Below are 70,922 nucleotides of genomic sequence, written 5' to 3'. Positions count from 1 at the left end.
ACACAATGCATGTAAGTGGTAACATATCCCCGAGAAGAGGATTATCTTGAGTCTTGCACACAGTCCTCTGTACATCCTCAATAAAATATATTCTAAGAATGAAAATAACTGCAAAGAAATCTCAAATTCCACTCACTCCTTTTACTTTGAGTAATAACATATGTATGAGGATTTTTGAAAGGATGTCAAGCTATGAAAAGACATGGAGGGACCTGAAGTGCACCTGAAATCCCTGAGGGAAAGAAGCCAGTCTGAGAAGGCCACAACCTGTTTGCTTCCAACCAGATGACATTCTTGAAAAGGCAAAATGAGGGAGAGAGTAAAAAGATCAGTGGTCACCAATCCTACAGTCTCTTGCACATTATTCCTCTGCTCCCAGTGGCATGTCTTACCTAACTGCACCCAGAGCCCTGGCCTTCTCGTGCCTCACCGTTTCCTTTCCTGCTGGCCCTGGGACGGTTCCTCCAGACAGCGGTATCCCACTGCAGTGCAGGACCCAGATTACCGAGACTGCAAAGTGCCTTGAGATTGAGTTACATTTCATGGCCTTACATTCAATCATAATTTCTCAGGTCTGGAACAGGCCTGAGAGAAGGAGTTACCAGATTCAGCAAATAAAAACATAGGATGCCCAGATCATTGTAGATAACCAACAGATACTTTTTTAGTAAAAGCATGTCCCGAATACTGTATCACGTCCTATATTTTATCTAGCAACCCTAAGATGAAGAAATCAAGGCCCAGAGGGTGAACTGACTTGCAGAAGTCCATTTTAGAAAAACCCCAAACCAGAAAAAAAGCAATAGCAGAAAGAATGAAGATCTCCTTACTCCCAACCGACGTACAGTGTTGTTTTACAAAGACAACAATGTCTGTGGTCAAGACATGTTGAATCAGAACAAGGAATCAGATTGCTTATGAAAAAATGTACGTGCTTTTCTCTTTATTTATTCTATTTACAATTATTTAACCTAATAATTTTGTTCCCAAAGTGAAATGGCTTAAATGGATCTTCACATCTCCAGCCTCAGGTTACACCTAACTCATGGAAGAATTCAAATTCCCTTTTAAGAAATGGTATATAAAGGATTGACAGACTGGAGTTATAATGTGAACCAGCATGCATGTGTCAGCCTTAGAGTTATAATGAGAAAACTCAACGCATCACCATCATCCTCCCAGAGCATGACTTCCTGTCTCCTGTGATTTCAACATTTTCTGTAAGTCAGAGGACCCCTCATGTAAAATGAAAGAATTATTAATAGAAAGCCACATTATATAAAGAAATCTTATGACACTTCTATAACGTTACTATCTAAAGAGATCTTTCAAATCAATCAATAAATGGCTAATCGCCCAATAGAAAATTGAGCAGAGAGCACAAAAGGTTAACTCACAAAAGAAGAGCTGCAAATGGCTGATAAGGAAGCTCGCAATCTCACTAAAGCAAAGAAACAAAATAAAGCGAGTATAAGTACCATCTTTTTAACCTATCAAATTGGTTCAGCTTTTAAGACGTGATCAGCTTCAAGTTTGTCAAAAGCATTGTTAAATGGGTACCCTTGTGGCAGACAGGGCTACAAATTGAAAGAAACATCCTAGAAGGCAATTTGGATCATAAAATGTTAATATGCTCAAAAGAATAAAATAGAATTTTAGAATTTTTTCCTGAGTGTAGAGTTATTTACAATAGTGCAGAATTAGAAATGATGTAGTCATCTAACAATAATGTAGTAACATTCAAGGTGGCCAGGTGGCTCTGGCTCACTGGGTTGCAGGATCAAGCTCATACCAGCTCTTGAAAGACAATTACATTTTCAGAAATGTTGTGAAGCTATTGTTAATATAGCCATTACTTGAAAAATAAATTAAATAAGCCTATAATTAAATAAGTTATATTTAAAACAAAGGTAATAGGTATTCAAAACTCATCTCTTTCTGGTTGTTTTAATACATTTTGCTAATATCTCTGCTCTTGAGATTACTCACCCCTATGGTATCTATCTCGAAGGTAGGATGACAACATAGCAGTTTGCCACTGTACATCTCTTCCAACTCCACGTTCAGCGACACTGTTGGAGCTCGAAAGCAGCCATGGTCAAAGTATTTACATCACAGGAGTCGGCAGACACTGCAAGTCAGGGCTGTTTGGGCTTTTGTTTCAAGGCTAATTTTTTTTTTTTTTTAAGGATTTTATTTATTTATTTGACAGAGAGAGACACAGCGAGAGAGGGAACACAAGCAGGGGGAGTGGGAGAGGGAGAAGCAGGCTTCCCACGGAGCAGGGAGCCCGATGTGGGGCTGGATCCCAGGACCCTGGGATCATGACCTGAGCCGAAGGCAGACGCTTAACGACTGAGCCACCCAGGCGCCCCTTGAAGGCTAATTATTAAACGTTCGCCAACACACCACCACTCTGGCTGCATCAGCCTCAGGTTCAAGTACAACAGGAAGGTGACAGCACTCTCAAAAGTGCGTGATCCACCCCGAGTGGAATATTTTTGCCACATCTCCATCCCTAGAGCCAACACCAAGGCCAGGGAGAAAGTGATACCCATCCTCCATCTTGGAGCTGGGTCAGAGGCCCACCCATGATCCCCACATGAAAGTCAGGGGCTGTCATTGGAAGAAGGGAGAATGGCTACCAGCGTTAGAACGATCAAAACATAGGCCCTATGGCTTATAAAGCAGTAGCTTACACTTAGGATCTATGTCCCCAACCCACCTCAAGGTCTCCTTCTTCCATTCTTCATGGACAAGAAGCAAGTGGTTCTGGACTAGTGAAGCTCTTGGTACATGGGGAGAGTTGGGTAGGTTCTGATCTGAGACCTCTTCCCCACAGTCTCCAATCTTCCCCTGTGGTGGGATGATGTCCCCACTATCTTCCCCTAGTCCCATTTTTTACTGTTCATGGTTCACTTCCAACATAGACAAAGGAGACATACATTCTTGTGTAGGTTCCTGAGATTTTTAGAAATGAATTTAAGTTATTTTTCCTTTAAAGGTTCCTAATCAAGTGGGGGAGACATACAGACAAATAATTATGAACGATGTGAAGTGTGCTTTCATATATATATATATATATATATATGCCCACTGAGAGCTAGTGGGGAGTTAGGAAAATGGGGACAACTCTCTAGAGAAAAGGACCTGTGGGCTGGAGCTTGCCATACAAATAGGAAGCTTGTGGAGAGGAACACAGAGGGACTTTCTCTTCCAAGGGAACAACATGAGCTCTGGCACCACAAGGTCACCCAGCTTCATTTGCTCCCTTTTTCCCAAACTCCAGATACCTCAAGAAAATTTTCCCTCCTCTCTTGCTCTCCTTTCCATTCTGAGCCAAAAATAGAACTCACACATGGGAGTGACACCAAAGCCCTGTGTGGTACACTGTTGTGCGGGGGAGGAAGAGCACCCGGGCTTTAAAGTGGATCGACAAAGGCTCTGGGCCACTGGCATGACCCCCAGGCTCCTCGGAAGCCTCCAGCTGCTTCCACCACCTCCTTACACAGAACCCGTTCCTCTTCCAGGGAGGCGCTCAAAGGAAACAAGTTTTACTTCTTTAGCTTTTCTCTTTGGCTCAATTACTGTTATCCCCACAGCAGACATTTCTGTAACAGTCTCTCAAGCCTGGGGACCAAAGCCCAATTTATAGCTTTGCTTCTATGGGAAAAAGTGCTTTCAAGTTCCAAACAACCAACTTACAAATAAATGATTGAACTCAATGAGCTTCCTGTGATCTTTTGCACACTTCAGTGAGAAAGGCTGGTAAGTGTGTGTGTGTCTGAACATTTCTAAATATGGGCTCCAGGTGTTACATTTTCAGACCAACCAAGTGTGACATTTTTTCCCTCTTAAAGCAACAGAACCATCTCTTGGGCGAACACATATCTGTTTAAGGGAAAACTTGGTGAAAGAAATGGCCGGGACCAAAAATATAATATAGCAATGCTGAGAGTTAAGGGAGAGAGGTATGTATTTCCAGAGTATAAGAAAAGTGGCTAACGTATTTTTTAACTTTATCATTACAGGCTCAGGCAAAACAGTAAGGCACCTGCAAGCACGGTGTGGGGGTGGGGAGGCGTCAAAGCCACTGAACAGCTGTTTTACTTTGAGTCTAGAGATCGCCAGGATGAGGTCGCTAGTCCGCTGCAAAGCAAATCCAGACTCACCAAAATTTCTAAACCACACAGTGAAGAGAGCACAGTCTGTCTCCCTGAGAAGTCAATAGCATCAGATAATGCACGCATCAGAGGGGGTGACCATGCAAATTGCTTTTTTGCATCGAAAGAAGACTCTTGGGCTCAACACTTGATTCATTTCACTCTCCCACCCTTGCTTCCGCTCTTTGCTACACCCTTGACCTTCTCTGTTCAGTCTCTTTATTTCTATAAACATCCCCACATAAATTTCTGCATCCCTGAATGGTAGGCATTTTTAAAATTAACATATGCCGTATTATTAGTTTCAGAGGTAGAATTTAGTGATTCATCAGTTGCATATAACACCCAGTGCTCATTCCATCAAGTGCCCTCCTTAATGCCCATCATCCATTTACCCCATCCCCCCGCCCCCCTCCCCTCCAGCAACCCTCAGTTTATTCCTTAGAGTTTAGAGTCTCATGATTTGCCTCCCTCTCTGTTTTTGTCTTATTTTATTCTTTCTTCCCTTCCCCATGTTCATCTGCTTTGTTTCTTAAATTCCACATATGAGTGAAATCATATGATGTCTTTCTCTGACCAACTTATTTCGCTTAGCATAATACCCTCTTGTTCCATCCACATCATTGCAAATGGCAAAATTTCATTCTTTTAGATGGCTGAGTAATACTCTCTTGTATATATATACACCACATCTTCTTTATCCATTCATCTGTTGATGGTCATCTGGGCTTCTTCCCTGTTTTGGCTATTGTGGACATTGCTGCTATAAACATTGGGGTGCATGTGCCCCTTCGAATCACAATGTTTGTATCCTTTGGATAAATACCCAGTAGTGCAATTGCTGGGTCTTAGGGTAGTCCTATTTTTAACTTTTTGAGGAACCTTCATTCTGTTTTCCATAGTGGCTGCACAGTTTTGCATTCCCACCAACAGTGTAAGAGGGTTCCCCTTTCTCTGAATGGTAGGCATTTAAAAAAAATACTGGTAACTACCAAATTAAAAATTAAAAAAAAAAAAGCTAACTTGCCCTTCTGAACACAGTCCAATATTTCATAGTGAGTAGGACTGACTATATATCTTGTGGGATCTGGTGCAAAATGAAAATGTGAGGCTCCTTGTTCAAAAATTATTAAGAATTTCAAGACGGTGACAGCAGAACATTGAACCAAGCAGAGGGCTCTTCTGAGGGTGGGGCTCTAGGTGACAGCACGCCTGCACACACTCCCACGGAGCCGGCCCTGCTGGAGGGTTTTTATGAATGAGAGTGCACACGCAGAGACACAGACAATTCCCTAGGCTGGCATAGAATTAACCAGAAATTCACGGTGAAAATGTAATAATGTGACCTCACAAAAAAGTGCCAACATTCTGTGGTGGTTTCCATACACTTCCTGAGAACTCACTTATTTATAACGACTGACACAGAGAAAATGCTGTAATTCGTTACAGCACCTGGGCCAACTGATGAATGGGGTGTTCTGGGTGATCTGGTCTCAAATTTTTGGAACATAACAAAATACACTTAAAACGTGCCAAACATGGAAGGAATCTTGTCTTTGGAGACGTGCAGCATTTGTTTTCTCAAAAATAGGAAGGCTTCACGAATTTGCGAGTCATCCTTGTGCAGGGGCCATGCTACTCTTCTCTGCATCGCTCCAGTTTTAGTACGTGCGCTGCCAAAGCGAGCAAATGGAAGGCCTTTTGAAGTCGCCCTTCCCCCGGGGCTGGAAGCATCTATAATAAGGCATGTGGAAGAGCTCTGCGTGCTGGGAACCGTGATCCGCCTTAGCCACCGCGTCACTGTAACTGATCAACATAAGTGCGGGGTAAAGCCAGGTTTACAGCTGAGTGCATCCTGAAGAACAGGTTTCTCTGGTTCCAACGACTCAAATCACAGTCTCATTTTTCTTCATTAAGAAGACACCTGCTACCCAAATGGTAGTTTCACTCTCTCCTGGCTCTCCTGCTGCTGGTTTCACGGACAACCCCCTCTCCCAACCCCTACCAAGTCCACATCCAGTGTCCCCACCCCCTGTCCTCCTGGGCAATCTCTCTTCCCCTTGTGATAATGGAGTCATTGTCCCATGAAGTTTCTTGCAAACTTGGCAGGATAGCAGTGACATCTTCCTCTGCCCAGACTTCTGCTGGCTTCAAAGTGGGGAGGGGCATTTGTCCCCAGGAACGGGGAACGGTCATGGCCGGGACTCAGGCACACCTGTCTCCAGCAGGACTGGTTGCAGATGATGCAGCTTGCATTCCCTGGGGGCAAACACAAGCCACCATTACATATTTACACTTTTTCCTCAGTTGCCTACTCCAATCTTCAATCTAGTCTCATGTGAGCATGAGGCCTGCATTTATGAGTGTCGCTGCTTCAGAGATGAGGAAGCTGGAGACACTAAGAAGACAAGGGACTCTGACCAAGCACTGTACTACCTGACGCTCAGCCTTTATTCTGTACTGCCCACAAACCTTTGCTGCAAATTAAATTATAAAGCAGCAAGTGTTAACATTTTCTAGGAAATAATTACATTTACAAGATTGCAAATAAACTCATCCTCTCCCTCCAATTTTCCCTCCCTCCCCTCACCGCTATGCTGATTCACCTCCTTCTCCCTCAAAACCCAATGCATGATCTAACTTCCTAGTCTTCTCTTCCTTCCTCTACTCAGAGGCTGTCAGAAAACAGACTAATAAGCAAAAAAGCAGCAAACCCACAAAACTCACCAGCAAGGAGAAAGAAACTAACCATCTCCAAAGAAGTTGGAAAGATTTCCAGAAAGTTAATAGATTTAAAAATCTAGAATTGTGTTGTCTAAATTAACTGGCAATGCTATACCGACCTGTAAAAATTCAAATAACAAATGTGCCCACAGACCATTATAGTTTATAAAGCTTTTTCACATATACTAATGCACTTTAACTTCACAATATAGTATGACATGGATGCTATTATTAGACCCACTTTACAGAGGAGAAAACTGAGGCACAGAGCAGTTGAGTGACTGGCCCACAATTACTCAACAGGAGAAGTGAAGTCAGGTTTTCTGACCTGGGAGTCTGTGTTCTTTCCACTCTCCCACACAGTTGGTTGTTGAACTACATTTTCAGAACAATGCACCTGTATTTCTTCTTTTTCCAAATGACAAGAGACACAATTCAGAAAGAGCTACAAGCGTAGTCTAAAGTCTTGCAGCTTGGAAATTCTACTGCTGCCAAATTTAGAAGTCTCTGACCTTCTTTCAAAACTTAAGTAGGTTTCAAATCAGTGGAGAAAATATGGATTATTTAATAAAAGAATCTAGGACAACTAGGAAGCTACTTGGGGGAAAGAGACTTGGATCCCATACCCCACTTTGTACACAAAAATAAATTCCAAGCAGATTAAAGATGTAACCATGAAAATAAAACCATAAAAAAAACCTAAAGGAGAACACGGATTTAGGTTTCCTTTCAGAGTCTCAGAGTGGAAAAGGGCTTTCCAAGTCTGACACAAAATGTAGAAGTCATAAAAGAGATCAATATATTGGCTACATAAAAAAATCCGTATGTTTAAAAAGCAGCACCATTAACCAAATCAAAGTCAGAGGACAAATATGAGCAAGTATTTGCAACCTATATGCAGGAAAAAGCTAAATTTGTAATAGGTAACCAAATCCCAGAAATCAATAAGAAAAATACAACACACCTAGTGGAAAAATGGGCACAAGATATAAACGGATGGTTTGCAGAATTAGAGCACTTAAAGAGACGGAAAAGATGCACGAACTCACTCATATTAAGGGGAATGCAAATAAAAACTCCACTGAGATACCTTTTTCCGCATGTCCGATTGGCAAAGATCCCAAAGTCTGATAATACACTGGGTGTTAAGAGGATGAGGAAATGGGTCCATTCCCACTTCTCTGCTGTATGATCTAAGTGTAAATTAGTATATCCTCAATGGAGAACAATTTGCAGACGGGCAAGATCTATAAAAATTGGGCGCCTGGGTGGCTCAGTTGGTTAAGCGACTGCTTTCGGCTCAGGTCATGATCCTGGAGTCCCTGGATCGAGTCCCCCATCGGGCTCCCTGCTCGGCAGGGAGTCTGCCTCTCCCTCTGACCCTCCCCCCCTCTCATGTGCTCTCTCTCTCATTCTCTCTCTCTCAAATAAATAAATAAAATCTTTAAAAAAAATCTATAAAAATTTAAATGCACATATGGGGGATTTCCACCAATTACCTGTCACCAAGGACGGATGGTGAACTTAAACTTGGCTCCAAACCCCATGATGTCGCTCAGCACCAGAGCTGAGGAGGCCAAGGCCAGAGCAGCCCCTGCCTACATGCTAAACAGACATTTAGTGAGTACCTGTGAGCATAAGTAACACTTAATGGTGAACAGGAAGAAATTGTATAATATACATGTTTTATGTACAGGAGACTGTGGCTCTGAGAAGTTAAGTTTCTTGCCCAAGGCCACACAGCTGCTAAGTGGCAAAGCCAGAACCCACCTCTTTCCCTACAGAACTGCTGCCTCCAGCAGCTTCCTCTGCCCCGTTATGATGCCATCGGCAATCCCAAAAGCTCCATAAAAGGAGGGACTCATGTGACACAATGCTGATCCTTATAATTTGTTGATCCAATGAATGAATGGGGTAATCTTACACTAGCCTTTGCAGATAAAGAAGATGCCGCCTTTTCTCTGCACAGAGAAAAAAAAAATTACAAAGCAGGAAACGAAGGAGTGAGTTTCAGGAAAATACGAATATTCAGTCCATAACAATGGGCAACAAACAAAAGCAAAAGCAAAAACCCTGCTTACTTGCTACATGTGTACATTGCTACATAACGATTTGTTCTCTGCGGAAAACTTTGGTTCAGGTCCCTGGCCACACAGAACAACTACCTGAGTTTTTAAAACATTAGGGATCAGGCTCCATCCCAGGCAAAAGGATGCTGAATCTCCGAGGCCAATGGTAGGGCTGAGCATCTGTGGTTTTCCCAAGCACCACAGTTACCCTCCTGCGCTGCCAACGTTGTGAAACCACGGGAAGCATATGAAACATTTTTTTTTTATAAGGTAATTTATTCACAACCAAATGCTCCAGACTTTCTTCAACAGGAACTTTGCTTAATTTTTACCCAGAGACCTTTTAAGGTAGAAAATACTGACACCAAGTGGAAACAACTAGAACTTCCATGCATGGGGCAACGGTCCTTAGAAATGAAGCTCGGCTGTGTCTGGTCAGCTCCCTAAACAGCTGTGGGAGTTCCCGGCAAATTGGCTCCTTAATAGTACCACCAATGGGTTTTATTTTGCAGCATTTCACAATTGTGTGTGTCACGATTTGCCTGCAAGAAGCTGGCCTTCCTTCTCTGACGCCAGAATCCCAGACCATGCCAGGTGCTGCCCACTGCCGGCCTGTTCTTCTAGGATCTTGTTCACACTGCCTTGCTTTAGCTTGCCTTACAGTGTGTGGATGTGTATGTACCCAGGGCCATACGCAAATGGATTTATAAGCTCATGTGTCAGGATGCAACATCGCTTATGTTGTGTGTACAGAGAAAATGTGAGCTTTGTTATTTTGTCTATAGAAGAGCTAATTTTCTTTCTTCTTGCTGTAATGTGGGAAAAGAACTAAAGTTTAGTCCCATCTGACCATGTCAGTCCAATCTAAATTGTCCCACTAAGTAGCTCTCTTTCTGCTTGGATAACTCCAGAAAATGTACTACTCCCAAGATGGCGCCTGGGTATATGGGAGAAGCATGTGGCCGTGTGTCCTGTGGCATTGGGGAGCTCTGTCTCACATGGTGCTGACACAGTGGAGCTATGACTCAAAGGACGAGAGTGCCTTCTCCCAAAGCCCTGCTTGTGCTGGATGGAGCAAGTTTGAGTTGTAAGGAATGTTGAGGAAAACATTAAAAGTAATGATTTCACAACAGATGTTGGTGAGGATGCGGAGAAAGGGGAGCCCTCCTACACTGTTGGTGGGAATGCAATCAGGTCCAGCCACTCTGGAAAAACAGTATGGAGTTTCCTCAAAAAGTTGAAAATATTGCTACCCTAAGACCCAGCAATTGCACTACTGGGTATTTACCACAAAAATACAAATGTAGGGATCCAAAGGGGCACCTGCACCCCAATGTTCATAGCAGCAATGTCCACAATAGCCAAGCTATGGACAGGGCCCAGATGTCCATCGACAGATGAATAGATAAAGAAGATGTGGTATATATACACAATGGAATATTACACAGCCATCAAAAAATGAAATCTTGTCATTTGCAATGACATGGATGGAACAGAGAGTATTATGCTAAGTGAAATAAGTCAATCAGAGAAAGACAAGTATCATATCTCACTGATATGAGGAATTTGAGAAACAAGACAGAGGATCATACGGGAAGGGAGGGAAAAATGAAACAAGACGAAACCAGAGAGGGAGACAAACCATAAGAGACTCTTAAATTCAGGAAACAAACTGAGGGTTGCTGGAGGGGAGGGGGGTTGGGAGGATAGGGTGACTGGGTGATAGACATTGGGGAGGGTATGTGTTGTGGTGAGTGCTGTGAATTGTGTAAGACTAATGAATCACAGACCTGTGCCTCTGAAACCAATGATACCTTACATGTCAATTAAAAAAAAAAAGAAAAGTAGTGATTTCATGAAACAAGTCCAAATATCAAAAGGAAGTAAGAAAGGAGTCTATGTTTACATATCTTTTTAGCTTGCTACGAAGGCGAACAAAGTAGGGTTAGCGATGGCGCCCATCCACAGTGAGATTCTAAACCAGCAGTTGCATCAGCCTTGGAGGCACAGGAGGATAACTGGTGCTTGGTGAAAACCACGGATGCTTAGCCTCACCACCACCCTCTGAGATTCAGCCTGCAGTTGCCTGGGATGGAGCCTGGTCCCTGATATTTTAAAAACTTAGGTAGTTTGGGGCACCTGGGTAGCACAATTGGTTAAGAGTCGGACTCTTGGTTTTGGCTCAGATCATGATCTCAGGGTCGTGAGATCGAGCCCGGCGTTGGGCTCTGCTCTCAGTGCGGACTCTACTTAAGACTCTCGCTCCCTCTGCCCCTCCCCCCCCCACTCTCTTTCTCTCTCTCAAATAAATAAGTAAATCTTTAAAAAAACAAAAACAAAAATACCTCAGGTAGTTCTACCCTGTAGCCAGGGATATGAAGGAAAGTTCTCAGTAGAGAACAAATATTTATGTAGCAGTGTTTGCATGTAACAAGTAAATGGTGTTTTTTTGGCTTTACTTTTATTTTTTACCCATTGTTGTGGACCTAATGTTTGTGTCTACCCAAAACTTACATGCTGAAGCCCTTATCCCCAGTGTGGTGGTATTTGGAGGTGAGGCCTTTGGGAGGCCATTAGGTCATGGAGGTGGAGCCCTCATGAAGGGCGTTAGTGCCCTTATGAGGAGAGACATTAGAGGCAAGATCTCTCTGCCATGTGAAGATAGAGTGAGAAGGCAGCCATCTGCAAACCAGGAAGTGGGTTTTCACCAGGAACCACCAGGAACTGTATTGGCCAGCACCTTGACCTCGGACTTTCTAGCCTCCAGAACTGTGAGAAATTAATTTCTGTTTTTAAAGCTGTCCAGTCTATGGTATTTTTATTATAAGCAGCCCAAACTGACTAAGACACCCACCATGCCCCGGTATCCCAGGAGACTCTAACATCTAGAATTTAGTGAGTTTTCCTCTCAGAGCTGCTGGGCTTGGATTTTTTTCCGGAGCTCTCCCTGTTCTCTCCCCATGTCCTCCTCCCAAGCTGTCTGAAGCAAACTCCAGCTGTAGTTCTCTAAGCTGGACCCTCTTCTGCCTTTTTTAACAGAGCTCAGACAAAGGTGTATTTCCTCTGAGACTAAGTAACCTGCCACCTGGTTCCTTTGAAAGGAACCAGGCTCTTTTGCACCACAAGAGCATAAAGTTATACAAGTTAAAACACTTTGGTCCAATATAATCGCATCATTTAGCACATAACTAGAAGCCAAACTACAGTCTCCATAATTTTAAAACATTGAATATAAAATTTTCTGTTATTTTTAGAAAGTAAACAATTGCTCACAAACCTTCCTGAAAAAAAATTAACGTGGCAAAAGTGAGTGCCTACTCCCCTCCTCCTAAATTATTCTCTTTGAGAAACCCACATTCAGTATAAATTTCTCAAACTTGTTGCATCCAGAACCGAGCTTCCTACCCTATTCACCAATGTAAGATTGTTTCTACTGAGCCTGAGCGGTTGAACCCCTTTTTCCTCCCAGGTGGTGATAAAAGACTTTCACTTCCTGGCAGGGAATAAAAGGGTTTTGGCTGCATCCCCAGCAAAACCAGCTTTAGAGAAATGGTTTGGCACAAACACTTGTGGGCCTGAGCTGTTCTCTTCTGCGTACCAGGTCTCATGGGCCTCTCTGGATGGAAGCCGAAAGCTTCCTAAGCCTGTCATTAGGGACGGTTACCTTTGTGCAAGGATGAGTTCGATGCCCCGTGGGGTGGTCAAGAGTGGTCTCCTGATCGTCAAGAAGGTTTTGACCTCCATAGGAAGATAAGCACAGCTTGTCTTAAAGAAAGGTAGAAGACTATCAAAATAGGTTAAGTGGCAAAGATGTGTTCTTAGGATGAGTTTGTGGGAAGCTGATCCTGAAATGGGGATTTGTGTGCAGGAAGCCTTTCGGGGATGCCGATGGGATCAACGTCTGTTGGGGGTGAAGGAAGTGACCCAAGTAGAGGGAACAGTTGTTCCACAGTGTAGACAGAACACAGGCCTCAGCCGATCCCACAGGATGCTCTAGAGCTGGGGCGGGGGGCGGGACGGGTGACTTCAGAGTTGTCACCCCTTGAAACAAGATGATCTGGCCTTCATAACCGACCCCCCACCCCACTACCAGTAACTGGATGTGGCTGTCCCCCGGGAGGGTTCTGCCCTTAGGCCAGGTGGCTCCCTTTGGCAGTGAGCCACCAGCTCTAAGTACTCCCTGCAGGGGAGGAAACGTGTGCCTCAGTCCTGAAAGGGGGCTGTAGGCAGTACAGCAAGCAGCCAAGGGTGGGACATCTGCGACCGTGGTAATGTTTACGGCGGGACGGAGCAACAGTCCATTCCTAAGCGACAAGGAGCATCCGGGAATTTGAAGCGTATCACTAACATCAACCTCTGCTTCTCCTCTCCTCTGACCTAAGACCATCTCAAACCCCTAGAGTTACAAATACTGCTACAGCATAGAATTGGTCCCATAAAATCTGGTAAAGAATAACTGAAATCTTCAAATGACTCTTTTCAAACATAAAGGCCAAACACATTCCAAATTAGGTTTAAATCTATTTACAGTTTTGGTTGTGATCGTATTGTTCTCCAGTTCACTGTCTAAATGACTCCAGATCCTTTCTTTCCAAAGTTGTTCCTTCCTGATTTGCCTCCTTCTGTCCCATTAACCCCCAGTCTCCAGCCCCACTGCCATTAGCTTCTTTCAGGCCTTTGCCCAAATGTCATCTCCTCAGTGAGTCCTTCTGATTGTCCTAGTTAAAATTGCACCCCAACTGCCCCTCCCCATCCATTTGATTCTTTCCATAACACTTACCACCATCTGGCCTACTCGTTCATTATTAATTGTATGTATTGTCTGTTTCTCTTTAATAAAATGTAAGTTCCATGAGACCAGGGATAATCTGGTTTATTGACTCTGTTTTCTTATTGAGTAGAAGAGTTCCTGGAACAGAGTAGCCAAGCAATAAATATTGGTGAATGAACGAATGAATGAGTGGCCCCAGTTTCGGCTTTCGTTAGCTCTCTACTGGCTGATTGCAATGGTCTCCCAGGTGGAGTCAGAGCTCTGGATCTCCACCTGTCTGAGGACTCCCCTCTCTGATGCTCTACACCTCACTGCGGCGCTGACTTGTTCCTGCTACTGTCCTGCTCAGAAACTCTCCCAGCTTCCTGGCGCCCGGTGCCGACTCAGGTGTTCAGTGCTCTCAGAGATCTGGATCATGCCTCCTCACCCTGGAACAGTGGGCTCCCTCCTCTGTGAGCACCATTCCTGAGCCTCCCCGCCCCTCTCTTCCTCGAATTCTGCCAATGGGGAGATTTTAAGAGGGGCAGCTTAAATACCCTCCAGGTGCTCTGAAGAGTGAGCATGAGGATGGCCGTTGAAGCCCTTCATAAAGCATGACACCTTTACAGATGACCGTGATTGCTACTCCATCATCATAATGTGATGATATCATAAAACTTCTCAATGGCATTATAGGGTCCCAAAGGTAGGAGCTAAAGAATCAAGCCCCATTCTCCTGTTTACTAGAAATGAAGCTCATCTAGTGACTCAGGTCACGTGGCACGGTGGAGCCAGTCAGCGCCCGCTGACCAAAGCCAAAGGCTAACTGTTCTGGAACTTTGCCAGCCGGCTGTCTAACATTCATCCCGGCCACCTACCTGCCCCCCGTGCTTATTGCTGGTGTGTCATGCAGAGGGGACAGAGATGTTACTGGTTGTCTCAGGAACACCATCAAGTGACAAGGAGACAACTAAAAGGATCTGGGGAAGAGATGGAAGGAGAAGTTTGGGGAGTGTGGGCCCGTAGTTCTGCTTTAGGCATTTTGAGTAAGACCTGTAAGAGGAACCTAAATGGGCCTGGCACTCAAGAGAGTGGAATGGGCTGGAGATAAAGATTTGGAAATCATCCGGGGACTGGCACTACTGGAGGACTTCTCGCCAGGTGTCCTGGGGCCATTACTGACCCTGTTCGCCCCATCCAGTGGCCAACGACACAGTCAGCAGCTCCTGTGGCTCTCCTTTCAGGTTCTGTTCAGACTTCCTTCGGCTACCCCAGTTCAGCCTTCGGTTACCTTGCACCTAGATTATCACCATGTCTCCTAATTTCTTCCCTTCCATTCATCCATTCATTACTGCCCGATTAATTTTCCTAAGGCACCATTTTGTCACAGTCTGCCTTTGCTCAAACAGCTCCGAATTCTTTGCAAGTAAAATCCCAACTCTCCTTTCAAACTCTCCATTGAGGCAAGTACCCATGCTTTCTCTCCTCCATGCCTGATACCCATGCTTTCACCCACCATCCTGTGCACAGCTGGAGTTTAATAAATATCTTTGAATAAATACTAGAACAAATAAGCTGCTGTTTCCATCAACTTCCTTGTTCTTTCCATCCTTTCTCACCTTGTGGACAAAGGTGAAACCCCAAGTCATAACTGAAATACAGTTTTCTTATATTTACTAGCATGAAGGATCCATAGCTAGAGATTGCTTCTCAGGGACAAGAAGCACATTTTCTAAGATTTTTGTCATCCCAAGGAGGCACTTCGAAACTCCAGAAAACATTTGCTGCCAAGAACCAAGCACAGCTGTTGAGGCAGCAGAGGAAACTGGTGTTCGGTAAAAAACCAAACCAAAACAGAAGCCTGCTGCACATTTGGGGATGGCAGAGTTCCCAGATCTACAGCTGAAATGAGTAGATGATACAAGATATTTGATATATAAAAGAAAATAAAACTACCGGAAGCAGAAGTTTTCTCTTGCAAACTGACTTCTTCTAAAGCACAAAAATAGAGCAACGGGACTGCTAGGGATAAAAATACTGTTGTTGATGAGAAGAGGCCCACTTCTCCACCAAACCAGGGTAAACCAGCCACCCTCTCCCTTCTTTCCTGCCCCATATGCTCACACTCATAAAGGTCTCTAAGAATGATCATAAGGAGATCAAGTATTATCCAAAATGGAAGAACAAGTCAACATTAAACTGAGAAGGGCAGCGATTGCATAGAGGTGTCACAATGGCAGCCAACGACCAGGTGTGTTCCTTCTGGCATCCTGGCATCGCCTACCCAAGCCAGGAGCACCGGCCGTGTCTGCTGGCACCTGGGAGAGGCAGGGTGAAGGCGAGAGTAGAATAGGGACAAGCCCCCCAGGGGGCCAGGCGGGTATGTTTATGTTCTCTTACCCCTCACTTACAGTGCAATGAAGCTGGCACCGTAATTGCCATTTTTACAAGTCAGAGGCTGAGAATCCCGTAGGTTAAGTGACTTGCCCCAGATCACATACCTGGTGAGTGGCAGGTGGTTACCAGGCCTAACTCCAGGCCCCCAGGCTTAGTGCATATGTGGTCGTCAACACTTGTTGTGTTCAACAAGATGCTACAAGTGTTTAGAGAACAAGCAAACAAAAGTACAAGCGAGTTGGGAATACATGGGGCTAAACAAAATTTAAAAGATTTCTTGACTGCAAGGCTTCTCAAAAACTTCCATGTTCTAACACAAATTGTATAGTTTGTCTGGCTTTCCTAAATTTAATTCACTACAGAACTTCTTGTTTTGCCCAGAACACTTGATGAGACTAGCGTTCCTCGGAACCCATGTTGGGAATTACGGCAGGCACTCCTTTAGTCTCTTTGAGATCTGAGTCTGTTCCTCACTGGGCCTGACACCACTTTTGGAAGAGTCTAGGGACATCAAAAGGCCAGTGGGAAGTACTCTGAGAAAATACCTCTCAAGTGTATGGGGACTGAGGGGAAGGACAGGGAGGGGAACAAGAAGGGCTGTTACAGGAACAGTGAATACTTCTGAGGACTTTCTGCATGCCAGGACCCTTTGAAGTGTTTAGTCCTCCTAACCACTTGTAAGATAGAAATCATTAAAATCCCCATTGCACAGATGAGGGAATTGAGGCATAGAGAGGTTTGGTAACTTGCCCAAGGTCACACAGCTCATAAATGTCTGGGTGTTGAATTCAGGTAGTCTGGTTCCTTAGCAACTGTATTATCCTTGCTCATATTGAAGAGACATTTAGTTGGGAACGTGTGGAGTGGAGAAGGGTGGTCATGGCAGAAGATTCATATCATAGTTACCCAAACAGCATAGAAGCTTAATAATAATCATATTAAGTTATGTTTGGTTTCTGGCTTCTTCTACCTTAACTGGTGTCTACCATACAAGGTGCTGTGTTAGGAACTGGGGATTCCGATGTAAATACAACCTACATGAGTCCTGCCCCAACAGGAGGTACACGCAGGGGATTAGAGCACTGCAATACAGAGTGACACATGCTCTCATGGGCAAGGGAGCACAGAAGACTGTGCAAGCAGGGAGGACACCTGACCCAAATTTAGGATAGACTTTGACACTGATAAAGGACTTTCTCCTTTATATACCGCTTGAAAGGAGGAACAGTTGGTGTGGAGGTATTTCAGAGAGATCAGATCTTCTTGTCCCCAGGACCACAACAGCAGCTTGGAATTCTAAAGGTCCTAGAATGGCCTGATGACTTGACAGTGTGATCCTTCTCTTGAGCTGCTCCTCTAGGCAGCACAGGGCTCTGGTCCTCCCTAATCTCTGCCATGGCTTTAGTGTAGAAGCAGTAACATCCCGTTGACTGGGTGTCTCCAGAAGGCGCCCATCAATGAGCACTTAGTTTGATCCTGGACATGCCAGGAACAGGAATGCTCCCCCCAAATCCCCTGTGCTCCCCTGCATTTCCAAGCCCTGATGTATTTAGGTGGGACCGTGTGACTAGTTCTGACCAATGGGCTATGACCAGCAGTCATATGTATCGTTTTTAAGACAAAGCATTTAATTGCTAATGCAAGACCCCCCCCCCCCAGTGCCCTCTTCTCTGCCAGGGTAACCAAGACAACCTCATCATCCAGGCAGTACAGGTACAAAACTGTGAAGCCTCCACCAGCCTGAGTCTTGAGTGAAGAAGAATCCTCTACCAAAAAGTAGCATGAGAGAAAATAAACTTTTGTTGTGCTAAGCCACCAAGATTTGGGGCTGATTGACCCATATACCGGGCCAAGGGTGTGCTCAACATCTGGTGCAAGTAGCTCTAGAAAATGATGGTTCAGTAAGACGAAATTAATTAATTCCTGCCATTAGCAGCAGTGCCAGTGAGAATAACAAGAACAATTGACCTTTGTGCAGTGGTTCATGATTTTCCAGGCACTTTCATGAGCATGATTCAGTTTAATTCCTGAAATAACCATGAGACTTTGGTATACTCAGACCCAATTTCAGGTGAGGCTAAGGGGTGTCACACCTCCCTTCCCCAAGCTACGACAATGGCTTCAGCTTTCATAACTGTCATCCTAGCACAAGTCACATGATACCATGAAAAGGACCCTCAGAGATAGGAAAAGGGGCCTCGAAGCCACAGATTCCCTCCCCAGAGTCAGCTTCAGTAAGTTATATAAACCAGGCGGAATTACACAGCCCCTCCCATTCCTCAGTGGAGTCTTGCCTGGTGGTGAGATAGGATTTTCATGAAAAATATGAAGTGTTTGTCACTCAGCCCTGTGCTGTAATTATCAGAAAACATGTTCACTTGCTATTTAGCTTACTCTGAGCAACCTCGCTACCTTTAATCATAGCTTTCACTAAAGCCACATGGTGTCAACTCAAGGTAATTTTTGTAAGTCCTTTGTTTTTGTGGTGGCAAATAGGATTCATGTTTATTATAGAAAATTTGTAAAATACAGAAAAGCACAAAGACAAAAATAGAAATCATGCATAAACCAACAACCAGTGATATCTACTATTATATCAAGCTTGCCATATATTTTTCCAGTCTTCTCTGACAAAATTGATGCCATACAGTAACTACTATTTTGTACACTGATTTTACAATTATTAGATTGTGAACACTTACCCACGTTTTAGAGTATTTTCTCATGATGTGATTTTAGTGGCTGCATAACGTCCTATCATACATACTTTATCACCCCCCCACTGTGATTGGACATTTATGTCATTTTAAGTCTTCTCTGCAAAAAGTTGTGATGAACATCTTAGTGCATTCACATTTATTTGTCTCTCTTTCCTAACAAAATGGAAATGCTGGTTCAGGGGATTTGGATGTCTTAAATGATTTTTTTGTCAGAGTTCCTTTTAGAAAGAGTATGCCCCAGAAGTGTAGGTGGGTCTTCATTTCCTACGCCTCACTTTAACTGGACAGCGTATCAGTCAGGGTCCAGTTACGAAAAAGGAAAACACACTAGGTATTTCAACAGAAAGAATTTAACAAAAGGGATTGGTTTGACAGGCATTGGAAGACTGAAAAGCAAAAGAACACTGAGATAAGTCTGAGAGTAACTGCAGGGAGCATGGCTCGCCCCTAGGGCTGTGGGGACAAAGGGGCCGAGTTGGGATTGCTGGAACCCCACGTGTGGAGCAGGGAGTCTCCATGGAGCTGCAACACAGATCTTTGAGGAGGGGGCGCTGTGCTGTACTTCATAGGAAGAAGACTCAGAGCCCTGAAAAGGACATGTGCCTGGTTAGTGTTGGTATCTCTGAAGGGCATGAGGAAGCTAAAAAAAAAAAGGTCTGAGTGGCTCAGCCAGTTAAGCAATGGACTCAGTTTCGGCTCAAGTCATGATCTCATGGGTTGTGGCATCGAGCTCCTGGTCAGGCTTCCTGCTCAAGGAGGAGTCTCTTTCTTCCTCTCCCTCTGCCCCTCCCCTGCTCACGCACCTGCGCTCTCTCTCAAAATAAATAAATCTTTTTAAAAAATGCTGCAGAATGGAACCAGCTGCTGCAGCCAGAGTGAAAAACCATTACTGAGAAGACCGTGAGCCTATCAGCAAGCAAACCAAAAGGATCAAGACCTTCCCCTCTGTCCAGCCTTGCAGCATCCCTCTAGTGCCCCCTACTGGTAGAGCCTAGCATGGAGCCAGCTGATGAGAAATGGCGTCTGCACAGTCCCAGCCCCAACTTCATAGAGCCCATCATAGAAAGGTAGATTTGGGGCTGAGAGACAATAGCCTGATACCCAGACAGCCATCATCACATTTTAAATTTTTGTTGGTAATCTTTTCAATACCAGCGATTCAAAGCAGAGTAAGTAAAACATTGGTTAACATCATTTTTTGATGATTTAGTAGTTTTATAAAACATAAAGATCTGATTTCAGATCCAACTGGCTCTTCTCTAAAAACAAAACACCAAATTACTACCAACTGACAGGTATTTGAAGTGCTTCCTCTGTGCCAAGCACTCTGCTCAGCAGGCTGTGTGGGTTATCTCAGTTAGCCCTCATTTTACAGAGGGGGAAACCTGAGGCTTAGGGAAGGAAGCACAGTGGTCAAGGTCACAGCTCAAAGAAATGCCGCGGGATTTGGGCCAGCAGCCTGCCATCAGAGCCTGAGCTCTCAGCCATGTCTCTGTGCTGGTTCCCCATCTCCTTTGCCATTTAGGTGACATACCCATTCTTCTTCTGGCCATGCCGTGGGGATGAACATGACAACCCCAGGCTCTTGCAAGACTCTTGCTTCTCCATGCTGGGGGGACACAAGGTATTTAAGTCTGTGTCCTCTCACAGAGCGCTCAGCACGTCAGTAACCAGACTCCTCTAAGAGTGAGGTCCAAAACGGGCTCCTGGCCCCAGATTTTTGTCTTTAACAAACAATCACAGAATACTGGAATGGCATGAAATGTCTTTACCAGATGTCTGAGTCCCTCTATAACATCTCAATGAACAACTGTTTGGATCCCATTTGAACACTTCTCATAACCTGTACTATCTCACTGTATGATGCAGTCTCCCCATATTTTTGGACAGCTCTAGTTAATAAAAAGTTCATATTTGCAGAGAGTTAAAATCTACTACTCTAGGGTGCCTGGGTGGCTCAGTTGGTTAAGCGACTGCCTTCGGCTCAGGTCATGATCCTGGAGTCCCAGAATTGAGGTCCGCATCGGGCTCCCTGCTCGGCGGGGAGTCTGCTTCTCCCTCTGACCGTCCCCCCTCTCATGTGTGCTCTCTCTCTCTCTCTCAAATAAATGAATAAAATCTTTAAAAAAAATAAAAAATAAAAAATAAAAATAAAAAAATAAAATCTACTACTCTATAAGTTCCACCCAAGATTTCTGATCTTGCTCTTTTGGACAACACAACTTTGCAAATGCTTGAAGACAACTGTCACATCACTCTTCTCTAGTGTTGTGGGGAGGAGCTCCTGTGCCTTTGGGGATAGCAAAAGTCTCAAATAATATAGCAAATGGGTGAGAAGAACTTTGATTTTTATTGGAGAAGACATGCACAGAGGAAGGCTTCTTGGTAGTTGAGAGCACAGGTTTTAAAAGCAGACAGATCTGAGTTCAAGTCCTAGCTTGATAATTTCCTACCTATAACCATATACTAGCTCTGCAATCTTGCGAAAGGTGTTTACCTCAGTGGGGATGCTAGTACCTACCAGACAGTGACATTATGAGGATTTAATCAGCTAAGGCTGGTAGGTGCTTGCCTTAACCACATAGTAAATGCTCAAGAAATGAGATCGATAAAGTGTATTGATGAGAGACACTAGTTTTATTTTGCACATAAGTTGTGAAAATGTCTTTTTATGGCAGTAATTCCTAACTGAAGATCATCCCATTCCATCCCAAAAGATCAATTTTAGAGTTACATAATAGACTATTCTCCAGGCTACCTTAGTCCACTGAGAAAACTGAGATATGTAACATTTGGAATCTGAAGACCTGAGTTTAAGACCTGGTTCTGCCTCTTACTCTGTGATCTTGTGTAAATTGTCTGACCCTTGGTTTCCTCACTTACAAAATGCACCAGGATAGCTAAAATGTCCATCATAAACTACTGTGGAGCAATTAGAGGTAACAGATTAGAAGATAGACTAATGTGGAGGGATCTGATCCATTTTTTGAGTGAAAAAGTGATCAGCAGAATAAGAAATTTAACAATGCCATTTATGTAAAATCAAAACAACTACACACAACATGTAACACCCATGGAAACTATAGAAATCCAATGTATTATAATGATTACCTAAAAGAGGAAGAGAATGCAAGCAAGTTGGAAGGTTAAAAAGGAATCAAAAATAAAGACAAAGGGGCCTTAACAAATAAGTGAATAAATGAATGAATGAATAATAAATGGATAGATAGATGCTAACATGGGAGTAATGATGCTTCCCTACCTTCCTAGAGAGGTTATTCTGAGGATCTGGTAAGATTATGCACCAGAAAGCAAAGTTAATTTACTGTTTCCATTATGATTTCCACATTGAACAAATGAGCTAACAGAGATAAAAATTCTCCATTGCTCTTCAGCAGGAAGCTGTCAGCAGGGCAGAGCCCAGGAGACCTTGCCCTGGATGAGAATCTACTAGTAAGATGACATCAGAACTTTTCATGTAGGAGGGCAGGCTCTCCCTCACTTCTGGAGACACCACTTGATGGCACAGATACAAGCATCAGACGTCTCTTCCCATGGATCCTTTGCAAATTGTCCACTTGGGCCCTCGGAAGAAGAGGCCCAGGCAAATGGGTGCTTCGATGGTCTCTCCTCCTCATGACATCAAATTTCAGGATTTGGTCCTCTATATTTTGGAGAAGAAAATGGGAACCACCCGCAGAGCCTTCCTCATGGAGCTGGCACGAAGGAAAGGATTCAGGGTCGAAAATGAGCTCAGGTAGGACATCACTGATTTCACTTTGTGAATAAGCAGGGTTTTTGTGAACAGCTTTTTTGGAACCCAAGGAATCTATGTTTTCTTCCACATACAGAAGAGGTGATGCTCCCACTGGGAAAAAAGTTTGAAATCAAAGAACACATTTGAGCCAACTAATTAAGGGAAATAAGATGAGTGGGGACTGATATAATTATACTAAAACTAGTTGGCACCAAAATATAAGGTTTTTGGGGGGTTTTGTTTGGTTGGTTTGTTGGTTGTTTTTCTTCTTTGTTTGTTTTGTTTTTGGGTTTTTTGTTTTTGTTTTGTTTTTTTTTACCTTTCACCATTATGAGATGAGCTATCCAGGGATGATAACAGAAACTTAATTGGAAAATGTAATGCTGAAACCACTCAATTTTTCCTGACTAAATTGAACAAAATCCCACTGAGGTCAATCAAAAATTTTCAGCTACTCTGAGGCGGAAAGAATGGCTTGGTTTCTTGGCAATTAAACTAAAACCCTGGCTGTGCTGAGGTGACTAGTGTCCGTGATGGGCTAGGATGAGAGATTGTGGCTGGCTCTCCACAGGCACCCAAATGTGGCCTTGATCATGCTTTTCCGACGAACTGTCCCAGTGGGGTTCGCAGAGCGAGGAGTGCTGGTTAAAGATTCAGGGACAGCTCTGTCCAGGGCCGGTAGACATGGTGCTGAGTGATGAGGTCAAAGCCCAGACAAAAAGGCAACTGAAGCCACTCTTGGGCCACCTAGACTAGTTCACTCACAACCCCACTCACCCCAGCAATTAGCCTTGTTGTTTCTCTAAGTACTACATTAGCTTTTCACAGAACAGCCAGGGGGCTTGCAACGGATAAAGGATGATCAATGCAACTGGCTGGTTTTGATTGTCCAAAGAATAGATTGACCATCACTTTGTCAGGAAAAACTGTAAGAATTTTCTGTGAAAATTAATTTTTTTATTTTAAAAACAGTCTTTGATATTTCAAAGTAGAATTGACAGGCATTTCCTGCTGAAGAAATGCCAGCTTCAAATTGCTAGAGAAACACGTGTCAAAAGTCAATAGTAAGATATGATGATTTTCAAAATATTCATAATTCATATGAAGAGTCAAGGTCACAGAAACATTTTATTTATTTATTTTTTTACTAAAATGCCCTATTCAGAAATTCCCGAGTCTCCTGTGGTCTCTCCCCTCATGTGATTTTTCTTGGTGTGCTCTCCTTTCCCCCCTCTCTGCCTCTTGTTTTCGTTTTAACCCCCTCTCTCGTTTGAGATGTTAAGCCCCAAATCTCAACATCCCTTCCGTGGAATCATAGATTTCATCTAACTGTTAAGTCTACCTTAATCTTACTGACTTACATAAAATGTTGGAATTAGGGGAAGAAAAGATGACATAGATAAAGAGGCCCAAACCCAGAAATTTAAAAAAAAAAAAAAAAGGAAATTAAAAAAGAAGAAACGAAAAGCCTCAGCAAATATGGAACTGCTTTTTGTGGTAAAGAAATTTGACAAGGGCCAGGCAGGAAGGCGACAGCCAGGTGGTCAAGGTGCCACTTACGTTGAAAGCTCTCGGTTGATATGTCCGCACTTCCAGCAAGGGCTGACTCGTTACAGGAGCAGCTACGAATACAGACACGGTGGCTGAGGCAGGTCCTTGGAGAGACACTGGAGGCAAGTTTCTTCTTTGGGCCACAGAGCCAGAGAGGCAGTTCCGTGCGTCCGATGCCTGCTGCCAAGGACCAAGCCCAGCTGCTCGTGCACAGTGAGCAAGTCGCTGCCATGCGTATGATGGTGGCAAAGCTCCCAGGCTGACAGCCCAGAAGACACATGAAACACAAATGTGTGTGATGGCTCAAAAAGAAACCACAGGAAGTAGAAGTCCCAGCTCTCAAACGGAATTTCTGTGCATAGATACATAGCCCTTAATTGGAAAGGGCAGTAGAAATTGTGGTAGGGGAAAATCTCTAGATGAGAAGTCTAGAGACCTCCAATTCTGGCTCCGACCCTTCCCGGCCATGTAGTGTGGGGCCAGACCCCCTCCCCGCTCCCTGACCTTAGCTTCCTGAAAAATAGTTTGTTCTGAGGTAATCACCAAACGTGATGATGGGCGTCAGTGTGCTCTGGTAAATCAGAAACAGGCATACAGATGTAAAGTGCGATTGTCTTCTTGTTAATAAGCTGGGCCCATTGACCTTTATAGCAAAACCCTAATGAGAGGATTCTGTCTCCACAATATGAACTAGGTCAAATGATAAAAACAAACAGAACAAAGACAGGAAGGAAACCCATCAAAATGTTGTAAGTGGTTATTATTGTGAGGAAGGGGTTATTAGGAAGGGATTATGGTTGCTTTTATTCTCTGTGTTTTCCAATGTTTTTACAATAAGTATATATTTTAAATAAAGATGAAGAAAGTTGATATCTAAAAGAAAGGATACTTCTCAGTAGCGAAGACTATCCCTTCCTTTTCTAGTATATAAGATTCAAAGAAATAGGAGCTAAAAATATATATATTCTCTGAAAATAGGCAGCAATCTCCATAGTTTCTAGTACATTCTTTGGCTGCCAGGAGAACTATATTTGAGGAAAAATCTGACTCCTACTTTACCTGGACCTGAATCCATAGCTTAGAAATGGTGTACCTGAATCCATTGAACTATCTGGAGCTATTTCATTTCCCAGCGTATGTGCACTGTATCCTTCTATTTGGAATCAGTTTCACTTATATTATATGTTATATTAATGTTATATTTCAGAAGACATGCTAGTCAATGTCCCATAGGAAGCTGTGTCTTAAAATAGAAATCAGGGGAGATGTCAAGTCATTTGAGCATTTTGCACATTCATGAAAAGGATACTGAATTTTATTCCACGGCCAACATTCTAAATTTTAAAGCAACTTCATAATCCTCAAATTATCTAGGTCAAGCCAGAGAAGGACGAGAATCTAGCGTTTGTCATGTTCTTATTTCATCCCTAGTTTCAGTACTTTGAGCTACTTTAAAACTCTGTCATCGACCCTCCTCTATGAACACAGTAGTGAAACCCACTATGTCTTGACCTAAACTGCTGATGTCGAAGAAGAAAGAGCTGTGGCTGGAAAGGGTCGCGCCCAGGGTGTCTCCGCCCAGCAGCTTAATACTCTCTCAGTTCCATTGTTGGAGCAGAAGAAACCCATCGGATGATACTTTTGTCCTGCTCAGCACTCCTTATTCGTCCACAAGGGTACCTTTAGAACATATTGCCTGATGAAAGCAAGATGTACCCCAACCTCGAATCCCTTCTCCCTACACCTCTCTGTATCTAAGACCCAAGACCCCCGCACACCCTCTTAGAGGACGGAATTTCCTCCCCAGTACATGGATGTAATCCATGGCATAGGGCTGGCCCCAGCTCTGCCACTTGGCTTTACTTCTAAGCTCACCCAATTACTTCTCCCCAGCTCCACAAGGGCAAGGGCATCATGGGGGCCATCTTGTCGACCTCACCCTTAGACCTTTGACATTTTTCTTATACATAGTAGCTTCAGGAAGTATTTGCTCAAAGAATGATTTATCTGGTGAATATAAAACCAGCCAAAGGAACTTGTGATTACCAAGATTAATTTTTGTAATTAAATTTTTTTCTATAATGCACCAGTATTACTTTTGTAATCAGCAAAATAGTAAAGATTTATAAATTCAAGAACATGCATTGTAAACTCTAGTCCTTCTCTGGTCCAAATTACTTCACATTCCAAAATCTGTGGACTTTAAGTTAATGTTCATAATCTCATTTAAGGTGGGACAAAAAAAAAAAAATCAAGGCAAGACTCTCTCTTTCTTAGGTATGTCAGAGCTGGAAATAGTAACCTACCTACTGGTGGTAGTTAACATGTGAGATAAAACCAAATAAAACTGGGCGCCTGGGTGGCTCAGTTGGTTAAGCGACTGCGTTCAGCTCAGGTCATGATCCTGGAGTCCCGGGATCGAGTCCCTCATCGGGCTCCCTGCTCAGCAGGGGGGTCTGCTTCTCCCTCTGACCCTCTTCCCTCTCTTGCTATCTGTCTCTCATTCTCTCTCTCTCAAATAAATAAATAAAATCTTAAAAAAAAAAAACAAATAAAACTGCTTTGATTTTTCTATGTCGGGGATCCTGAACAGATCAGTTGCTAAGGGAAGTTGGTAGGAGGGTTTTTAAACAGTAAACAGCTCAGTTTAACTGTAAATTACTATTTAAAGTATTATTTACAAGATAAGTCCTACATCAGATGGGGAGAATTGGGGATGACCTCTCTGAGGAAAGAAACCCATTTTAAAGACAAAGATAAAAACAGGTGACCATCCGGAAAGGCTGGGGAAGTCAGATTGGGGGTCAGTCTGTCTCCAGGCAAAGAAGGGTGCTGCCTCTTTCTTTATGAAGAATTTTTCTAATTGTACTGTGAGGCAGGACCAACTAGGAAAAGAAAAACAGGAACAGTGAAGATACACACACCAGAAAAAAAAAAAAAAGAACGAAAATGTATGAGTTAATTCTATAACTCAGGGCTTTCTGGACATGTGAATGGCACATTCATGATTCTTATAATATCTTTTACCACATGCATTATTATAGACTTGCTGTGCTTCCTTCAATTGTCTCTCAGATGAATTGTTAAAAATAATTTAGTCTTGTCCTAAGGAATAATATAAAAACTGTGAAATCCATAAAAACCATGGGTCTGATATGCATACTTTTAACATGTAGATATAAACAAATACATACGCCTTTTTAGTGTTCAGCTATGTACCTGCTAAAATGATTTCATGTACCCACACAGAAATGAGTACCATGTTGGAAACATGGAGGTCATTCAGCCCAAAGTCCAGTGTGCGGGCAGTTCAGGAGAGATTTTTCTCTACAGCAGCATCTCTCAAAGTATAGTTCTTGGGCTGTGGGGTGGTTTGGAAATATGGTCACTCCCAAGGAGAGGCAAGGACTATTCTCTGTTCGCTTGCATCTGGGAGGGCTTGTGACTGCTTCAACCGATAGAATGACACTAGGTGACTCTTGATGCTGGGTCATAAAGGGCCCTGAGGCTTCTGCTGCTCTCTGGATCTCACAGCCTCACATAAGTTTGAGTCCCTCCGAGAGATGCCACGTGAAGGTGCTTACGTTGATAGATGCCTCCCTGCATCCTCACCAACGTGCCAGACATGCTGAGCCATATGGCGTGTCTTACCTCATTGGCACCATACCTGACAGGTGCCTGAATTCTGGACCCACGGAATTGTGAGATACAATAAAATTGTTGCTCTTTTTAAGCCACTACATTTTGGGAGAGTTGGCTATGCACCAATGAATAACTAGAACTGACTACATGAGAATTACCAAGGGAGCATATTCCTGGGCTCTATGTAAGACTTACTGAATCTGAATCTCTCTTGATAGGGCCCAAGCATCTGAATTTTAACCCAGCTTCTTGGGTGTCTCTGGTAGACACTAGAGTTTAGTTCCTTTAGAGCTATTGATTAATTCATTTATTCATTCCACCAATGGTCTATCTATTCACTGTTGCTATGAATCTGGCCATGTGCTGGGCACCAGGCATAATTATCACCTAGACGATAACTAGGCAGATGATAATATTGTCCCTGCCCTCAGGGACGCCAAGGACCAAGCCCAGCACATTTCAGTTGAGCACTAGTTGAAGAAGACCCGGAATCTTTTTCCCTCTGAGAAGCTGAGGGACGGATCCTAGTTCAGAATTGTTCCAATTGGTTCAAGCCCTCCCAAACCTAGTCCAAGACACCAGTAATTGGCTCTGGCTAAGAAACCAGGTGCACTTGGGGCTCCTGGGTGCTCAGTCAGTAAAGCGTCTGCCTTCCGGTCAGGTCATGATCTCAGAGTCCCGGGATCTGAGTCCAGGGATTGAGCTCCACGTCAGGCTCTCCGCTTCTCTCTCTGACCCTCCCCCATCTTGTGCTCTCTCTCTCTCTCTCACTCTCACTCTCTCTCAAATAAATAAATAAAATCTTAAAAAAAAAAAGAAACTAAAAAAATCCACTGACATTTCAGGAACAGCCATCTCCACAGCACCTTGGGGTCTCTGGGAGAAGTTTGGGGCTACTGCCTGGGGCTTCTGTCCTCTCTTAGTGTAAGAAAAAAGCTGAGGACTCCAGGGCCAAGGCAGGTACCACCTCAGCCCCAGAGCCAGGTTTTGCCCTTAAAAATGACATTCATATGTATTTTTCTCCCTAAGTAGAAAGTGATGATAGATGGTTCATGACAGAAAATGGGAAAATACAGAAAAAAAAAAACTTAAAACAAACAACATCTCACTCGGGGGTCTAACCACAGTCTAGTAGAACGTTAAGAGATTGCTTGAGTCATGCACAGCTGGGTTTGAATCCTGGCTTCATGGAGCCTCCTCAAGCCTTGGTTTTCTCATCTGAAATGGTATCGCCCACCACGTAAGACCTGTGAGGACTGAGTAAGAATATATGTGTGTGTGTGTGTGTATTTTTCTAACAGTCTGCAGTATTCTGGAGTATTCTTCTACAGCCTTTTCTTTTGGGTATGCTTGTACATTGTATTGTTGGTGGATCCTTATACAGCAACCCCCCCCCCCCACCGCCCCACCAACGTCCCCAGGGATTCTGGCTACTCTGTTAGAGGCAGGGCTTTGTCCAGAGACATCCCCCGTGAAGAGAGAGTGGTGGTGGGGCAGGGGTGGTAAGAGTGGATGGTGAGGGGCCTGAACTTGGAAGATGAGCCCCAGGGCTCCCCTCAGCACATTTGCCTCTCTGTGAGGCTTTAGGTAAAATTCAGAGCTCAGAGAGCCTGACAGCCTCCCTGTGACTTCTCCATCTTGGTGTGTAGCCATGGCAACTGCTCTTTCAGATTTCCTGGGACAGCTGTCCGTGTCTTGCAGTCTTACTGAGGTCCACATGCTATTGGACATAAATTCCAGACACAAATTCCATGTGGCAGCAGCAGGGACAGTGTGGTCAATGGGAAGTGCTACCGGTTCTCTGTTTCTGCCCTTTGGAGGGAATCAGGGTTTTTTATTACGAAGATACCCTTCCAGATGTTCTTCCTTCTGCCGTGGAAGAGGCACAAAGTCACAGAGGGGTAGCTCAGTTTAGCCCCACACAGAGGCTTTGGACTAACATAGATCGGGGATTGAATCCCTGCTCTACCAATTATCAGCTGGGTGAATTTTTAATGTCTCCAAGGTCTCTTTTCTCATTGACAATTAGAAGAGGGAATGCGAGAAATGTGCCTACCATACGGTCTGGCACATAGTGCTTTCCCATATTACTAATATTTCTAATATTGGCGTGTTCAGAGCAGAGAGAAAATTCCTCTAGCAGCAAGTAGACAAAGAGTTGCCACAACACGGCGCTAAGAAATTGTCAGCAGAACCCACGGGAGGCAGAGCTCTCCTTAGTAGCGCTGTTGCTAAGGGCTCAGAACTGAAAGTGAGCAAATGCACAGTCAGAGACCGAGAATGGTCTGCAAAGGGCGCGTGACGAGCCCGACGCAGGAAGCACGTTGTAGTCCAGATGCAGCTGCCATGGGAGCCCATCAGCCCAACTCAGGCAACGCAAGAAGACTGGGAATGTAGAGATCATTCTCTAGACGATGTTTAAGTTATTTGTGATGAAGGACCCGTTTTCCAAAAACTTCATTACAGAGCAACGCTTTTATCAAAAAACAACATACAGGGAGCTGTTGTGATGGTGTCAAATTACAAGGAAAGTTTCTGAATGCTGACTTTTAATTTCTGTGCTTACCTTGTGGGAACCAGGGACAAGCTCTGGGTAGCACCGTGTGGACGGCTGAAGAGGTCCTGTTTGATTTTGTGTGTGTGCTCTGTTATTGTTGTTGTCGTTGTCGTTTGGTTTTGTTTGCTAATTGCTTAATGAGCAGGGGTTGGAAGTTCAAATCAGAGTCTTCTTCTATAGGCTGTGTGGCCTGTTTATTTGCAAATGTGCTTCTATGAATGCTGTGAAAAATGCATGTGGTTCTCATCCAATAGTGTGAGCTCAGATATTGCCACGCTGTCCCAGGGGAAGCCCTAGTGGGGGTGGGGATGGCAGGAGAGTGGATGGCGAGGGGCTTGAATTTGGAAGTTGAGCCCCAGAGCTCCCCCTCAGCACATCCGTCTCCCCTGAAGTTAGGACAGAACCTTAATACTAATTATAATAGCAAAATATTCTATTATAATTAAAAATAATATAATAATAAAGTTTCCCTCCGAAGGGCAGAAGTCTAGATGGAATAACACTTCCTATGTAGCTCTATTAATCCTTCCATTGTCTTCTTAAAGTCTTCACATAAAGAACCTTTCAAGAAGCTTATTACAAATCACTCTTGGAATGATGAGGACCTAGAATAGGGATGCAGTGAGCTGTCTTCCCCCAACTCTTGTTAGATGTGGTTTCACCACGAAGTACTTCTGTTTTGGCCCGCTGCGCACCCTGCCATCCAGATGGCTAGGCTCTGGCCTCCAGCCCCAGCTCTCTCCCAGCGCCAGCCTCACACCCCAACTGCCAACCGGACATTCTCACTTTGGACCTCTTGCCGCCCTTCAAACGCAGCATGCCTGAAACAAATTTCATTTTCATCCCCACCCCAAAGAGACGACTTCTTAAATCCCTATTTCTACCAAAAGCACTCTGACTTTACTGTGATAGAGATGGGAAAGTAATATTTGCTCTCTGCTTCAGCTTTTATAGGTGAACTGATGCCAGAGGCCCCTCCTATGTCTCCTTTGCCTTCCTTCCCGGTGTTACAGGAGTCGGACTGCGTTAGAATCATCTCACATGTGGTCATGGTTTCATTCTACTAATTAGCTCCCCACCCTCCCCACCCATCACTCTCCCCTCCAAATCATTGTGTGGACCAGATTAGCCTTTTTAAAAGACACAGTGAGGCTATGCATGTTCTGCTCACAAAATCCTTCACTGGCTCCACCACCCCAGAAAATGAGATCCAACCTCCTCAACCAGGCTTCTAAGGCTTTCTATAACATGGTTGCCCCAACCAACTCAGTCACATCTACAACTACCTTCCAACATAAACTCTTCACTCTGGTCCAGCCCATTCTCCTACTCTCTTCTGGCCTCTGTACCTTTTCTTCTAGGAGGGCCCAAAGTTTTGCCTTCCAGGTCCCTATTTATTCCTCCACATCCATCAGGACTAGACAAAAACCCCTCCTTCCACAAAGCCATCCTGCCTCTCTCAGCTCACGCCAGCTCTTCTCCTTCTCTGCACACCACTTGCAGATCTTGTCCATGCCTCATGTCTTGTCATAACATATCGTTAACCATCTGCTTCACATAAGATATTAATGTCCAGGGGCATCTGGGTGGCTCCATCAGTTAAGCGTCTGCCTTCGGCTCAGGTCATGATCCCAGGGTCCTGGGGTCGAGTCCCACATTAGGCTCCCTGCTCAGCAGGGAGTCTGCTTCTCCCTCTCCCTCTGCCTGCTGCTCTGCCTACTTGTGCTCTCTCTGTGTGTGTGTGTCAAATAAATAAATAAAATCTTCAAAAAAAAGATACTAATGTCCAGAAACTTCCCTTTTCTTCTTTGGTACCCTATTTCCTCGCACTACAACCACCACCTCCTACCACCACCACCACAAGGAACCTAGGGCTGTGAATGTAACAGGGAACCAAAACATACCCAGTGAATCCAACAATTAATCAAAAAAAGGAGAAGGAGAAAGAGGAAGTCAAGGAAGAGAAGTGGGAAAGAGAAAAGAATTCTATTTTTCTCTTGGGTGCCTAGATATGCATCTTACTATCTCCCAGATTCATAAATTATTTGAATGGAAAGAGCCTTAAAAAACATCGGTTCCAATGATACGGTGCTGACCGTGAAGACTTATTGAAAACCAGAAATAACATACTTGACCCAGAAAGAGACAATCAAAAAGTATCAATACCATTTACTAGCTGTGTGACCTTCAGAGTGTCACATAAACTCTGTTGTTCAGTTTCCCCATTTTTGAAGTGTGAATAACATAACACTTCCTTGAGGAGCTTTGGGATTATTAAGTGGGAGGATGGATGTAAGGTCCCTGGATAATGCTGAAACACGGTACGTGCTCAGTGGTTACTGGGGGAAAGCTTCTCACCGACCCTCCATCACTAGACTGTGCCTTGAAAAACATGAAGAGCAACATTTCCTCAAAGCTTGTCACCATCTGTTAATGGGTTGTGAGACCAGTTTAATGGGATGTTACAAGCATATCTACATATATCTCTTTCTATTTTAGGTCATGATATAAAATGTATTTCTCGGGGCGCCTGGGTGGCTCAGTCGGTTGAGCGACTGCCTTCAGCTCAGGTCACGATCCTGGAGTCCCGGGATCGAGTCCCGCATCGGGCTCCCTGCTCGGCGGGGAGCCTGCTTCTCCCTCTGACCCTCCCCCCTCTCATGCTCTCTCTATCTCATTGTCTCTCTCTCTCTCTCAAATAAATAAATAAAAAAAATCTTTAAAAAAAAAAGGGGCGCCTGGGTGGCTCAGTCGGTTAAGCGGCTGCCTTCGGCTCAGGTCATGATCCTGGAGTCCCGGGATCGAGTCCCACATCGGGCTCCCTGCTCAGCGGGGAGTCTGCTTCTCCCTCTGACCCTCCTCCCTCTCGTGCTCTCTGTCTCTCATTCTCTCTCGCAAATAAATAAATAAAATCTTTAAAAAATAAATAAATAAAATAAAATAAAATGTATTTCTCACTGTGGATCGGAGTCAGACAGTTGGACGGGCACTGGCCTGAAGCCCTCTACAAATAAAAATAAAATGGCACACACACAGTGCTTGCTACTTTAAGAACAATTTCGTCTTCCATCTTCTCTGGACTTTGGTTTTCCATTGACCACAGTCTATCTTGTTAATGTTTTCTTAATTTTTCTTGCATCTGACATGTAACATAGACCACTGTGGTTACACTAATTAAAGCAGAATTCCCTTCCACAGAGGCCTAAATTCTCTGTGCCTATGGTCAGGTCCAGTATGCATTTTTCTTCATCAGACAACATGTTCTGAACACCTCGAGGAGAGAGGAGCACTTCTCATTTGAAATGCCCTTCAGCTGGTAACGCTGTCTTGCATTCTGCAGTGATTCCATCACCCACATTGTGGCAGAAAACAACTCTGGCTCAGAGGTCCTGGAGTGGCTGCAGGTACAGAATGTGAAAGCCAGCTCACAGCTAGAACTCCTCGACATCTCCTGGCTGATAGAATCAATGGGAGCAGGAAGACCAGTGGAGATGATAGGGAAACACCAGCTTGTAAGTGTTATGGTTGTGATTTTCTTCGCCCTTCACTTGATAATTAGGAACATGGGCTGTAGAATCAACAAACCTGGGTTAGACCCCAGGTTTTCTGCTTACCCCCTGTGCGAGCTTGGGCAAGTCACTCAGCTTTTCTGAGCTTCTGTTTCCTCCTTTGCAAAATAGGATAGCAATAGGACCTACCTGACAAGATGGTTATGAGAACTAGAGCGACATAATGCAAAGCACTTACCACAGAGCCTGATCTATAGCACCTAATAAATGGTAGCTCGTTTTATGAGCAAGACCATACACAAATATTTCAAAATGTGGAATGTTGATGTTCTGGTAGCCGGAAAAGTCAAGGGTTCCTATGTTTTTTTTCTCACTATGATCATTCACAAAGAAAAAATAAGGAAAGTTGGACTCTTAATTCCAAGTCCTTCACCATTAATGCTAGAACTGTCAGGAAGGTTCAGACCATGACTATGTAAGTTCATGGAAAAGGAAAATGGTACTTAATTGATTGTTCTTTTTCATGTTTATTTTTCCTGACACAAAAATATTACATGTTAACTGTAGCAAATTTGAATATTAGAGATGCATATAACATAAACTTTGACTCTCCTATAATTTTACCCTCTCTCCAGAGACAATTGCCATTAAACTGCTGCCAATTTTTTCTTCATAATATCTATTATTATTGTTATCGATTGTTATTAAAAATGGATGCTCATGCATTTGTTTAGGTGAGAAGAGACTATTCAGCTAGCCCCAACCCAGAGCTCCAGAAGACTCCACCACTTGCTGTAAAAAAGATCTCTCAATACGCATGTCAGAGAAGAACCACTTTGAACAACTGTAACCACATCTTCACAGTAAGGGGCGTTACAACAACACCCAGAGCAAATGAAGGGCTTGCAGCTTCTTTCCACAGATCTACAAATCCAATTATGAAATATTCTGAAAAATCTAGGAACGTTTTCCCCACACTCACTCATCCCACCCCCCTCACCTGATCTCTGGTTCTTCTGTCAAGAATGGATCTACTTCTGTCATAGAAATAGACAAATACATTTGGGAAAATATGTATATTCTTTAGAGATGGTAAATTACTATTTATTGAGAGTTGACACTTTTGGGCACAACAGTTGTCAAAGGCAAGTATTCGGAAAAACTGAATACTGTACTTAGTCCAAAACATAGTAAGAGCAAGTTACAAAGAAACAACAATAATGCATCAATAGCCATTCCTGGGTAACCAAACGACTGAGAGACAGCAGATCTGGATTCTCACCTGTCTGATCTTAACCAGCTTGGGCAAGTCAGTTCCTCTCTCTGAGCCTCAAATATATCCGTTCAACTCTAAGTTAGCTAGATTGTGTCTAAAGCCCCAGCCAGCCCTGAAGTTTGGCAATTGTGTTTCAAATGACCTTAACAAGCCCACAGCTGCTTGTCCTCCAGCCTAGAGAAAGTAGTCAGGTGGTTAAAACATGCGGTTAGTATATCAAATACAAATTCTCATTTCTAGACTTCCAGCCCCACATGTCCGAGGAAGACCAGGAAACTGCAGGACTGGGCACGGGAGCATGATGCCACACAGCCTCAGCTACTGAAATGCACATGTGCCCTACCTTAAACAACCTGCCTTGGGTCTGTGTCACTATGATCACATCCATTCATTCATTCAGTAAGCTGAATGAGCTTACCGAGCTTACGTACAAGCTAAGAGATGAAAGCGCCAGGTGATCAAAGCAGAATCCTGGCCACAGGCTGGTGGAGAAGTGTGCAAGGAAAGAGGGCAGGGTCTTACTGAGTAATGACTAGTAGATGCAATGAGAGATCAGGCTTTGGTTAAATCATTCCCGAATACCTAATGGGAGCAAACTCAAAGTTTCCTTACGAAGAGTCTGTGACCTGTCTTTTCAATTCAACTCCTCTCATAACAAGGGAGGGGTGCAAAGATATGGGAGACCCAATTTCACCCTTCAGGAGGTATTTCAAAACTTAAGAAGAGGAAGAGGCATTTGCAGGTGACCACTAGCTAGCTTAGGGTCTGGGAACAGACCGTGGTTAGCTTACCTGGTTTCATTCTTTAGGATGCCTTTGAGGTACTGGCTGAACACTATGAGTTTAGAGAAAATGAAGTCTTCTCCCTGGCATTTATGAGAGCAGCTTCTGTACTTAAATCCCTGCCCTTCACAATCATCAGTATGAAGGACATAGAAGGAATTCCCTGCCTGGGGGACAAAGTGAGGTGTGTCATAGAGGTAAGGGTAAAATGTGATTTGTCCTACTTCCTAATATGTAGGGAGGAGGGGGGAAGTAAAAGCAATTAATAGATTTTCCTGTCAACTATGTAGATGTGGAATGGATGGATAGACAGACAGACAGATAGATGGATAGATAGAGAGATAGATAGATGATAGATAGATAGATAGATAGATAGATAGATAGATAGATAGATAGAATCCATACCCCAGTTTTCTCACAGCTGGGGCTACATGGGGCAAAGCCAGTAGGAACAGAACTTTCTCATATTATCATTAATCACAGTAAAAGACTCAAGTGTCCTAAAAGCTCGACAGCAGGGGATGGTCCAACTTCAAATACAGGCTCTGTGAAGGACCTCAGTTCCTCTCAGGAGACATTGCCCTCCAGAATGGTGGTAGGAGTGACTATGCAGTGAACCTGATTCTGCATCTCTCCCTGTGTGTTCCAACAAGAGAGCCAGGGATGGGGGATTATTTATGTAATAATAATGTTTAAGGATTCCCCAGCAAAGCGAGTTGGTCATCCGAGAGTAAGTTTCAGTAAAGTTAGGTGCAAGGTAAAGTATTCAAGGAAAATACTCTCAACTCTACTTAGAGCTAGACATCATAAGAGCTTGAACTTGGATTGGTTTTTCAATGGGTCCAAAATTAACCTGCTCAGACGAGAAGTCCTTTTGTCTCAGCTAGTGCATAGCCATCGAAAAGAAAATTATCACAAATATTTAGGCATATTATTGTCGGTGAATCTTTTGGCTTGGTGTTCTGTGGAGTTCTGGCCTCATCTCCAAATACCTGATCATTCTGTGCCTTCATCCCTGAGGACTATAAATGAGCTGGGATTTCTAAGATTACAGGAAATGTCTGGTTTTGTCCAGATCAGCTAGGGAAACAGCCTGCAGGAAACAGGTGAACATTTCCTGAACAATCAAGCTACTACATCTGGGAACTTGAGAGCCCCAGACTCTCTGGTTGTTCACCATCACTAGTGTAAAATATTTTTCAACCGTCCATGCAGGAAATTATTGAAGATGGAGAAAGTTCTGAAGTTAAAGCTGTGTTAAATGATGAACGATATCAGTCCTTCAAAGTAAGTAATTTTACATGTATTTATTGAAAATGGTTTTCCAGGTAATCCTATTATTTATTCTAAGTGGTCAAATCAGCTTGGTATACCATAAAAAAATGCCACAGGCTGGGTGGATTAAACAACAATTATTTATTTTCTTAGACTTCTGGAGCCTGGAAGCCTGAGACCAGGGTGCCAGCATGATCGGGTTTGGGTTAGGGCTCTCTTCCTGGGTTGCAGACGGCCACCTTCTCAACGTGCCCTCACATGACACACACACACACAGAGGAAGTCCCATGGTGCCTCTTCTTATTAAGGCACTAATCCCCTCATGAGGGCCCCACCGTCATGACCTCATCCAAACCTAATCACCTCCCTAAGGCCTCATCTCCAAATACCACCACCATGGCAGTTAGGGCTTCAATATATGGATGGAGGGGGGCACAATCAGTCCAAACTGTGGTTTAGAAAGCAGATGCCAAGGGGCGCCTGGGTGGCTCAGTCGTTAAGCGTCTGCCTTCGGCTCAGGTCATGATCCCAGGGTCCTGGGATCGAGCCCCGCATCAGGCTCCCTGCTCCGTGGAAAGCCTGCTTCTCCCTCTCCCACTCCTCCTGCTTGTGTTCCCTCTCTCGCTGTGTCTCTCTCTGTCAAATAAATAAATACAATCTTTAAAAAAAAAAAAAAAAGAAAGCAGATGCCAAAATAAATATGAGAGCATGAGCTTATTGCTATGCTATGATGAGGTACAAATTATCTTCTAGCATCTGTCACTCGTGGATACAAATATCATGGGGACACTAGGACCATGGGACAAAACAAACCTGCTCTTAAAGAGCAAACCTGTGTTGGAGGCTCCCCACTGCATCCTGCTCTACCTTAAAGCAGGGCTTGTTACCTCCCGATGTTTCCCACCCTGGAGTTGCAGGTGGCAGGGATTTCTGCCCAGTCTTTTGGTTCCGGAGTGATGCCCAAAAGGTGCTTGTGGGCAGGAGCCGAGGCTTGGAGTATGGACAGCCTGGATTTGAGTTTGGGCTCTGCCACTTATCAGCTGGGCGATGGTCAGGAACTCACACAATCTACATGAGCATCCCTAAGATACGCAGAGCATGAGCGCATGTAAGGGACCCTGGGCCAAGAGGAGTGCCCGACAGGGGAAGCTGCTGTCACACGTGGACGGCACAGGCAGTCGGCCGTCGGAGTACACAGAAGCCTCGGCAGGTGCCAGGCGCCGCCTCCTCACTTCCGTTCCGTTCCGTAACACCCTATGTCAGGAGAGGACCCTCCCGAAACCAAAAGCTCTGTCCAAAGTTACTATCACCCTCCTGCTTGTCATATTCAGAAATTTCCTTACGCGTTTTCCTAATCCCTTGAACTTGAAAAGTGTCGCTTCATTGTCATAATGATCATTTTAGAAACTAAAGGCATGCCTTTCCCTCTGTTTCAGCTCTTTACTTCTGTGTTTGGAGTGGGATTGAAGACATCTGAGAAATGGTTCAGGATGGGTTTCAGAACTCTGAGTAAAATAAAGTCGGACAAAACCCTGAAATTCACGCCAATGCAGAAAGCAGGTAAATTGTCTCTCGTACCCATCTCCTGCCGTAGCCAGGGGCCGGCCAGGTGGTGGTAGAGCTGAGGCAGCTGAACTTCAACTCCAGCCTTGGCAAGCTGGGTCACTTTTTTGTTCTCTGTTTTTGTACTGTGGTTAAAAGCACAAGCTTTTGGAATCAGACAGACCTGAATCCAAATCCTGGCTCCAACACTCGGTGGCTGTATGATCTTGAGCAAGCTTGTTCAAGTCTTTGAGTCTAAGCTACGTCGTCTGTAAAAGGGAGGTAGCATTGCTAGTTAATGGGGAGTAAATCAGATCATGCAGGCAAGTCCTCAGCCTGTGCCTGGCAGAGAGCAAAGACGCTCTGCAAGGGGGCCGCTGTCATTCCTGCATCCGGGCGTCACACCGGGTTGTGCTGTTGATCTGGTTCTCACTGAAATGGCTCTAGACGTTTGGTCCTGGCTGTCTCCCATGGGGGAGACGCGTGGGGGAGGAGTCAAGGGCAGAAAATAGACATGAAGATTGAGGAGTAAAAAATATTTGAACAAACTGGAGTCATTGCTGGCACAAATGTGGATTTGCTTTAGAAACTGCAAGACACCAGGAAATAGAAGGGAAAGTGTGCAAATCTAGACAAAGGGTTGATCTGCCTGCTCAGGACCCAGCAGCCTGAGAAGAGAAGACCGTGGTGAGACAGCTGAAGCCTGGCAGGACCTCTGAAGGTGGTGGCGTGGGTGCTTCCATTTATGGAGGGCTCTGGTACATTTTTTTAAATGAAGAAATGCAAATAAAGGGTCAAAGAATTGTACGTGTTTTAAACATTTACTTTTAACATGCAACAGAAATATAATAAAATTGCAGTTTGAAAGAGCAAGCCACATCCAGCAGTGGTGACTGTAGTCATCCTGTTGTACACGACATCCCTGGTACCTATTTCTCTTGGAACTGGAAGTTGGTACTTTTTTGATCACCTTCCTCCAATTCCTCCTCCACCCACCCTCGCCTCTGAAAGCCATAAATCTGATTTCTCTTCTATGAGTTTTTGGTTTTAGATTTCACACATAAGTGAGATCATAGAGTATTTGTCTCTCTCTTGACTTATTTCACTTAACATTATGCCCTCAAGGTGCATCCATGTTGTTGCAAATGACAGGATTTCCTCATTTTAGTGGCTGAATAATATTCATACACACACACACACACCCCCCCCACAACTTCTTTATCCATCCACTGATAGACGTTTAGGTTGTTTCCATGTCTTGGCTATTATGAATAATGCTGCTATGAACATAGCTGTGCGTGAATCCCTCTGATGTATTCCCAGAAGCAGGATTGCTGGATCACATAGTCGTTCTATTTTTAGGTTTTGGAGGAAGCCCCCTCCATGGGTCTGTGGGAATAACCACGTCATTATCACAACGGTGTCTGAGCTTCCATCTACCACTTTCCAACTCTGCATCTTCCCATCCTAAATCTTTACGCATTATCTTTCAAGAATTATCTGGCACAACTTATTGGTCAAGAAGGCTGGTTCTTCAATAAGAAAACAAGAACAGCTTGCTTTCCAGAGGGATGTGAAATATAGTCTCTTTCTTAGTCAGGCAATTGTAAGTCTCTTTCTCACGGGTCAGAAAGCAAGGAGTCATCGTTACCATGAAAAACTCACAACCAAGAGCATAGCGAATACACTCGTCTCTGGGGAAACAGTTTGGTGATACCTGTGGTCATGTTTGCTCTATTTGGGGGCAGAATCCCCTCCCGCAGAGGGCTGGTCATTTCACGTGTCACTCTCTCCATTGACCTGTTCACTGGCACCTCTATAGGATTCCTCTACTATGAAGACCTCGTCAGCTGTGTGACCAGGGCAGAAGCAGAGGCAGTTGGCGTGCTGGTTAAAGAGGCCGTCTGGGCATTTCTGCCTGATGCCTTCATCACCATGACAGGAGGATTCCGGAGGTAGATAATGAGAGCTGCTTTTGCCTCTCCTATTCTAACACCTTCCGTGGCTCCCCATATTCAGAAGTTCAGCCTTCTGAGCATGGCACAAAGGCCTTTGGTGATCTGGTACCAGCCTGTCTCTGTGGCCCTGTCTCCTGTACCTCACGTTTCCACCCCAACAATCCCAAATGGCTTGTCTTTGCTCACACGGAGATGTTTCGTGCCTCTGTGACTCGCTCAGTCAGACCCTTCTGCTTGGACTGGCTTTCCTCAAATTGCCACCTGGCTGACTTCTCCTCTTCTTTTAAGACTCAATTCAGATACCACCTCCTCCTCCAGGCTCAGCCAGGCAGCGCTTCTCAGTGCTACCTGCCAAGTAATTTGTTTGCATGCATCCTTTCCCTGACGAAGTTTGTAGACGTTAGTGCTCTGTGAGAATCAGGTGCCTGGCACAGAACAGGTGCTCAAGAAATACTGGCCGAGTCAATGAGCAGAATGAATGAATCTTCACAGAGATGTGTGCCATTGTTGGATGTTGAGGCGTCCTTTCCAGAAAGAGATTCCTTCCCTCCCAGCCCTCCACCCCTCCAGCTGTCCCTGTAGCCCGCTTACCTGCTCGCTGTTGGCCATCCTGGCAAGCCAAGTGTGAAGTGAGGAAGCAAACGGGAGAGGAAGATCAAATCTCAGAGAATGCCCTCAGTCAGTCTCATAATTCCGAGAGCCCTCGCTTTTATCACGTGCATATAGTTCTTGGTTTGCTTGTCGCCATGCTCGTCTCTGTATGGACGTGTGGGGGTGAGTGTGCACGTGGGAGCACAGAAGAGATCATTTCCTTTGTTATTTTTTACCCCACATATACAATCACATATGTACTATGTGTGATTTTTTTCTGTCATAAAGTTATTCTGCAAGGAGTAGAGTTGTACAACCAAGGATATTAAAATATATATATATATATATATGTATGTATGTATGTATCATGAGCATTTTGTGTTGCAAACCTGAAGCATAATGTATAGGAACAAAGGTGACTTTTAAAAATTGGGAGCTAGGGCGCCTGGGTGGCTCAGTTGGTTAAGCGACTGCCTTCGGCTCAGGTCATGATCCCGGAGTCCCGGGATCGAGTCCCGCATCGGGCTCCCTGCTCAGCAGGGAATCTGCTTCTCCCTCTGACCCTCCCCCACTCATGTGCTCTCTCTCTCTCTCTCTCTCATTCTCGCTCTCTCAAATAAATAAATAAATCTTTTAAAAAAATTGGGAGCTAAAAATCTAATTCATTTCCATTTTATGCTTTTTTTTTTTGATCAGAGGTAAGAAGATGGGGCATGATGTGGATTTTTTAATTACCAGTCCCGGGACAGGAGATGAAGAAGAGGAACAACTTTTACAGAAAGTGATAAACTTATGGGAAAGGAAGGTAAGAAGAAGACTCAAAAGTAGATATGTGGACACTCAAGCATTCCCTTAATACCGCTGAATTTCGCACACTATTTACCTCTTAATTGTGTAATGGCCATCTGATTGATTGTCAGTGATTCACAACAGCTTACACAATGCCACATGACACGCAATGAGACTTACCCGCCTGGGGCCCTAGAGTCCATGTTTTGAACATCTGTCTTGCTTATACATACTCGTCCCGTTTCCAAAGGGCCGAGGGCGGTGTGTCTCTGTGTCGAACATTCAGGAGCATTACAGCCCTCAAACAAACGGAGAGCATGCGCCGTGCAGACCCGGGAGGTGTGGGATGAGCCCAGCAGGCCGAGGGGTGGGGCAGCACCGTTGGGACTGGGATAGAATCAGCCAGGAGGCACACGGGTGCCTGGAACTCTCCACTGCTTTGTGCTGAGATGGGAAGAGGGAAACTCAGGAGGACAAGCTGAGCTCAGAAGCCCCCACCCACTGAGGAGATGAGACTTGCCCTAGGCTCCCTACTGCCCAGCAGAGGAGGTGAAGGATGAGTAGCAGCCAGAACTGCCTGCAGGGCCCTGACTCGTGCCCCCCTCCGGTGACAGCCCCACTTCCCAAAGAGACCGGAGGGCTCCACCCCAGGGACCTACAGGCCTGGCAGGCTGCTGAGCTGGTGTCTTTCTGGCCCAGCTTCCTCCTTCCTGAGTGATCTGGCCCCTGCTGGGTGTGGGCCATGCTCCCTGATATGGCAGAGAGAGAGAGAGACCTCAGATAAAGTGAAAATAAGAGCCAGAAACGCAGCACCCCAGTGCCAGGAGCACCAGAAGGGAGGACCCAACGTAGGGACCAAATTCACCTGTGAGGCCATCCCCAGCCCCCTCTGTCCCTCTCAAGAGAGTGGACCCAGGGCAGCCAGGGACTCTGAGAGTAAACTTCATGGGCCGAACCAGGGGAAGGCAGGACGAGGAAGGGTCAGCCCCACCTACACAGGCCCCTCTGCTCTGCTCCAGCAGGAAAGGTGAGCATCTCTCATGGATGGACAGCACAATTCATGGACCTGCTCACCAAGGCCCGAGTGGGGACTGCAAGGTGGGGGGTCCCTGTGAGGACCTAGTCAGTCTCAGTTTTTAGGCACCATGCTCCCCATGCCCTGAGACTGTCCCGGACTAAGATGGGGATGGTAGGGTGGGGACGTGGTGACAAGGAGCCTTCTTTCCTTTCATCTGTCCTCCGTTTGAGGCAGTCATAGCTCTGCCCTCCACGCAGAGACGGGCAGGCACGGGTGGAGGCCAGCATGAAGCCCGTGGGTCTTATTTGGGACCTTAAAAGCACGACCCTGCCGTTTACTGGCTGTATGACCTGGGACGCTTTGCTTAATCTTTCCTCATCTATGAAACAGGGATAGCAAGGCTCTCTCATTTCATTAATGGGGAGGATTAACCGAGAATTAGATAAAGCTCTTGACACAGTGCCTGGTAACAGCAAAAGCCTACCGAACACTGGCCGTTAGCGTGATCACCCCTGCACGATTATCCCTCGAGGAAGGAACAGGGAAAGGCCTCCCTCTCCCTCCTTGTCAGGACTCCCTTAGTTTCCAGGAGGAAGAAAAGAACATGCTGGTAGGAAACGTAGTCACCCTGTGGCTATTGATGGGCAGTCAGAGCCCGAAACTTCAAAGGAATGTTCAGAGAAGGAAAGAAGTTACCCAAGGGGAAATGGGGAACAACAAGGAAAGAAACAGAAGAACATAGAGATGCCCCCAAACAGCCCAGGCTAGAGAGCAGGAAGCAACATCAGGGGCTGTGTGGGTTGTGTGTGTGTGTGTGTGTGACAGCCGTGCCCTGTGGCCGTGGACGGAAGTGCCCGAATATGCAGACAGCAGCATTTTATTCTGGGCACGCATTCCCAAACACCTTGCAAGATTCAGAGCAAACTCCCCCCAAGGATGGCCCATCGTCTAGGACCAGCCAATGTGGCGGAAGTGCGAACAGTTGCAATTATTAGGAAGCCAGCTTTGCAGATTTTCAGGGGGGGGGTGGGTGTTATTGCAAATTTAACTTCAAAGAAAGACTTGTTAATATTTTAATAGCTCACTTTTCAACTGTACATAATTCAAATTTACAAGAAAAGCTGCCATACTGTACTCATTTTTTGTAAGTTTCATTACAAAACTGTGTTTTCCTGAGCTAGTGATTAGACGGCTCCCACGGCAGCATTTGCCTCCTCCCCCGGAGGGTCTCCTGGACTTCAGGGCTTCCCTCCCAGCCCCCTTCAAATGCTCTGTTCTCCCTAATAGCTTTCCTGGGGGAGCCACTGAAGGGCTGGAGTTCCCTCTTTTGAGGTCAGGAAAAGGATCCCCTCAAAGTTTGGCTGAATTGAAACAATGTCTCTTGGAGGGCTGCAGAAGAAACCGAAGCATTCCTTAGAACAAAATAAACCAGTGGTGCTCAAAGTGTGGTCCCTGGACCAGCAGCATCAGCATCACCTGAGAACTTGTTAGAGATGCAGAGTCTCACCCTCCCTCCCTCTGCTGAATCACTGTGGGGACAGGGCCCTACAAACTCTGCATGACACACTTTCCACATGCTTCTGATGATAAAACTCGAGAACATCTGACCTAAGGAATGCATGACAACAAATTGCATACCCTAATAGCTATGACTGAATTCTTTTGAGGTTATTTGCTTCTTTAGTTGATACTCGGATTCAGCATTGCTTACTGCCTCTCTCTGCCCCACGTCTGCCCTGTGCTGTGAGGAGTTCCCATAGAGCAGACAAATTGGGCGATCGCTGGGCGCATCTTAGAATCACTTATCTTTCTGACTCGGCTACAGTAGGTGAGGTAACCATCACTAACGCTATCCCACTCTCCAAGGCGGACAGAGTGACTGCCTTTGTCCTCAAAGGGGTAAGGCAAGTTTCTGAGCACCGACTTGTAATCCAGAAGTAAGGAGAGGGATTCTCTGGCAGCTTTGGCCTCTCTAATCATTAAATTCCTCTGTGGCCGAGAGAGGAAAATACACCCACTTGCTGGCTTCCTCTCCCAGGGTGGCCACGGGGACTCACACAGCAGGGGCAAAACCCGGCCATGTTGTGCTCAAATCCGTGAAGCTTCTGTTGAGAGCATTCGTTAAGAGCCCGGTATAAAACGGCAGACCCTGCCCAATGGGGACTCTTCCTGATGTCTTTCTGTTTGTTTTCAGGGATTACTTTTATACTGTGACTTTGTGGAGTCGACATTTGAAAAGTTAAAGTTGCCTAGCAGGAATGTGGATGCTTTAGATCATTTTCAAAAATGCTTTCTGATTTTAAAATTGCACCATCAGAGAGTGGACAGTGGCAGGTACAGCCAGGAGGAAGGAAAGACCTGGAAAGCCATCCGCGTGGACCTGGTCATGTGCCCCTATGAGCGCCGCGCCTTTGCCCTGCTGGGCTGGACCGGCTCACGGGTAGGTGCTACATGGAGCCAAAAGATGTGGGCTGGGTCTACCGGGGGCCAGGAGAGAGACGGCAGCAGCCGAGGCAGGGTGACAGGGAGGAATGCCCAGAAACTTCCAGATTGGGCATTCTACCTGCACGTGGTCAGGTGAGACAGTGGGGCCCCGGGTTGGCAGCAGCTCACCTGGGAGCAGGTTAGACACGTAAGTCCCCCCATACCTCCACCTCAACCCCCCACCCAACATCCTGAATCAGAAACTCTGGGGATGGCCCCCAGCAATCTAGATATTGGCTGACATTTTTTGTTCCTGAAAACTAGAAAAATTGATGGAACAATATATCATAAATGCAGCTTGTTTGACAGACCTGAATCTTTGGGAACGTAGAGTCTGTTGAGAAAGGGGAGAGTTCCAAAAAGAAGTCCAAGGTTATACAAGGTCAGGCCAGTTAGGAATCACTGGCAGAAATGGTTCCTCTTGTCCATTTTCTTTGAAGACAGGTGTGTTTCCAGCACATTCTAGTCTCTTCTCTCAGAGTTCTTGGAAATTATTGCTATTGGTTCTGCAGGTGCTGATAGAACACTAAGCTTTCCGCTGGGCCACTTTAAATGATTTAACCTCTTTGAGCCCCAATTGTGCCATCTCTGTTGTGGGTAACAGTGGTGCCCACCTTCTAATGTCACCATTTGGGTTCAATGAGAGGCTGTGTGGGTTTAAATGTGGCACGTGCTCAGCATATGGTAGCCACTTGGGTTATTATCTTTATGCCCTACTTAGGCAGCCACTGAATATGGTATATTTTGTCTCCAGGTCGATACCTGTTGGTGGGTGACCAGAATTAGTTCTAGTCTAAAATTCTGTAGGTGAGAAATTCAGTTTCACCTTTTTATCCAAAGATTTCAGGGCCTGGGAATTATTCTCAACACAATTCATCTATTAATCTCACCTCAATTTGGGGCCTACAAATGTGAATGGTGCCTTCGAGAGTTTGGCAGTGCACAACTTGCACAACTGTATGCAGCAGCCCTGGACCAATCTCTGAAGTCTGTTGTGACCAATGTTACAGCCAGCCTGATACCATCACTTCTACTCAATGTTCAGCTTTCTTCATCTGAAACATAAGACATTGTCCTTGCCCTGCCTGTTTCACAGGGTCATTATGAGAAACTAAAGAGGTTTTAAAGCAGAAGGCAGAACTGTCTCAGGTAAAGTGCCTGAGCTTTGGGTTTCAGGAGTCTAGGTCCTTAGCTCTATCAGTGGTTGTGTGGCCTCGGGTAAATGACTTAAGCTCTCTGGGCATCCCTTCTTCATCTGAAAAATGGGCTAATAACAGCCCCACCCTCACAGGATTGTAATGAGCATTAAATGAGACAATACCCTTGTCTCAGCACAATTCTGAGTCCAACTGTGTACTTAAAACTGTTCCCTTCAAGGTACTTAAAGAGTCTTTTAGACTCTTGTAGAAGTTGTTAAATATTAACGGCAATAGAGCAGATCAGAAAATTAATATAAAGCAAGAAATCAGCCCAGTGCCTGGCATAAAGTGAGCTCTCCACAAATACTGAGAAGGGTATCATTGCCTGGCTCATAGCCGTGGCCTTCCTGACTGGTCTTTCTGCTTCTGCCCTCACCCAGTACAGCTGAGTGATCCTGTTATAAATCAGATCAGGTCCCTCCCCTGCTCAAAACCTTGCAGAGACTCCCCATTTAACTCCGAGTAAATGTGGAAAGTCCTACGACCCTGCATGATCCTCTCACCCCCTTATGCCTCTGAATTCCTCGCCTACTGCTCTCCCTAAATGGGCCTGGCTCGTTTCACGCTAAGGCTGTGTTCTAGCTGTTCGTCTGCTGGAGTGCTCTCCCCGCAGAGTCTACTTGGCTAACTCCTTCACCTACTTCAATTCCTTGCTCAAATCCCTACCTTCTCAGTGAGGCCTGCCCTGTGCACAGCACTTACCTTTCAACATATCCTATACTTTATTTATTCCATTATTGTGTCTTTTCTGTGTCCCCTGCTCAAATCCAAGCTCCACCAGGGTAGACATGTTATGCTCCAAGCACATAGAACATACCTGGCACATAGCAGATGCTCAGTAAATATGTGTTTAGTAAATATCATTATTCCCCCAAAAAAGACGTCATTATCATTTCTTGCAGTCTCTGGGGAAATGTTCTGAGGTTTTAGCAGAGGTGTCCAGGAATGTATCTGTCACCACACATAACAGTCTCTCGCTAACCCCATTATCCTCATCCTCCCCAGCCTTTCCCAACACAGTGTGAGCAGCATTGCTCTAAATCTGGGGGGTTGGGGGGGGTGCGTGGAGAGGGGCATGAAGAGAGTGTCCCAGGGCTGGGAGGAAGCGCAGTGCTGAGCACCCTCATATTTTCACAGACGAGCAGCCTCTGCACCCAGAATCTGCTTCACCCTGATTTGTCCACAACCCTGCCTCCTCCTCTGGCACATTATAAAGGACTTTTGTTTGGAAAGTCTGTTTTCTTACACACGGGGTGGTGGTGGGGAAGGTCCCAGCCTCGACCAGCTTTCCTAAAGTAGGAGACGGCTCCTCCCACTAGAAGGCGCCATTATCCCATGCTTTCCTCCTACTCTCACATGGGAGGATTAACGTTTCTAGATCTGTGCTTCTCTCAGGAAAATCAACCTGAACGGCAACTGTCCTCTATCTTAGGCTTCAGCTTTCGCTCCCTGCAGCCTCAGAGCCCACCCTTGACCATAGGACATGCTAGTCTGGGACAGGTGGCTCAAACCATCAGTTTTACACAATCTCATCTGAGAGACTGTTAGAGCCAGAGGGGACCTTACGTACTTCCTTCATCCTCCTTCCTGTTCGACCAGTCAAGATTCAGAGAAGCTGGGTGACCTGCCAAAAGAAGCACAGCCAAATAGGGACAAAATCCAGGCTGGAATTTGGGTCTCCTGACTCTTCATCCTCTCTTACAATAGTGATATTCCAAAAAACAAAACAAAACAAAAAACACCTACTATATTTATCCAGCATTTACTTGGGGCCAGGTATTATCCTGGACACGATCCTCACAACATTTGTTTATTCATTCAACAAACACTTGCTGTACATCTTCTATGTGCCAGGCACTATAAGAGAAGAGAATATGGTCATGAACAAGTCAGGCTCCTATTTTCAGGGAGCTTACATTCTAGTGTGCAGGTGCAAGCACAGAGCTCTGTCATCACGGAGCTTTGCCCTTGGGGAGAAAATTGCTTTGAGAATATTTAGAGAGATTTCACTGTAGAGATTTAGATATCTCTAAACACATAATACTGAAGACATTCTAGGCTTGATAGTAATTTATTTTAATTATATCTCGTCCAGCAGTTTGAGAGAGACCTCCGGCGCTATGCCACACATGAGCGGAAGATGGTGCTGGATAACCATGCATTGTATGACAAGACCAAGGTAGTGCTGTCTACCCAAGATGGGATTCTTTAATCCTCATCCCAATGGTTGGCTCCCCGAGCACTTTTTCTGAACGGATTTTAGTGTCCAGGTTCAGTTTCCTTTGCCCTGAGTGTCCTGTTCCCACAGATCAGAGTTGAGGGCAGCTAGAAGGATCCTGATGGGAGCATGGTCCCCACCTGGCCCAGAATGTACCTCAAGGGCTTTGGGCTCAAAGATGATGAGCTTGTTGGGCCCTCAGAACCAGTCCAGCAGTGAACATTCATTGAGTCTGGTATATCTTTGGTATTTTTAGTGAATAATTCCAAAGGAAACCAAGGATTCCCCCAAGTCATAAATACCACTAAAGTACCCCTTAAATGCAATGAGCAGTAGCATTTTAAGTGACCACATAGGTCATTAATGAGAGTGTTACTGCAAGAGAGAGAGCAACAGAGCTGCCCTGAGATTTAGATGAGCAGTCAGCTAAGCTTACCCACCAGCTATATAACTCACTTGGTTAGCCTTACACTGGTCATGATCCAAATTCATGCCTCATCAAAATGATAAATTACTGTATGAATTATGAAGAGTTAAATATTCATCTGTTAAATCTACATGCTAAGGTCTACTGTTCTTACAGTGGTCAAGGACACTAAACTAAGCTCTGAGGGGAATAAGACACAAAATAACCAGAAGCAATGATCTTTACGCTCTAGGAGCTTACAGTCTAAATGAGCTGTATTTAGTTAGAGCTATCTCAGTTACAAGTCAGAAACCCAATCCAAGATGGCATAGCAAAAAAGGGGTGCTTGGCTTATATACAGCAGCATCTGGGGGTAATACTGACTTCAGGTGTGGCTGCATCCAGCTGCTAATGCAGGTTTCCCTCAGTGTTGGTTTCATTCTCAGGCATGAGTTTCCCATGATTCCCATCCTTCCAGCTTGACAGAGAAGAACCTCTTTCCTAATAGGAAATATCAAGAGTCCTAGCTGATATTCATTGGCCAGGCCTGGGCCGTGTGCCCATCCCTGAACCCTTTACCGTGGCTCTGATTGGTCAGGGTTGGATCATGTGGCCCTCCTTGGAGATGGAATTAACCCCACACCTGATCCTCATGGACGGAGAGGAAGGAAGGGTGGTTTTCCAAAGAAAAATCAAGGTGCTGCTGTCAGATGAGAGGACTGTAGATTGGCAGGGAAACCTCAGATGTCAAGCATGTGAGTGGAGGCAGACTCACATAACACAATTTAGGAATGCTTACAAATGAACACATTCTAAATAGTTTAACATAATGGAGTACATCTTATATGCCCCATACTGTGCTAAAGGCAAGAAGGGATGACGGAGAAGTGGTGCTTGATCTAAAAGAGATCATGGGGTGGGAGCCTGGTGGGGGTTGGGGTGGGGCAGGTGAGGAAGGCTAGAAGGAGAACCCAACATATACATGTAACCTATAATTGCCTCTCCTTGTTACCTGGAGCAGCAGTGCATCATTCTGGCTGCACATGATAATTACCCAGAGCCTTTAAATAGATTGGTGATAGGACCTCTCCTGAGATTCTCATTTCACTGGATTGGGGTGTAGCTCAATGTTTTTTTAGAAGTCCCTTCAGGTGGTTCTAATGCACAACTGTGGTTGAGAACTACAGACCCATAGGAAAAATACCAAATGCCCGTAGCTAAATATGTAAGGTTGTCATAATTTTACCTTAATCTGTGAAATACCAAATTTTTGGGTGGGAAAATGTAAAAATTACAGAAGTCAGTTAAGATTAAAAAAAGCAGTTAAGATGACTTTTTATACTCAGAAGCAGGGAATTATGTTTTTGTAATAATTCATTCTGCCAAGACAATTTATAAGTAAAACTTCCACTATGTCAGCATCAAGATGTTTAAAAATATCTGAACGCACATATTTCTTTTTATACTTTCAGAAAATATTCCTCAAAGCAGAAAGTGAAGAAGAAATTTTTGCACATCTGGGATTGGATTACATTGAACCATGGGAAAGAAATGCCTAGAAAAAGTTGTCAACTTTTTTTCAGCTTTTTTTTCAGGTTAAATAAATCATGCTTCATATTGTAGTAAAGATGCCTTAGGAAAATATGAGATTCTTTAAGCCTTATTGAAATGCAGATTGCCCTTAGGAATAGTTTTGGAAACTTGATAAGGCCGCACCTGGTAATTGGTTATGCTCTAGTAGGCCATTTATATGACCGTTGCTTAGAATTCACAATGCATTTTTCCATAGAAATGATGTTGAAATTGGTGGCTTATTTCGGGGAAGCTCATCAAAGCCCACTTTTCCCACAGTGTAGCTGAGATACTGTACATTTGCAATAAAAATAGGAGGAAACAAGAGATGGTGGAGTCTTCTTTTTCACTCAAATACTATAAAAATATTCTAAACAAAAATGTAACAAAATGAAAACCAAGAGTTGAAGACTTATCTTGAGGAGAGAAACAGATTTAACTAGAAGATCAGAGATTCTGGAGGGGGTTCTAGGTCCCTTTTGGAGCTTTTGGGGGATGGCAAAGTAACTCTAGACCCACTCTGCTCAGGTCATAGTCTGCTTCTCTGTCATCATGGAGCTGTTCTCTAGGCGTCCCAGCACAAGGCCACACACAGGATGTATTCCCACTGCTTTCACTCAGAAGTACAATTTCCTAAATGCCAAAGGAATATCTCCCCTGTTTTCTATCTCTGAGTCTCTCTCTGGATCTTAGTGGCCCTTTCTCTCTCAGGGAGATGCTCTCTCTTGGTCTTTTCATCTTAGGACACCCAGGGTAAGGGAGGCAGCCTTGAAAGCACATGTTGGCAGGTGGCAGTAATTGAGTTTGTAGAACTTGTTCTTAGTTGTTTGAAGAAGAGGGGACTTGTTTCTGAGCAATCAGAGGCCCTGTGTGAGAAAGAAACGCCTCCACGGCCTATCAAAGCGGAGTTGGTAGATGGATCCTGAGATGCTATGGACCCAGGTTCTCCCACTAGGAGACTCTGCTTGTTCACCAGCAGTGGCCCTCCCTGCATGAGGGAACCAGGACTCCTGGAAGCCTCCTCACAGAAGCCCTGGTGAAGGCCTGACCTGAGCCAGCTGATGCTGTTCACAGACTTTCCTCAGATGGCAAGCAAATTGCTACTTAGCCCACCCCTCTGGTCCTGTGTTCATCCACTTTGAGTCTTCTCACTCTCTCTCCCTGGAGAGTGCAGTGGAGGCCTTTTTCTCCACTCCCACAAAATGGATATAGCCTTCTTTTCTAATAATCTCTTGTAACAACCCTTGCCTTCACTACTCTACCGTATTTACCCTACACACACACACACACACACACACAGAGTGTATTGTAGAATCACCTTCCTTATGTACTCTCTGATCACAAACACAAATGGGAGCAATGAATGATCCAGCTATGTGCTACCCCTGTGGTCAGGGAACGTATGACTCCACATGATTTCTTCCTTGAGATGTTCAGAAATAAGAAATTGCTTTCCCTCAAACATCCCCTTTAAGTTTTATTTATATCCCAACTTGCACAATGTTAGCCCTGGCCAACCTTCCCGTGGAAGCCAGGTGTGATGGTTTTTTTGTTTTGTTTTGTTTTTGTTTGTTTTTTTGAGAAAAGAGATGTGGAAAAAAGATGATAAGACAAGACACACAGAAATCAAGCCCCTTTCCCAAAATCATAAAGAAAAGCATAGGTCAAGACTAGGATCAAAGGGCTCCTTCTGGACCTCACTTGGTGCTTCACTGCTTATTAAACAACAAGATCTGAGTGTTGGAATGAGTCCTTAGCTCTTTCACCTACAGAGACAAACCAACCCAAAAGTTTTCCAGATCTGCAAAGGAAATTTGGATTGGTTAAGAAGCAGCTTAGTATCTCTCCTCACTCTGAGCACAGATCCCTGGGTTTTCAGCTCTGTTCTAGCTCTAGATCTGTTCCTTGACCAAACTGCATCATTCCAGGCTCAATCTGGGCATAAGCCACCACAATCCCCTCCTTCTCTCCATTTCGACAGTAGGACGGTGAGTGTCATGCATGGGCTCCTTGCTTCCTGCTACAGTCTTCACATATATGTGGGTTCCTTCTGCTCCCATCAGATTCTTCTCGTGTGTGGGTGACCTCCTAGGATTCTTGAGAAAATAAACAGGTTTTTAAAAAAATAGAGCAAAGACTTCTGCTTCTGGCCCAAATGGGGCAACAACAACCAGATTTACCCTCCCACCTGAAACAACCAAAAGTCAGAAAGAAAAAAAAAAAAAACACGTTTAAAACAATAGTTATCAAGATGCTGGACATCAGGGAAGGAAGGATGTAATTCTTGAGAGACAGAAAACAAATGAGAGGAGGCCTACAATTGCCAAGTTTAATGCCCTGGCAGATTTTTTCTGGCCACTCAACTGTCTTCTGTTTAATGTTAGCATGGTATTCCTTTTTCATTCCTTTTACCTTAATCTATTGGTGTCTTTATATATAAAGTGAGTTTTTGCAGGCAGTATACAGCTGGATCTTGTTTTTATATCCAAACTGATAAAAAAATTTTTTTATTTTTATATCTCTGCCTCTTAACTGGGGTATTTAGACCATTTATATTTAATGAAGTCATTGGTATGGTTCATTTAGAAATGTACCATCTTCCCATTTGTTTTCTGTTTGTTCTGTCTGTTCATTACTACTTTTTAAATATTTTTCTGCCTTCTTCCATATAGATTTTAGGAGTATCTTATTGAGTTCCATGAAAAAAAAAATCTGTTAGGATCTATTTATTTATTGCGAGAGAGACAGAGAGACAGAGAGCACAGTGGGGAGGGGGAGAGGGAGAGAGAAAATCTCAGGCAGACTCCCCGATGAGCATGGAGCCTGACATGGGGCTCGATCTCATGACCCTGATATCGACTTGAGCCAAATTCAAGAGTCAGGCACTTAACCAACTGAGCTACCCAGGGGCCCCATTGATATACAGTGATTTTAACCAAGAGTTCTTACCTCAGCAATCTTGGGATTGTCATCAATTTCTGAAATTTCACATGGTCTCTCACTTTCCTAAGTTGGTAAAAATAAATTAAGAAATGAAGAAGAAATGAAGGGTCACAGCATTTGCCCATGATCATGATTAAAATCAGCAGTTCTTAAATCTGCATGCACATAAGAATCACTAGACGGCTTTAAAAACAAAACAAAGTAAGCAAACAGATAATAATTACCCCCCAAAAAAATCCTTAAAAGAGAAATACCATTGTAAATGAAAATAATCCAGGATTGGACAGTGGGGAGAAGTGGGTAGGAGTAGAGATCAAACAAGATTGGCCACATTTTGATAATTGGGTTCATTATACTATCCTCTCTACTTTAGTATATATTTAAAATTCTGCATGCCACAGCTTTATCGTCCAGAGATACTAATTTAATTGGTTTTGGTGATTGGTATTTTTGGTAGCCTCCTAGATGATTTTTAAAGTGCCCCAAAGGTTAAGGAACTATGAATTAAATAAATAGCACCACCACCAACCACAATACACCTTAACATGTTTAAAGTTTACAGTTTGTCAACACATCTTTACAACCATGATCTCAGTCCATCCTCACAACCTCCTAAAATAGGGAGGGTAGTGTTTATGACTCCTATTTTGGAAAGAACTAGCCAAGGCACAGAAAGTGTGAAGTCACTTGCTCAGGATCACATAAATCATTAAGTGGCAGGGCCAGGGGTAGAGCCTAGGTTGTCTTTCTCGCATTAATGCTTATCAGTATGAGAAAAACCAGAATTGTTCATAGAGGAGGGAATTAGAGCCTGGAGTCCACAAAACACAGTTGTATTATAACCAGAGAAATCTCTTGGATATTGTCTGGGTGGCCTTTGAATTCTGAGCCTGGTCTCCAGAGCAATCCAGCATTTGGAGGGGTGGGGTTGGTAGATTCTCTTGTGACTGATGTGTGTTCTGATGTAGAAAAAGGGCAAAGATAAACAGAGCCACATACTTGTGGGCCTATCCCTACCATAGACCCCTCAGCACTTGTTTGTCTCCTACCTTTCCTGAGATTGTCCCACTCTCTTTTGAAGCTTGGGCCCTTTTGTCCTTGACTTTAGAACACATCCACAGTACAGATGTGCATTTGCCATGGCAACACCTGTCCCTCTCCACAACTACTTTCTGCCACCCCAAATACCAGCCTTGTTGCCACGGATTTCCTAGAGTGAAGGTTGGGTGACAGATCGGCTCTGCCTGGAGTGTAGTATCATGAGTCTGAGATAGAAATTGAGGAGCAGGAAACTTCCACCATTGTGTCCCCAGGAAACAGATTTGGATCCTGACACCCTCAGTCCAAAGCCAATTCACTGAAATACTGATTCCTGCCAACACGGCCAGACCCAAAGGAGCTTGCTACTCACCTCGGTGGACTCATTGCTGCTTCTTCTTCGGCGGATCAGCATAAATAGTAAAGCCAGCAGCAGGGCTGTGGCCACCAGGGACGGGATGCCTGCTGCTAATCCAAGAGAGGGCCCACAGTCCTGCCATACAGAGAAGGGCAGAGTCAGGTTCTCCAAGAATAAAGGGCAAGTCCAGTTGATTAAAAATAAAACAAAACAAAAACTGCATAACCTCTCAGTGTCATATACAAAATTAAAAGGTTAATAAAATACTGCAGAAAAGATGTTTGCAATGCACATGACAAATGATTCATGTCATAGGACTTAATTTACATAGTTTAAATCAATAGGAAAAGGGTGACAATCCAGTAAGAAAAATGGGCAAAGGGTACGAATAGGCCATTCCTACAAACAGAAATACAGATGTCTCATCAACATAGCAAAAGCTGAGAAACAATTCATAGCAACTATTAGATACTATTTTAACCTATCAGTTTGGCAAAAAGTAAAAACTTATATCCCACATCATTTTGGTGTGAATGTTTACATTTACCTGCACTATATGCATTAAGCAGTTAATTTTCAAATTTCCGTTTTGCTTTGATCTGAGTGGAAACGGCCATGCTTGTCTCCACCTAAATTTTCAGATTTGTAGATTACCTGGAAATATCAAAGATAACCTGCAGAATCCCTATAAACACTCAACTCTCATATATAACATACATACAGGAAAGTATATAAATCATAAATATATAGCTGGATGACTTTTCACATGTGGAACCCACACAGCTAACCAGCACCCAGATGAAGACTCAAAACATGGCCGGGACCCCAGAAGTTGCCCCATACTCCCTTCCAGAAATGGCATGTGTAACCGCTATCCTGAACTCCGTCACTGTAGATTAGTTTTGTTTTTGTTTTCCAATATCACCTAGATGGACATGAAAAGTTTGTACTCTTTTATGTCTAGCTTTTTCTGCTTAACACTTTGTGAAAATTGCCTGTGATTCCTGCATGCTCTCCCTCATTTTTGAGCTGAGTTGGTTGTAAGAATAATCATTGAGCCAGATTCTGTGTTTGGTGACAGTTCACGTATTGAACTTTACTCCTCAAAACTAAGGTCGGAAATGGCTAGAGCATTATTATCCCCATTTTATAAGCGACCAAACCAAGGTTCCATAATGTAGTGATATACTTACTGCTTCTTTCCCACTTGTAGCAGGTGGGGAGGAAGTCTGTGTGGGAAAAGAACATACATCTTTAAAAAAAACACCACCACACAGTGCACATTATACAAACAGCCCATCCAAGGTTAAGCCATAATGCCAAAATGCCCTACGTGGTAGATCCAGGGTCCATGCTCTTCACCACGGGGCTGCACTGCCTTCCGTGACCAAATGCAGGACGCCAATTCAGTTTTTGTCCTTGACATTTCAGTATGGCTTAGCAGAGACCGACCTGCATATGTACCCCGGTTCCAAACCCCCCTGCAGATAGGCTCTGATGAACCAGGTGTTCACCTCTCCCCTACTTCCCAGGGTACTGGCATTCCAGTCGTTCATCTGCACCAAAGGGGAAAGGTTATTTATTTATTTTTTCCTAAGTTTCGTTTATTTATTTTAGAGAGAGAGAGTGCAGCAAGTGAGCAGGGGGAGGGGCAGAAGGAGAGAGAGAATCCTGAAGCAGGGTCCCCGCTGAGTGTAGAGTCTGACCCAGGGCTCGATCTCAGGACCCTGAGATCATGACGGAAGCCGAAATCGAGAGCAGGCCGCTCCACCGACTGAACCACCAGGTGTCCCCAAAAAGGAAGGGTTATGCAATAGAATGTAACTGCCAGATAGGGTTACCAACCATCCAGAGAACTTGCCCAGGATATAGGACGTGCACTGCTAAACCCAGACAGTCCCAGACAAACCGGGATGGTTGGTTGCCCTACACAGGTCCAAAGGGAGGAAGGGAAGGTTCTCAGAGAAATGGGCTATTAACAGAGAAGGCATTACAAAAGGCGATGACTAGCATCATAAGGACTTCCCTACCAGCCCCACTCACCTCCACCGCCCCGAGCTTCTCTGAGTTACCCTCATAGGGTAGGCCAAGCCAGGATAAGACAGAACCTGGGGTCTCCACAGACCTGCTGAGTTCAAGCAGTGAGGGAGAATGTTCCAGCAGGGACCATATCAAAAGGTTTTGACAGGTACAGAGAGGGCTAGGGGAGTCTGACAACAGTCAGAGGCTGAAGCAGGGAGCAGAGCAAGACAGGGAGATCCCGAAGGCAGGGCCCTACCCCAGGGCAGAGTGGGTGCCCGGGGAGTCCAGGAACAGAGATCCAGGGCGGCCAGTAGTGGGCGCCAGAGGCAGGCAGTGAGTCACAAGGTGGCCCCTTTCCGCTGCCCTCCAGGACCACGTCTCCGCATTACAATAACAATGATCACTGGCCGTCTGCATCCTCTCACCAGGCAGATTCCATTTATTCTCTTTGAATAACAATGTAACTTCTCAGGAAAATTTGGCACAACCAAACCCACTAAAAAACCCGGCCAGGAAAATGCTTGGCTCAATCATAGCCGCACTACGGGTCAGAAAACAGGCCTGGATCTCTAACACAACATGAGAGCAGAAGACAGAAGATCAGCAAAGGACTGAAACTATATGCCTTCAGCAACTGACAATCTCCATCTAACTTGGAACTAAATGCCATAATCAAGAGCCATACACTGTTCATTCTTGTTGACCCAGCAACGCCTTCTAGAACATACACTAAGGAAATCATCTTAAATGCAGACAAGGATTTAGCTATAACTATTTTCATTACAAAATGATTCCTAATTGTGGCTAACAGATTAAAGATTAAAGAAATAATATCACGTGACTATCCTCAGTTGTGGTTATAAGGGCTGATGGAAAATATGTATCATAAAATCTATATAAAATCATATGTAGAGTAAGAATACAATGGTACAGAGACAACACATATCAAAATATATGTAAAGTCAAAATAAAGGTAAAGTCAAACAGGACTAGAAGGAGTGACACCAATGTTTTCTCCTGATTGGAATTTAGGTGTTTTGATTTTTTTTCTTTTTTCTTTTTTTTTTTTCCTGCTCAGATTGCATTTTATTTATTTTTTTATTATTGATTTTTTAATTTTACTTTCAAAATGTTTATTTATAATTTTTATTATTGAAAAAATTTGTCCCAGCCCCTCCCCCCACACCACAACTGTTCATAAGTGCCTCTGAAAACCTGGGATTCGGCCCTCAGCATGAGGTCCACGTGAAGGAGCTCTGCCCGCCCCTCCTCACCCCACCCCCAGGCAAGTGTGCCCATTTGCCCCACTTGCCCGGTGACTGGGGCCTGCAGCACTTACCGTGTTGGCCGGCAGTGTGAAGTTCAGTGAGAAACTCTGATGGAGAGAAGGAAACATTAACGCTCTGAGAATGGTCAGCCAGGCTCCTGACCCCTCTACCAACTGTCACCCAGCCTGGTGGGTCACAGAAAAATTCACTGATTCCACAGGCTCAGTCAAACCCCAACCTCTGCTCCCAATCTCGGCCCCTCTCCCCTCCTCAGATGCCCAGCCAGGGCCTGATGAAGGGGCCAGCCAGTGATTGCCTGATGGGCCCCAACTCAGAGGGCAGCAAAGACCATGTTAGAAATACAGCAAAGCACTGAAAGTTGTTTTCCCCCAGAGCTCCTTTGAGGGAGGGAATGGTGTGAGTTTAGAAGTACTTGGTACTTCCTGCTCGGGGTAGGAAGTAAGGGCCACGAGGGGCAGGCTCCAACAAGAACACCTGCTCTGAACTCCCTCCCCGGGGGAGAGGGCGTGAGAAGGACAAGGCTTCTGTGCGTACTGAGTCTGAGACACAGCTTCCAGGCTCGGGCAGAGCTGCTCAGGACAACAGAGGAGAGGGTAACCCTCTGCACCCTCCCCTCACTCAGCACCCAGCCTCACCTCTCCCCCAAATATGGAGTCAATATTGAAAGGTCGTGAGCTCCGTGGGGCACCGAACTGTTAGCCTGTGCAGAGCCTCCCGCGGCTCCTTCCTCCTCCCTGTCCCCATCTTCTGTCCCTGCAGTCTGGGCTAGCCGAGGCCAGTCTGTCCAGGCTGCTCTTTACTGATACCAAGATAAACACTCTTCTAGGACAATATTAGAGCAAGAGGAATATCTGGGCCACCTTGGCTCCGGGGCTTCTTACTCAAGGGACCCAACCACTGCCCTCTGTGCTAACACCAACCACGCCCACAGATGCTGCAAGGGTACGTGGTGGCCACTGTATGGGACGCAGCTGCCCAGAGCCTTATCTCATCAGTGAATACTGGGTACTGATGTCAGCAGGCCCAAGACAAAGCTCCCTTTGGGGGGACAGCAAAAGAGGGGGAGCAGCAGCAAGTGGGCCATTGTGTGTGCTGTTTATCAATATCTGGATGACGAAGATTTTGGCCAATTTCAGAAAAACATTCATATTTTGTAGAAATAACACTCCAGTGCCCTCGTGGCCAGAAAAACATCCCATCAGTTTGGGTGGGGAGACTCTGAGGTCGTGTTCTTTAGACAGGCCGCTGGGTGGGGTGAGGCAGCCCTGGGCTTGGAGTCACCTGATCTGGGTTCCAGTCCAGACCCAGTCACTTAGGAACTGTGTGGCCTTGGAAAAGTGACTCGAAGTCTCTGGTCTCCATTTCCTCGCAGCAAATCTATTTTCCCAGGCTTAAAACAGGGATGATGTTAACTCGCTTTGCCCAGAAGCCCAAAGGGAACAACATCCAAACTGTAAAATGCTCTGAGTGTGTAGCAGTGCAGGGGGGTCACACGATGTCATGTTCTTCATGGCCTGGCCAGCACGGAGCAAGGCACAAGGAAGCCACTTGGGAAGTTCTTATTGGATGGAACTGCATGCATAGATTAGCAATATTCCAAGTACTGAATTTGCTATAATGCATTGCTTGCTAGTCCAAGGCCTCTGTAATTTCTGCATAACAACTCTAAAGGCACATGAGGATCTCAGTGGCCAAGTGGTCCTCATTATGAGCTTGCCATTTGTGAGAAGGAGGGAGAGACAGGATAATTGCTCACTGTTCTTGAGGGGACGCTGTGTGTCAGACACCGCATGTATAACCGTCCCGTAAGGGGAACGTATCATCCCTACGTCGTGGGTGTGGGGACTGAGAGCAAGACAGTTGCTGGTAAGTGGTCTGGGACTGGTTAGATCATGGATCTTTCTAAGTCCAAAGCCAGAATTCAACTCCTTCTCATAATCTCTTTAATAAAGGAACCCCAGAAGTCTCTTCTAACGTAACAAACTTCATTTGATTGAGTCACACCCAAACATGTGTCACAAGTCAGTAAGAAAATTGGAACGTTTCCAGTGCAACTTCTGAGTATCTATGTTGCTGATCACATAACGGAAGGCAGACTGAGCAAATGAGGATAAAGGCGTGGATCCCACCCACTGCTTCAACTGGAAAATGAATTTAGCCAAAACATCTACTTTGCGCCCTTGTTGTATGTGGGGTTTTAAACACGAAACCTTAATATTAAAATAAAAGATGAGATCAGCAAACATTAGATGAGAATTGTTTTAATGATTAGTATTTTGCATACAGGAAGATAATAATTAAAAAAAACCACCCAAGCCCCTTGAAGTCCTAGTACTAACTGTACCGTCATATTTGCATGAGGAGATGTGAGTTTTCAATGCCTGGAGTTGTTTTTTATAGCGAGAAGGGAAGGTTAGGGTGAGAAAACATGCTAGCCTACTCACCATGTCTGACAGCCTCCCAAGAACCTTCTCCCAGCACCACCCTGGGCAAGCTCCTTTCTTGCTTGCGTGGTAGGCTATGTATCACATTTGTAGGAGCATCCAGCTGGGAGAGCCAGGGTGACAGGGCAAGGGGTGGCTCCATGACAGCCAAGCCATTTATGGTCAGGGGAGTAGCCGAGTCGCCTGCCCACCCCTCAGGGAGGTGGTGTCTGCTTCGTGGCCGCTGTGGATGGCCCCATCACCCATCCTCTTTGTTTTCTTTTTCCCCTCTTACTTTCCAGGCTCCTTCCTCAGCTACGCCTCCATCTCAGCAAAGAACCCACGGCTGGCTCGAGAGCTCGGTGGCTTCTGTGGCCAGCAGCTCTTTAGCAGCAATGGGATCCGCAGGCTGAGGCCGGCCGCACCCTCCCCCGCTGCCGGCTCCCGCGTGGCCCGCTGCCCCAGCCTCCGTGGGATCAGCACACCAACAGCATCAACACAGAGGATGGCTGCGGGAGGGGTGTTGGAGGCCGGGCTGTAGCCCCCCGGCGAACACACTCCCTGGTCAGTGAGCTGCCTGGAGGGGAGTTCAGCCTCACCCCCTTTCTGTTCTCACATTTTGAGTGGGGACCCTTGTAGAGTTGGAGGAAGCCACTGACGGGGACTGCTTTATATTTTTTATGAGGTCTTTGTTAGGAATTTGCTTCTTTAAAACAGGGAGGGAACTGGAGTCCCATGCTGACAAAACAACAGAATTCTGACCGATAAATCTGATCACTTAAGTGAATGCATTGCTCATGATTCAACAAATCTTTCTGGCACTTTCTATATGTCAAGTGGTTTTCTGGGCATGGTTCTGGGCCTTGGCGATGAGGCAACTGAGGCCCCAGCTCTTGGGGAGTGTATGTTCCAGCAAGCACAGGTGGACCCCAGTCAGAACAAGCGAGACCCGCTAGGAGAGGAGCAGAAGGAGTGACCGGAGTGACTGGGAAACAGTTGCTTTCTATGTCCCTGGGGGATGACACTTAAGATGTGTGTGACAGACAAGAGGGTCCCCAGCAGAGGGAACAGCATATGCAGAGCTCCAGGGCTGAAGCAGGCACAGCCCGGAAAGAGGCCCATGGTCCTGAAGGAACATAAACTAGGGGAGCGACCTCAGAAGGAGTAAGACAGAGTGAGTTACCTGTGTGGAGTTTAAGAAACAAAACAAAAGAAAAAAGGAAAAAAGAGACAAGAGTCTTAACTATGGAGAACAAACTGGTGGTTACCGAGGGGAAGGGGGTGGGGGATGGGTGAAACAGGTGATGGGGATTCAGAGCACACTTATGATGCGCACTGAGTAATGTACAGAATCGGTGAATCGCTATATCGTAGAACTCAAACTACTGTAACACGGTATGTGAACTACACTGGAAACAAACAGAATGTCTTAGCAACAACAACAAAAGACAGAGTGAGTTAGGGGCCAGATGGGGTGAGCATGGCAGGGCACGGCGAGATTTCCATCGTCGAGCCGTGGGACGGCTTTCAGGAGTCTAAGTGGGAGCGGAGCTAGGTGACGTGGACGCAGGTCACCTGGCTTTCCTGTGAAGCCCGGATTACAAGGGCCACCCGGCCGGCAGCGAGCAAGTGAGCGCTGGTGACGGCCGCCCGGGGACCGGGGCAGTGGAAATGGAGAACAGTGAATGGGTCTGTGACTTACTGTGGAGGTAAAGGCGGTGAGATTTGATAGTGGGCTAAAATGTGCAGAAGAAAGCTAACTCCTGGGTTTGGGGCTTGGCTCACGGAGGGCACAGGGGCCCTGTGTGTTCAGGCAGGTGATACTGGAAAAATGGACGTGGGCGCAGGGATCCAGGCCCGAGGATACCGGAGCGAGCGGGACCCACATGGCCGGTGCTTCACGGGGCTTCCAGCTCCCAAGACTCCACGGCGACGCCTCGGCTGACGTCCTGGTGTCTGGATGTCATGGAGACACAGTTCAGACAGGCCTGTGTTGAACGCCTCAGCTGCAATTGCGGAAGCTGCACGGTCTTAGGCTAGCAAAGTAACTTCTTCCAGCCTCACTCTCCAGCTGTAAAGTGGGGCTATAAGGTTTACAACGACAGACTCGTGAATTCAGTACAACCAGCACAGAGTGAGCCTCTAACTTGGCATGGTGGGCATAGACCCCCACCTGGACCAGAGCTGCACCCAGGGACTCTAGTTCATGGCCCCCGCCCCCTCTGGCTAGGCTGTCTATGGGGGGCGGGTAAGGCCGGTGAGGTCCTTCTTGACTCCTTCTGTTTGCTATACACCCACTGCCCACCACCTCTCCCTCCAATGGGCAGGTTATTCCTTTAGGAGAATTGCTAAGACCTCTAGTCAGTGGTGCACTGGCCAAGTGTCCGGGCCAGTCGTGGTTCTCTGGTCACAGGCATCCAAATGGGCCGTGATTAACTTAAGAAGAAGGGGGCTTTATTGGCTGGGTATAGCAGAGCTCAAGGAAAGAAGAGAGGGCCAGGGAAGCAGGCTCTGGGAAGGTGGAGTGAGGCTGCTCCTGAGGCTTCAGCAGCAGAGACTCTTCCACTGTCTTCTCAGGATATTCCCCCAGGGAAAATGAGCTCCAACACATCGCAGCCCTTTCGCCCCTTGATCAAGACTTCAATTCCAAGAAGAGGATCTGATCGGTCTAGCTGGGGTCATGTGCCCCAGGACGCCACGCCTTCCGATTGGAGACTCGGTGGTTTGTTCTGCGAAAGGAACATGGCACCATCACTCAAAGAAGAGGGAATGGGTGAGATGAGTGGTCTCTCCTCCTCTGGCAGTGTTAGGCCTGGGAATTATCTTCTCAGAAACTGTAGAAAGAATGCCCTTTTGTGGGTGGGAGATTGCAGCCACTGATGCAAAGATGCTCTCATCATTTTTATCTTGCCACCATTTGAAGTTGTACAATCACATGAGTGGTTTGCCAGGCAACAACTGGTCAGTTTAAAAACCTGGACCATGCCAAATGACCAATGGCCTGACTCTTGATTTTTTTCAAATCTGTATCTAAATTGTCAGTAAGGAAATAGTGATGAAGTAAAATGTTAAAACACACAGAAAGATTCTGGTCATTTCTCTATCTGTGAATGTCACATGTGAGAGTCATTAGTGGGGTCCAGCAGATATTTCTAGTTCATCTCATTCTTAACCCGAAGTTAAGAGTAGCTGTATGCGTTGCTTTGGCCAAGGACACGGGAGTGGAATTGATATGGCACTCCTAGGCAGTTGTCAGAGACTTTGCCTGATCTAGAAATCAGCAATGCTCCAGGTAGAAGTGGCGTCATCATCCCCGTCATGACCAAGGCTAATGTGGAAGAGCTTCCAGATGCCAGAAATGGACACGTAGTAAGAACACGAAATAAACCTTTCCTATGTAATTCTTGATATCTGAGGGTTGCTTTTGACGCAGCATAAACTACCTTATCCTGACTGATCCATCAAGCATTCATACCCTTGTCCCATTGGGGCTCATCCTTGAAGTACTGGTGACTGCAAAAAGGAAAGTCCTAAAACCTTGACACTCCACACGTGTGGCACAAAACAGTTGCAGAAAGAGTTCTGCATTTAGATCGTTCTGCATTAAGACCAATCTGAGTGTTCTAAAAAACACGGTTCCTTATTACCCTTCCCTGATATGACCCACAAAATTCTAAACACACCCTAAGGTCTCCTCAACTGGTCAACCCGAGAAGACCGTGCTTGATTGGATGGAACCTCTGTCCTTGGGTTAAAAATGAGCCTGTATCACAGGAAATACGTGAGATACTCAATTTGCTATATTTGACGAGGGCTTATTCCAAGGACTATTTATAAAGATCCTCCTTGGGGGATAACGCAGTGACCCAGGATTACACCAGTTGGGTGTCATTACCACCCCTAGGCCTGAAGGGGGGGCGGAGGAGTGGCCGCCAGAGCCCAGAGAGAGAGAGGACCACCTGACGGGAGCCGTGACCTTTAGTTTTAGATGTCAGCAGTGGTCCTCAGGCACAGGAACAGGTGGAGACAAGTAGGAAGAGGTGCTGAGCGACAAACGGGTGGTGTCTACTACATGAAGCACCCTCCCCATAGCAACCAGTCCACAGCAAGTATGTGGTCAGATTTCCAGCCTGTTTGGATTCAAGAAAGGGGGCGACTTTGAAGCCATCGTTAGCTTTGCTCATGACTTTCTGGGTCCAATAGGGAGCTCTGTTCTGGACCAGGCACCAGGTACTCACCAGAGAGGAGGAAGCCACTGAGAAGATCCCCCTTCTTCTATCCTCAAATCTTGTGGCATTAGAAGAAATTATCACCAAGGGGACCACTCTTGTCCAAACTAGTGATACAAACCCAGGACACATCCATAAATCCACATTCTTTAATGAAACAGTTCTTTCTAGACAGACATATTAGCTCCTCTCCACTTTCTCTTTGAAACTAACATTTCATGAAATGTAAAATTACGCAAAATAAAAAGTACAATATATTTATAGATAGCACTCTAAATAGTCTTTCTTTTTTAAAAAGAAACCTTTTAGGCATTTGGGGTTATTTTTCAGGAGTTCAGTCTACCAAGGAAACTTGAAAAACAAGGGAGCTGAAGCCAAGGGAACGTTTGTCCGCAAACCAAACAACGATACCACGAATTATTTGAGACTTATCAAATGGACCAGATCAATGGCAAATCCCAGCGTGAATTTGCTAGTTAACAGGGTTTTATAAATGATTTAAACAGGCTGAGGGTTTCATGAGTAAGATGAAACTTAACTTTAGAGGAAAATGGTTTTATAGTGAATCAATGCACAGCCTCGTCTTCTCCGTTTGGAGAAACTGCACAGGCTAAAGTTAGTTCCAGACCCTCACCCTGATCTGGGATTCAGGCTCTAGCTTCTGCCAGACCAGATGACACTAGAACTGGACCAGGCTGATGACCCAGACTCCAAATATTTCATCAGGTCATCAAGGTAATTCTGTGAACCTAAGCTAGTCTTGGACTTCTGTGACATCCCCAAGGCCTAGCACCCAATTAAAGGACAAAGCAGGCTGGTGCAAGGTGTCCTGTGAGGAGCTTCGGCAGGGGGCCTGGGTCTTCCCGCCGAGTGGACCTTCTCTCGCTAAGCCAGGGCATCAATTCCCAAGTGAGCTTCCAGGGGAGCGGTCTGGACGGCCCCAGCTGAATCAGGGCTTGTCTTGTCTGGGAGTACGTCACTCGCAGAAGGCCTCACTAAAGGTTTTCATAAGTGTTCCATTGTTTCAAGTTGGCCAAGTTGGGGGTTTTTGACAATATTCATGCTACAGAGATAAAAATAAGTACCATTGTTTCACGAGGGTGACCAACACTAAGGCAGAACCAACTCTGTTTCTGACTCTCTCCCACTTTTCCATAGATTTCGTTGATTTTATTCAGGCTTATAAGAGGTCGAAAGGACAGATTTTTCCTGTCGTTGGAGAAAGACCTCTAATAGCCACCTTATGTATTCTGCTTTCAGCTTCAACGTTGACAGATATGATAAGACAAAGTAAAACCCCAGAAAATACAAAGATCTGAGAGCTGGGATTTACCTTCGCAGGCAGGTTGGACCACAAGATAAGGGGCTCCCACTGCTGAGCCCGAGTGCCCCCGAGGCAGGGCCTGGGATGTGTCTCGATGTGAGAATCAGGCCGAATCTCCATCCGGGGCCAAGAGAGGGCTTGGCGAACGACACACATAAAATGCAGGGCTGGTCCAGGAGGGCCTGCTCAGTAAAGCTACGGTCAGCGGGTCGGCATCTGTCACACTGCATCGATTAAGGCTCTGACAGCTGGTCCTTTACATACATACATATATACAGACATATATTATTATTAATAATAATACTTTGAATTTTTTTCTGTTTTAAAGAAAAAAATATTTCCATGCATCTCTTCTACCTTTCTTTGTATTATCCTTTGTTTGTTTTACTCCCAGCCATCATTTTAATTAGACATAGCCCTCTGGGGGCATATTCTGATCTTTAAAAAATACAACTTTTAAGCTTTTACAAATACTTTGTTTAAAATGGTGTCGCTTCATCCCAAAGGAATTCTGGTGCTTGGGAGCTATCATGGGTCTCACGGGAAACACTCTTGTGTGCTGTCCTGTGCTCAATACCAACCCAACAGGACTTAGAATTATGTAAACATTATTTAAAAATTATTCCAACATAAATACTCTTTTAAAGCTAACATACCACAGCTTTTAGCTCATAATGCCCATAGATGCCTTAATGAAATGCCATTCAAAACTACCTCACTGTTTAAGGTACACGTGGAGGTCCTAAAATTATGTAAACAACATCCTCTACACTTCTCTAGAACAAGTGCCAAGTGTGGTAAATTCTGATTGCAAGTTGGTGATTGAATACCAGTTAGCCTGAGCGAAGTTACCAATGCACTCTTTTTAACCTGACTGGTGACAGGAAGTTAGTCACAGGTTGACTCCTCCCACAGATGATTACATGACTTATAATTAACCAGTTTTCAACTGGTCCCTCATGGGCTGTCTTTGCACGTCTTGCAAATGCAGTTTGAATCAGTTGTCAAGAAGTCAAGGTCAACCACAGCAAGTGCCTCCAAAGCTGGAGGAGGAAATGGTCTTCTAAGCCCATGGAATCCCAAGCACAGGTGGGATCTTCTGAAGTCAGCCAGGAAAGGAGTATCAGGAGGAGGCAGGATGTTTTCTTCTCGGCACACTGGGACTCTCAACAGCAGATGTGTTGATGGAATTCACAGTGGATGCCTTAACCTCCTAATGCAAGTAGGCATGGGGGAAACCCGAAGTGGCAAGGAGAGCCAATGACCCAGAGGGGAGGCTTGATGTCTACTAGCATGGTGACAAGGATGCTTATACTCCAGCTCCCTCTGTGCACTGCTTCCTGCGAGTTCTTTTTCAGGCCTGACATCCGTATTCTCAGGTTTCCTGGCTGACATGTCCCTGGCAGACAGAAAGCAAAAGTCTCCAGCCAGAGCTGTGAGTAACAAATCAGCCACGGCCAAGCTTTTATCCTCACTGCTCAATGTGGACAGAAGACAGCCTGAGTCTCCAGGACACAGTCACATTGCCTGGCACCTACCAAAGCACGTCCAGAAATAGAGGAGTGACCAACCCAAGGGCTGGCCTCTTGTCCTGTAGGAGCAAGGGACAAGGAGAATGAGTATGACCAGGCATAGCTTGAGTGGTGAGTGACTTCAAAACCTTAATCTTCTCTCAAAGTCCATGACTGATAACACTGTGGCCAGAATCAAAGAAACATCTTTCCACCTTCTTGGCTGAACTTCACCAGATCCATACCTCCAAGGCTAGATTTTGAGTTTTTGTTTGAGGGAAAAAAAAAACTTTACACTGGTTTAGGGCAGATTCACAAGGTGCTGTTGTTATAAAACACATTCTCAGTTCCTGTCTTTCATGAACATCGATGTTACTTCTTCATGTGCAGGGCATCCTGGAACTTGGTGCTGGTGTATTGGGCGTGAAAGCCTTTCTTGTTGATGGTGTCATCCGTGTGGAACTGAATCATCAGAGAATCTCCTGCAGAGTAGATCTCTTCCAATGGCTGAGGAAAGGGCAAAAGAAAACCAGGGGGATGTCACGTCAGTTGGCTGTGGCTGGAGTTTTAAAAACAGAGGATGAGACAGAGGTTACATGAGAACATAGGCAGGCCAGCGCTGCCATGGGGCATCCCTGGCATCAGAGACACTGAAGGGCATTGACAGAGCTCTTTCTCAAAGGAAAACATTGCCAATTCTGCTCCAGAGAAGAGCTCCCCAGGCCCTGTGTTTTCAAAGACAGTCCTAGATGCACAGCTCATATGGAATCTATGGGGTATGAAGGGCACAGACGGGCCGGGGACTGCTCTGAGCGCTTTCAGATCTTACCTCATATAACTTGACAAGGGGAGTGCTATCTCCATTTTACGCTTAAGGAAACTGAAACTCAAGTTCACACAGCTAGGCAGGACCCCAGCTCAGGTCTTTCTGACCTTGAAGTCACCACTGGGATAGATCTCCCAGTGGACCAAACACCGAAGCCCATGCTCGCGGCCTAGGTCCTGTCCAAGAGCGAAACGTGCCACGGAGCCTCTACGTTTGTATTGCCAAGGGCTCAGTGAAGAGGGGCCAGGCTCCGAGGCTGCTGTCTGCCAGGGCGCAGTGGGACCCAGCTGGGCTTCCCTCACACTCACTGCTCGGGACTCTCCAAGGTTTTCCTCTGCACATGGGCCCCCCGGTCTGAAAGACTTTATCAAAGGCATGGCATTGGTCATGTCACACTTTGGCATCCTTTCTTTTTGGGAGGGTGAGGGAAGATGATGGGAAATTATTCAGAGACCGGTATAAATGCCATTTTGAGGTTCTGATCAGCGCGAGAAGCACTTTTGACTCCAAAATGAGCTCACGTGAATTCAGCCGACAGCAAAGAAGCTTTGCCCTGTCAGCCCCGGAGGCAGAGACAAGGAGCGGCCAGGGGCGCAGGGGGAGCGTGACCAGGACCCTGTACCGGCCGCCAGTGCCAGCCATGTGCCAGCTTCTAGGTCAGGTGCAGGGGAAAAGGGACCAACCAGGCCTGCCCTGTCCGGGGGAGGTGGCTGAGGAGAGAGGGGACAGTGAGGAAAATGATGAGGACCCGGAGCATGGGTCTGTGTTTCCAGTGAGCCTCGTCATTCCCGCAGGCATCTGGAGTCGCCCGGGGAGAGAACTGTGAACATATGGGATATACAAAAGCATGATTTAAAACAAGTTTTAGGGCGCCTGGGTGGCTCAGTCGGTTAAGCAACTGCCTTCGGCTCAGGTCATGATCCCGGAGTCCTGGGATCAGGTCCCGCGTCGGGCTCCCCGCTCGGCGGGGAGTCTGCTTCTCCCTCTGACCCTCTCCCCTCTCATGCTGTTTCTCTCTCTCTCTCTCAATAAATAAATAAAATCTTTAAAAAAAACAAAAACAAAAACACAAGTTTTAAAGCCTCAAGGCCACGTAAAAATGGAGGTGGGGGGAGGGTAGGGAGCCCTTCGCAAACACGGGAGGAAAGTCCTCAAGGAAAGCCGGCTCTTACACAGCCTGCAGCAGTAGGGGGCCCTCCTGATGGGCTCCCAGGCTACTCCCCGCCTCCTCTCTGGACCCCTCTCCCCTTCCCCAGTTCGCTCCAGCAGCACCCCGTCCTGCCCCGGCACCCGGTGTGTCTCCCGCTCTGAGTCCTCGCGCCTCGCCCCTGCTGGCAGCCCGCGCACTCACCCCAGAGCCACAGAAGCGGCCGAGCCTGGGGGCCATGTTGTCATAGCCGTCGTAGGCCTCCATGTAGTCATAGCCACAGTCGGCCTCCTCCTCCACCTCAAAGGTCCGGAAGATCAACTCGACCCCGTAGCCGTCCTCCGCCACGATCACCCAGTCGCAGCGGGCCTGGCTCGGGTAGTTGTTGTCCCCAAACTGGGCGTGGGAATACAGCTCTTTGGTCTGCACTTCAGCCTTCAGCCTGCCCCCGCACTCTGGAGCAGAGGGAGAGAGCCGCCCCGTCCGCTGGGCACAGAGTCGCGTGGGCCACCCCCACCCGCTTCCCAGCCCCGGCCTTCTCCCTTCATGCCCCAATGCCGGCCAGCTTTCCCTATGAGGCCTCGCGTGTGCCCTGTAGGAAAGTCTGGCAGGTTTCCTCATCCCGTTTTACAGAGGCGTAAACAGAGGCCGATAGGTCCTAGTTTCAGGGCTTACTGGGGGGGTCCAAATTGGCCCTTCCCAGGAAGGTCCTATGTTCCTGGATTGGGTCACAGAAGGCCTCTGGGGAATTCCTGAGCAAGCTACTGAAAAAAGCTGGCTGGCTGGATCTCTACCACCTAATTCCCTGGAAGTGCTAGAAGCACCAGGGAAGGGCTCGCGGGCCCCAGCTGCTTACTGTGATT

General features: G+C 45.5%; 3 protein-coding genes and 1 non-coding gene across 6 annotated transcripts in view; 1 reads left to right on the top strand and 3 right to left on the bottom strand.

Annotated features, from left to right (window-relative positions):
* Positions 1-5,745: 5,745 nt before the first annotated feature.
* On the bottom strand, positions 5,746-5,848 carry LOC115938682 (U6 spliceosomal RNA). The gene has a single exon (XR_004073730.1). It is a non-coding gene; the product is annotated as a U6 spliceosomal RNA (small nuclear RNA).
* A 16,529-nt stretch (positions 5,849-22,377) lies between these two features.
* DNTT (DNA nucleotidylexotransferase) lies at positions 22,378-50,936 on the top strand. 2 transcript variants are annotated; one of them, XM_081823121.1, is made up of 11 exons: positions 22,378-22,580; positions 33,671-33,848; positions 34,574-34,702; positions 35,924-36,094; positions 37,113-37,184; positions 38,609-38,732; positions 40,537-40,669; positions 41,960-42,068; positions 45,265-45,510; positions 48,852-48,932; positions 50,850-50,936. In XM_081823121.1, the coding sequence occupies exons 1-11, from the start codon at positions 22,378-22,380 to the stop codon at positions 50,934-50,936; spliced, it is 1,533 nt and encodes a 510-aa protein (XP_081679247.1). The 2 variants fall into 2 exon arrangements, with proteins under 2 accessions (XP_081679247.1, XP_081679246.1); XM_081823120.1 differs by having other exon boundaries at positions 48,849-48,932.
* OPALIN (oligodendrocytic myelin paranodal and inner loop protein) lies at positions 50,709-61,473 on the bottom strand. Of its 2 annotated transcripts, XM_031030632.2 has the most exons (6): positions 61,044-61,458; positions 58,650-58,685; positions 56,482-56,517; positions 55,304-55,423; positions 53,899-53,955; positions 50,713-53,045 (listed from the first exon to the last, which is right to left on the bottom strand). In XM_031030632.2, the coding sequence occupies exons 1-6, from the start codon at positions 61,044-61,046 to the stop codon at positions 52,869-52,871; spliced, it is 429 nt and encodes a 142-aa protein (XP_030886492.2). In that variant the 5' UTR covers positions 61,047-61,458; the 3' UTR covers positions 50,713-52,868. The 2 variants fall into 2 exon arrangements, with proteins under 2 accessions (XP_081679248.1, XP_030886492.2); XM_081823122.1 differs by lacking the exon at positions 58,650-58,685 and having other exon boundaries at positions 50,709-53,045; positions 61,044-61,473.
* A 6,985-nt stretch (positions 61,474-68,458) lies between these two features.
* TLL2 (tolloid like 2) overlaps positions 68,459-70,922 on the bottom strand; it is a 115,393-nt gene continuing 112,929 nt past the window's right edge. The window contains exons 20-21 of the mRNA XM_081823729.1: positions 70,264-70,514; positions 68,459-68,593 (exon numbers count right to left, since the gene is read on the bottom strand). Of these exons, the coding sequence (XP_081679855.1) occupies positions 68,459-68,593; positions 70,264-70,514 (386 nt within the window). The remainder of the gene's footprint in view (positions 68,594-70,263; positions 70,515-70,922) is intronic.

The sequence above is a fragment of the Leptonychotes weddellii genome, chromosome 6 (assembly GCF_054177405.1).
Source record: "Leptonychotes weddellii isolate Sample4059 chromosome 6, ASM5417740v2, whole genome shotgun sequence".
Taxonomy (NCBI): domain Eukaryota; kingdom Metazoa; phylum Chordata; class Mammalia; order Carnivora; family Phocidae; genus Leptonychotes; species Leptonychotes weddellii.
The sequence above is the reverse complement of the archived record's forward strand: the minus strand, read 5'-3'. Positions and strand labels throughout refer to the sequence as shown.

Bases quoted from the DNA above. Each gene is read 5' to 3' on its own strand.
- DNTT (XM_081823120.1), top strand. From the start codon at position 22,378: ATGGATCCTTTGCAAATTGTCCACTTGGGCCCTCGGAAGAAGAGGCCC. The intron at 33,849-34,573 runs GTTATGGTTGTG...GCATTTGTTTAG, and splicing joins GGAAACACCAGCTTGTAAGT to GTGAGAAGAGACTATTCAGC. The intron at 48,933-50,849 runs GTAGTGCTGTCT...TTATACTTTCAG, and splicing joins CATTGTATGACAAGACCAAG to AAAATATTCCTCAAAGCAGA.
- OPALIN (XM_031030632.2), bottom strand. The intron at 55,424-56,481 runs GTAAGTATATCA...TCTGTATGGCAG, and splicing joins CTACAAGTGGGAAAGAAGCA to GACTGTGGGCCCTCTCTTGG. The intron at 53,046-53,898 runs GTAAGAACTCTT...TATTTTCTCAAG, and splicing joins ACAATCCCAAGATTGCTGAG to AATCCTAGGAGGTCACCCAC.